Raw genomic sequence first — 69296 nt, 5'->3', positions numbered from 1 at the left:
CTAGTTTCCTCGTAGACTAGTAGCCTAGTGGCCTAGTGACCTATTACCCTGTAGCCCAGTGTCCTAGTGCCCTAGGGAACTGGTAGCCTTGTAACGTAGAGGACTATTAAGCTAGTGGCTTAGTACCTATTGGCCTAGTGCATTGTAGCCTAGTTTCGTAATGACCTTGCTGTCTAGTGGCCTAGTAACCTACTGACCTTGTAGCCTTGTAGCCTAGTGGCCTAGTGGCCTACTAGCCTAGTGGCCTAGTGACCTACTGACCTAGTTTCCTTGCAGCCTAGTGGCCTAGTGGCCAAGTGACCTAGTAACCTAGTAGCCTTCAAGCCTAGTGGCCTATTGTCCTACTAGCCTAATGGCCTAGTAACCTACAGAACTAGTTTCCTTGTAGCCTAGTGGCCTCGTGCCCTAGTGACCTAGTACCCCTTTAGCCTATTGGCCTAGTGACCTTGTAGCCTAGTAGCTCAGTAGCCCAGTAGCCTAGTGTCCTAGTGACCTAGTTTCTTTGTAGCCTAGTGGTCTAGTGACCTAGTAGCCTAGTGGCCTAGTGACCTACTGACCTAGTTTCCTTGTAGCCTAGTGGCCTAGTGACCTATTACCCTGTAGCCCAGTGTCCTAGTGCCCTAGGGAACTGGTAGCCTTGTAACGTAGAGGACTATTAAGCTAGTGGCTTAGTACCTATTGGCCTAGTGCATTGTAGCCTAGTTTCCTAATGACCTTGCTGTCTAGTGGCCTAGTGACCTACTGACCTAGTAGCCTTGTAGCCTAGTGGACTAGTGGCCTGCTAGCCTAGTGGCCTAGTGACCTACTGACCTAGTTTCCTTGTAGCCTAGTGGCCTAGTGGCCAAGTGACCTAGTAACCTAGTAGCCTTCAAGCCTAGTGGCCTATTGTCCTACTAGCCTAGTGGCCTAGTGACCTACTGACCAAGATTCCTTGTAGCCTAGTGGCCTAGTGACCTACTAGCCTAGTGGCCTAGTGACCTACTGACCTAGTTTCCTTGTAGCCTAGTGGCCTAGTGACCTAGTGACCTAGTTTCCTTGTAGACTAGTAGCCTAGTGGCCTAGTGACCTACTACCCTGTAGCCCAGTGGCCTAGTGCCCTAGGGAACTGGTAGCCTTGTAACGTAGAGGACTATTAAGCTACTGGCTTAGTACCATTTGGCCTAGTGCATTGTAGCCTAGTTTCCTAATGACCTTGCTGTTCAGTGGCCTAGTGACCTACTGACCTAGTAGCCTTGTAGCCTAGTGGCCTCGTGACCTAGTGACCTAGTACCCCTGTAGCCTATTGGCCTAGTGACCTAGTAGCCTAGTAGCTCAGTAGCCCAGTAGCCTAGTGTCCTAGTGACCTAGTTTCCTTGTAGCCTAGTGGCCTAGTGACCTACTAGCCTAGTGGCCTTGTGACCTACTGACCTAGTTTCCTTGTAGCCTAGTGGCCTAGTGACCTACTAGCCTAGTGGCCTAGTGACCTACTGACCTAGTTTCCTTGTAGCCTAGTGGCCTAGTGACCTAGTGACCTAGTTTCATCGTAGACTAGTAGCCTAGTGGCCTAGTGACCTATTACCCTGTAGCCCAGTGGCCTAGTGCCCTAGGGAACTGGTAGCCTTGTAACGTAGAGGACTATTAAGCTAGTGGCTTAGTACCTATTGGCCTAGTGCATTGTAGCCTTGTTTCCTAATGACCTTGCTGTCTAGTGGCCTAGTGACCTACTGACCTCGTAGCCTTGTAGCCTAGTGGCCTAGTGGCCTGCTAGCCTAGTGGCCTAGTGACCTACTGACCTAGTTTCCTTGTAGCCTAGTGGCCTAGTGGCCAAGTGACCTAGTAACCTAGTAGCCTTCAAGCCTAGTGGCCTATTGTCCTACTAGCCTAGTGGCCTAGTGACCTACTGACCTAGTTTACTTGTAGCCTAGTGGCCTAGTGACCTACTGACCTAGTTTCCTTGTAGCCTAGTGGCCTAGTGACCTAGTGACCTAGTTTCCTCGTAGACTAGTAGCCTAGTGGCCTAGTGACCTATTACTCTGTAGCCCAGTGGCCTAGTGCCCTAGGGAACTGGTAGCCTTGTAACGTAGAGGACTATTAAGCTAGTGGCTTAGTACCTTTTGGCCTAGTGCATTCTAGCCTAGTTTCCTAATGACCTTGCTGTTCAGTGGCCTAGTGACCTACTGACCTAGTAGCCTTGTAGCCTATTGGCCTAGTGGCCTGCTAGCCTAGTGGCCTAGTGACCTACTGACCTAGTTTCCTTGTAGCCTAGTGGCCTAGTGGCCAAGTGACCTAGTAACCTAGTAGCCTTCAAGCCTACTGGCCTATTGTCCTACTAGCCTAGTGGCCTAGTGACCTACTGACCAAGATTCCTTGTAGCCTAGTGGCCTAGTGACCTACTAGCCTAGTGGCCTAGTGACCTACTGACCTAGTTTCCTTGTAGCCTAGTGGCCTAGTGACCTACTAGCCTAGTGGCCTCGTGAGCTACTGACCTAGTTTCCTTGTAGCCTAGTGGCCTAGTGACCTAGTGACCTAGTTTCATCGTAGACTAGTAGCCTAGTGGCCTAGTTACCTATTACCCTGTAGCCCAGTGGCCTAGTGCCCTAGGGAACTGGTAGCCTTGTAACGTAGAGGACTATTAAGCTAGTGGCTTAGTACCTATTGGCCTAGTGCATTGTAGCCTTGTTTCCTAATGACCTTGCTGTCTAGTGGCCTAGTGACCTACTGACCTAGTAGCCTTGTAGCCTAGTGGCCTAGTGGCCTGCTAGCCTAGTGGCCTAGTGACCTACTGACCTAGTTTCCTTGTAGCCTAGTGGCCTAGTGGCCAAGTGACCTAGTAACCTAGTAGCCTTCAAGCCTAGTGGCCTATTGTCCTACTAGCCTAGTGGCCTAGTGACCTACTGACCTAGTTTCCTTGTAGCGTAGTGGCCTAGTGACCTACTAGCCTAGTGGCCTAGTGACCTACTGACCTAGTTTCCTTGTAGCCTAGTGGCCTAGTGACCTACTAGCCTAGTGGCCTAGTGACCTACTGACCTAGTTTCCTTGTAGCCTAGTGGCCTAGTGACCTAGTGACCTAGTTTCCTCGTAGACTAGTAGCCTAGTGGCCTAGTGACCTAGTGACCTAGTACCCCTGTAGCCTATTGGCCTAGTGACCTAGTAGCCTAGTAGCTCAGTAGCCCAGTAGCCTAGTGTCCTAGTGACCTAGTTTCTTTGTAGCCTAGTGGCCTAGTGACTTACTAGCCTAGTGGCCTAGTGACCTAGTGACCTAGTTTCCTTGTAGCCTAGTGGCCTAGTGACCTAGTGACCTAGTTTCCTCGTAGACTAGTAGCCTAGTGGCCTAGTGACCTATTACCCAGTAGCCCAGTGTCCTAGTGCCCTAGGGAACTGGTAGCCTTGTAACGTAGAGGACTATTAAGCTAGTGGCTTAGTACCTATTGGCCTAGTGCATTGTAGCCTAGTTTCGTAATGACCTTGATGTCTAGTGGCCTAGTAACCTACTGACCTTGTAGCCTTGTAGCCTAGTGGCCTAGTGGCCTACTAGCCTAGTGGCCTAGTGACCTACTGACCTAGTTTCCTTGTAGCCTAGTGGCCTAGTGGCCAAGTGACCTAGTAACCTAGTAGCCTTCAAGCCTAGTGGCCTATTGTCCTACTAGCCTAGTGGCCTAGTAACCTACAGACCTAGTTTCCTTGTAGCCTAGTGGCCTCGTGCCCTAGTGACCTAGTACCCCTTTAGCCTATTGGCCTAGTGACCTAGTAGCCTAGTAGCTCAGTAGCCCAGTAGCCTAGTGTCCTAGTGACCTAGTTTCTTTGTAGCCTAGTGGCCTAGTGACCTAGTAGCCTAGTGGCCTAGTGACCTACTGACCTAGTTTCCTTGTAGCCTAGTGGCCTAGTGACCTATTACCCTGTAGCCCAGTGTCCTAGTGCCCTAGGGAACTGGTAGCCTTGTAACGTAGAGGACTATTAAGCTAGTGGCTTAGTACCTATTGGCCTAGTGCATTGTAGCCTAGTTTCCTAATGACCTTGCTGTTCAGTGGCCTAGTGACCTACTGACCTAGTAGCCTTGTAGCCTGGTGGCCTAGTGGCCTACTAGCCTAGTGGCCTAGTGACCTACTGACCTAGTTTCCTTGTAGCCTAGTGGCCTCGTGACCTAGTGACCTAGAACCCCTGTAGCCTATTGGCCTAGTGACCTAGTAGCCTAGTAGCTCAGTAGCCCAGTAGCCTAGTGTCCTAGTGACCTAGTTTCCTTGTAGCCTAGTGGCCTAGTGACCTACTAGCCTAGTGGCCTAGTGACCTACTGACCTAGTTTCCTTGTAGACTAGTGGCCTAGTGACCTACTAGCCTAGTGGCCTAGTGACCTAGTGACCTAGTTTCCTTGTAGCCTAGTGGCCTAGTGACCTAGTTTCCCCGTAGACTAGTAGCCTAGTGGCCTAGTGACCTATTACCCTGTAGCCCAGTGGCCTAGTGCCCTGGGGAACTGGTAGCCTTGTAACGTAGAGGACTATTAAGCTAGTGGCTTAGTACCTATTGGCCTAGTGCATTGTAGCCTAGTTTCCTAATGACCTTGCTGTTCAGTGGCCTAGTGACGTACTGACCTAGTAGCCTTGTAGCCTAATGTCCTAGTGGCCTACTAGCCTAGTGGCCTACTGACCTACTGACCTAGTTTCCTTGTAGCCTAGTGGCCTCGTGACCTAGTGACCTAGTACCCCTGTAGCCTATTGGCCTAGTGACCTAGTAGCCTAGTAGCTCAGTAGCCCAGTAGCCTAGTGTCCTAGTGACCTAGTTTCTTTGTAGCCTAGTGGCCTAGTGACCTACTAGCCTAGTGGCCTAGTGACCTAGTGACCTAGTTTCCTTGTAGCCTAGTGGCCTAGTGACCTAGTGACCTAGTTTCCTCGTAGACTAGTAGCCTAGTGGCCTAGTGAACTATTACCCTGTAGCCCAGTGGCCTAGTGCCCTAGGGAACTGGTAGCCTTGTAACGTAGAGGACTATTAAGCTAGTGGCTTAGTACCTATTGGCCTAGTGCATTGTAGCCTAGTTTCGTAATGACCTTGCTGTCTAGTGGCCTAGTGACCTACTGACCTTGTAGCCTTGTAGCCTAGTGGCCTAGTGGCCTACTAGCCTAGTGGCCTAGTGACCTACTGACCTAGTTTCCTTGTAGCCTAGTGGCCTAGTGGCCTGCTAGCCTAGTGGCCTAGTGACCTACTGACCTAGTTTCCTTGTAGCCTAGTGGCCTCGTGACCTAGTGACCTAGTACCCCTGTAGCCTATTGGCCTAGTGACCTAGTAACCTACTAGCCTTCAAGCCTAGTGGCCTGTTGTCCTACTAGCCTAGTGGCCTAGTGACCTACTGACCTAGTTTCCTTGTAGCCTAGTGGCCTAGTGACCTACTAGCCTAGTGGCCTAGTGACCTACTGACCTAGTTTCCTTGTAGCCTAGTGGCCTAGTGACCTAGTGACCTAGTTCCCTCGTAGACTAGTAGCCTAGTGGCCTAGTGACCTATTACCCTGTAGCCCAGTGGCCTAGTGCCCTAGGGAACTGGTAGCCTTGTAACTAGAGGACTATTAAGCTAGTGGCTTAGTACCTTTTGGCCTAGTGCATTGTAGACTAGTTTCCTAATGACCTTGCTCTTCAGTGTCCTAGTGACCTACTGACCTAGTAGCCTTGTAGCCTAGTGGCCTAGTGGCCTACTAGCCTAGTGGCCTAGTGACCTACTGACCTAGTTTCCTTGTAGCCTAGTGGCCTCGTGACCTAGTGACCTAGTACCCCTGTAGCCTATTGGCCTAGTGACCTAGTAGCCTAGTAGCTCAGTAGCCCAGTAGCCTAGTGTCCTAGTGACCTAGTTTCCTTGTAGCCTGGTGGCCTAGTGACCTACTAGCCTAGTGGACTAGTGATCTAGTGACCGAGTTTCCTTGTAGCCTAGTGGCCTAGTGACCTAGTGACCTAGTTTCCTCGTAGACTAGTAGCCTAGTGGCCTAGTGACCTATTACCCTGTAGCCCAGTGGCCTAGTGCCCTAGGGAACTGGTAGCCTTGTAACGTAGAGGACTATTAAGGTAGTGGCTTAGTACCTATTGGCCTACTGCATTGTAGCCTAGTTTCGTAATGACCTTGCTGTCCAGTGGCCTAGTGACCTACTGACCTTGTAGCCTTGTAGCCTAGTGGCCTAGTGGCCTACTAGCCTAGTGGCCTAGTGACCTACTGACCTAGTTTCCTTGTAGCCTAGTGGCCTAGTGGCCAAGTGACCTAGTAACCTAGTAGCCTTCAAGCGTAGTGGCCTATTGTCCTACTAGCCTAGTGGCCTCGTGACCTACTGACCTAGTTTCCTTGTAGCCTAGTGGCCTAGTGACCTAGTGACCTAGTTTCATCGTAGACTAGTAGCCTAGTGGCCTAGTGACCTATTACCCTGTAGCCCAGTGGCCTAGTGCCCTAGGGAACTGGTAGCCTGGTAACGTAGAGGACTATTAAGCTAGTGGCTTAGTACCTATTGGCCTAGTGCATTGTAGCCTAGTTTCCTAATGACCTTGCTGGTCAGTGGCCTAGTGACCTACTGACCTAGTAGCCTTGTAGCCTAGTGGCCTAGTGGCCTACTAGCCTAGTGGCCTAGTGACCTACTGACCTAGTTTCTTTGTAGCCTAGTGGCCTATTGGCCAAGTGACCTAGTAACCTAGTAGACTTCAAGCCTAGTGGCCTATTGTCCTACTACCCTAGTGGCCTTGTGACCTACTGACCTAGTTTCCTTGTAGCCTAGTGGCCTAGTGACCTACTAGCCTAGTGGCCTAGTGACCTACTGACCTAGTTTCCTTGTAGCCTAGTGGCCTAGTGACCTACTAGCCTAGTGGCCTAGTGACCTACAGACCTAGTTTCCTTGTAGCCTAGTGGCCATGTGACCTAGTGACCTAGTTCCCTCGCAGACTAGTAGCCTAGTGGCCTAGTGACCTACTAGCTTAGTGGACTAGTGACCTACTGACCTAGTTTCCTTGTAGCCTTGTGGCCTAGTGGCATGGTAGCCTAGTGGCCTAGTGACCTACTGACCAAGTTTCCTTGTAGCCTAGTGGCCTAGTGGCCAAATGACCTAGTAACCTAGTAGCCTTCAAGCCTAGTGGCCTATTGTCCTACTAGCCTAGTGGCCTAGTGACCTACTGACCTAGTTTCCTTGTAGCCTAGTGGCCTAGTGACCTACTAGCCTAGTGGCCTAGTGACCTACTGACCTAGTTTCCTTGTAGCCTAGTGGCCTAGTGACCTAGTGACCTAGTTTCCTCGTAGACAAGTAGCCTAGTGGCCTAGTGACCTATTACCCTGTAGCCCAGTGTCCTAGTGCCCTAGGGAACTGGTAGCCTTGTAACGTAGAGGACTATTAAGCTAGTGGCTTAGTACCTATTGGCCTAGTGCATTGTAGCCTAGTTTCCTAATGACCTTGCTGTTCAGTGGCCTAGTGACGTACTGACCTAGTAGCCTTGTAGCCTGGTGGCCTAGTGGCCTACTAGCCTAGTGGCCTAGTGACCTACTGACCTAGTTTCCTTGTAGCCTAGTGGCCTCGTGACCTAGTGACCTAGTACCCCTGTAGCCTATTGGCCTAGTGACCTAGTAGCCTAGTAGCTCAGTAGCCCAGTAGCCTAGTGTCCTAGTGACCTAGTTTCTTTGTAGCCTAGTGGCCTAGTGACCTACTAGCCTAGTGGCCTAGTGACCTAGTGACCTAGTTTCCTTGTAGCCTAGTGGCCTAGTGTCCTAGTGACCTAGTTTCCTCGTAGACTAGTAGCCTAGTGGCCTAGTGACCTTTTACCCTGTAGCCCAGTGGCCTAGTGCCCTAGGGAACTGGTAGCCTTGTAACGCAGAGGACTATTAAGCTAGTGGCTTAGTACCTATTGGCCTAGTGCATTGCAGCCTAGTTTCCTAATGACCTTGCTGTTCAGTGGCCTAGTGACCTACTGACCTAGTAGCCTTGTAGCCTAGTGGCCTAGTGGCCTACTAGCCTAGTGGCCTAGTGACCTACTGACGTAGTTTCCTTGTAGCCTAGTGGCCTATTGGCCAAGTGACCTAGTAACCTAGTAGACTTCAAGCCTAGTGGCCTATTGTCCTACTACCCTAGTGGCCTAGTGACCTACTGACCTAGTTTCCTTGTAGCCTAGTGGCCTGGTGACCTACTAGCCTAGTGGCCTAGTGACTTACTGACCTAGTTTCCTTGTAGACTAGTGGCCTGGTGACCTACTAGCCTAGTGGCCTAGTGACCTACTGACCTAGTTTCCTTGTAGCCTAGTGGCCTAGTGACCTAGTGACCTAGTTTCCTCGTAGACTAGTAGCCTAGTGGCCTAGTGACCTATTACCCTGTAGCCCAGTGGCCTAGTGCCCTAGGGAACTGGTAGCCTTGTAACGTAGAGGACTATTAAGCTAGTGGCTTAGTACCTATTGGCCTAGTGCATTGTAGCCTAGTTTCCTAATGACCTTGCTGTCTAGTGGCCTAGTGACCTACTGACCTAGTAGCCTTGTAGCCTAGTGGCCTAGTGGCCTGCTCGCCTAGTGGCCTAGTGACCTACTGACCTAGTTTCCTTGTAGCCTAGTGGCCTAGTGGCCAAGTGACCTAGTAACCTAGTAGCCTTCAAGCCTAGTGGCCTATTGTCCTACTAGCCTAGTGCCCTAGTGACCTACTGACCTAGTTTCCTTGTAGCCTAGTGGCCTAGTGACCTAGTGACCTAGTTTCCTCGTAGACTAGTAGCCTAGTGGCCTAGTGACCTATTACCCTGTAGCCCAGTGGCCTAGTGCCCTAGGGAACTGGTAGCCTTGTAACGTAGAGGACTATTATGCTAGTGGCTTAGTACCTATTGGCCTAGTGCATTGTAGCCTAGTTTCGTAATGACCTTGCTGTCCAGTGGCCTAGTGACCTACTGACCTTGTAGCCTTGTAGCCTAGTGGCCTAGTGGCCTACTAGCCTAGTGGCCTAGTGACCTACTGACCTAGTTTCCTTGTAGCCTTGTGGCCTAGTGGCCTGGTAGCCTAGTGGCCTAGTGACCTACTGACCTAGTTTCCTTGTAGCCTAGTGGCCTAGTGGCCACGTGACCTAGTAACCTAGTAGCCTTCAAGCCTAGTGTCCTATTGTCCTACTAGCCTTGTGGCCTAGTGACCTACTGACCTAGTTTCCTTGTAGCCTAGTGGCCTAGTGACCTACTAGCCTAGTGGCCTAGTGACCTACTGACCGAGTTTCCTTGTAGCCTAGTGGCCTAGTGACCTAGTGTCCTAGTTTCCTCGTAGACTAGTAGCCTAGTGGCCTAGTGACCTATTACCCTGTAGCCCAGTGTCCTAGTGCCCTAGGGAACTGGTAGCCTTGTAACGTAGAGGACTATTAAGCTAGTGGCTTAGTACCTATTGGCCTAGTGCATTGTAGCCTAGTTTCCTAATGACCTTGCTGTTCAGTGGCCTAGTGACGTACTGACCTAGTAGCCTTGTAGCCTAGTGGCCTAGTGGCCTACTAGCCTAGTGGCCTAGTGACCTACTGACCTAGTTTCCTTGTAGCCTAGTGGCCTCGTGACCTAGTGACCTAGTACCCCTGTAGCCTATTGGCCTAGTGACCTAGTAGCCTAGTAGCTCAGTAGCCCAGTAGCCTAGTGTCCTAGTGACCTAGTTTCTTTGTAGCCTAGTGGCCTAGTGACCTAGTGACCTAGTTTCCTCGTAGACTAGTAGCCTAGTGGCCTAGTGACCTATTACCCTGTAGCCCAGTGTCCTAGTGCCCTAGGGAACTGGTAGCCTTGTAACGTAGAGGACTATTAAGCTAGTGGCTTAGTACCTATTGGCCTAGTGCATTGTAGGCTAGTTTCCTAATGACCTTGCTGTTCAGTGGCCTAGTGACGTACTGACCTAGTAGCCTTGTAGCCTAGTGGCCTAGTGGCCTACTAGCCTAGTGGCCTAGTGACCTACTGACCTAGTTTCCTTGTAGCATAGTGGCCTCGTGACCTAGTGACCTAGTACCCCTGTAGCCTATTGGCCTAGTGACCTAGTAGCCTAGTAGCTCAGTAGCCCAGTAGCCTAGTGTCCTAGTGACCTAGTTTCTTTGTAGCCTAGTGGCCTAGTGACCTACTAGCCTAGTGGCCTAGTGACCTAGTGACCTAGTTTCCTTGTAGCCTAGTGGTCTAGTGAACTAGTGATCTAGTTTCCTCGTAGACTAGTAGCCTAGTGGCCTAGTGACCTATTACCCTGTAGCCCAGTGTCCTAGTGCCCTAGGGAACTGGTAGCCTTGTAACGTAGAGGACTATTAAGCTCGTGGCTTAGTACCTATTGGCCTAGTGCATTGTAGCCTAGTTTCCTAATGACCTTGCTGTCTAGTGGCCTAGTGACCTACTGACCTAGTAGCCTTGTAGCCTAGTGGACTAGTGGCCTGCTAGCCTAGTGGCCTAGTGAACTACTGACCTAGCTTCCTTGTAGCCTAGTGGCCTAGTGGCCAAGTGACCTAGTAACCTAGTAGCCTTCAAGCCTAGTGGCCTATTGTCCTACTAGCCTAGTGGCCTAGTGACCTACTGACCTAGTTTCCTTGTAGCCTAGTGGCCTAGTGACCTACTAGCCTAGTGGCCTAGTGACCTACTGACCTAGTTTCCTTGTAGCCTAGTGGCCTAGTGACCTAGTGACCTAGTTTCCTCGTAGACTAGTAGCCTAGTGGCCTAGTGACCTACTACCCTGTAGCCCAGTGGCCTAGTGCCCTAGGGAACTGGTAGCCTTGTAACGTAGAGGACTATTAAGCTAGTGGCTTAGTACCTTTTGGCCTTGTGCATTGTAGCCTAGTTTCCTAATGACCTTGCTGTTCAGTGGCCTAGTGACCTACTGACCTAGTAGCCTTGTAGCCTAGTGGCCTAGTGGCCTACTAGCCTAGTGGCCTAGTGACCTACTGACCTAGTTTCCTTGTAGCCTAGTGGCCTCGTGACCTAGTGACCTAGTACCCCTGTAGCCTATTGGCCTAGTGACCTAGTAGCCTAGTAGCTCAGTAGCCCAGTAGCCTAGTGTCCTAGTGACCTAGTTTCCTTGTAGCCTAGTGGCCTAGTGACCTACTAGCCTAGTGGCCTAGTGACCTACTGACCTAGTTTCCTTGTAGCCTAGTGGCCTCGTGACCTAGTGACCTAGTACCCCTGTAGCCTATTGGCCTAGTGACCTAGTAGCCTAGTAGCTCAGTATCCCAGTAGCCTAGTGTCCTAGTGACCTAGTTTCCTTGTAGCCTAGTGGCCTAGTGACCTAGTGACCTAGTTTCCTCGTACACTAGTAGCCTAGTGGCCTAGTGACCTATTACCATGTAGCCCAGTGGCCTAGTGCCCTAGGGAACTGGTAGCCTTGTAACGTAGAGGACTATTAAGCTAGTGGCTTAGTACCTATTGGCCTAGTGCATTGTAGCCTAGTTTCGTAATGACCTTGCTGTCCAGTGGCCTAGTGACCTACTGACCTTGTAGCCTTGTAGCCTAGTGGCCTAGTGGCCTACTAGCCTAGTGGCCTAGTGACCTACTGAACTAGTTTCCTTGTAGCCTTGTGGCCTAGTGGCCTGGTAGCCTAGTGGCCTAGTGACCTACTGACCTAGTTTCCTTGTAGCCTAGTGGCCTAGTGGCCAAGTGACCTAGTAACCTAGTAGCCTTCAAGCCTAGTGGCCTATTGTCCTACTAGCCTAGTGGCCTAGTGACCTACTGACCTAGTTTCCTTGTAGCCTAGTGGCCTAGTGACCTACTAGCCTAGTGGCCTAGAGACCTACTGACCTAATTTCCTTGTAGCCTAGTGGCCTAGTGACCTAGTGACCTAGTTTACTCGTAGACTAGTAGCCTAGTGGCCTAGTGACCTATTACCCTGTAGCCCAGTGTCCTAGTGCCCTAGGGTACTGGTAGCCTTGTAACGTTGAGGACTATTAAGCTAGTGGCTTAGTACCTATTGGCCTAGTGCATTGTAGCCTAGTTTCCTAATGACCTTGCTGTTCAGTGGCCTTGTCACATACTGACCTAGTAGCCTTGTAGCCTAGTGGCCTAGTGGCCTACTAGCCTAGTGGCCTAGTGACCTACTGACCTAGTTTCCTTGTAGCCTAGTGGCCTCGTGACCTAGTGACCTAGTACCCCTGTAGCCTATTGGCCTAGTGACCTAGTAGCCTAGTAGCACAGTAGCCCCGTAGCCTATTGTCCTAGTGACCTAGTTTCTTTGTAGCCTAGTGGCCTAGTGACCTACTAGCCTAGTGGCCTAGTGACCTAGTGACCTAGTTTCCTTGTAGCCTAGTGGCCTAGTGACCTAGTGACCTAGTTTCCTCATAGACTACTAGCCTAGTGGCCTAGTGACCTATTACCCTGTAGCCCAGTGTCCTAGTGCCCTAGGGAACTGGTAGCCTTGTAACGTAGAGGACTATTAAGCTAGTGGCTTAGTACCTATTGGCCTAGTGCATTGTAGCCTAGTTTCGTAATGACCTTGCTGTCTAGTGGCCTAGTAACCTACTGACCTTGTAGCCTTGTAGCCTAGTGGCCTAGTGGCCTACTAGCCTAGTGGCCTAGTGACCTACTGACCTAGTTTCCTTGTAGCCTACTGGCCTAGTGGCCAAGTGACCTAGTAACCTAGTAGCCTTCAAGCCTAGTGGCCTATTGTCCTACTAGCCTAGTGGCCTAGTAACCTACAGACCTAGTTTCCTTGTAGCCTAGTGGCCTCGTGCCCTAGTGACCTAGTACCCCTTCAGCCTATTGGCCTAGTGACCTAGTAGCCTAGTAGCTCAGTAGCCCAGTAGCCTAGTGTCCTAGTGACCTAGTTTCTTTGTAGCCTAGTGGCCTAGTGACCTAGTAGCCTAGTGGCCTAGTGACCTACTGACCTAGTTTCCTTGTAGCCTAGTGGCCTAGTGGCCAAGTGACCTAGTAACCTAGTAGCCTTCAAGCCTAGTGGCCTATTGTCCTACTAGCCTAGTGGCCTAGTAACCTACAGAACTAGTTTCCTTGTAGCCTAGTGGCCTCGTGCCCTAGTGACCTAGTACCCCTTTAGCCTATTGGCCTAGTGACCTAGTAGCCTAGTAGCTCAGTAGCCCAATAGCCTAGTGTCCTAGTGACCTAGTTTCATTGTAGCCTAGTGGCCTAGTGACCTAGTAGCCTAGTGGCCTAGTGACCTACTGACCTAGTTTCCTTGTAGCCTAGTGGCCTAGTGACCTATTACCCTGTAGCCCAGTGTCCTAGTGCCCTAGGGAACTGGTAGCCTTGTAACGTAGAGGACTATTAAGCTAGTGGCTTAGTACCTATTGGCCTAGTGCATTGTAGCCTAGTTTCCTAATGACCTTGCTGTCTAGTGGCCTAGTGACCTACTGACCTAGTTTCCTTGTAGCCTAGTGGACTAGTGGCCTGCTACCCTGGTGGCCTAGTGACCTACTGACCTAGTTTCCTTGTAGCCTTGTGGCCTAGTGGCATGGTAGCCTAGTGGCCTAGTGACCTACTGACCAAGTTTCCTTGTAGCCTAGTGGCCTAGTGGCCAAGTGACCTAGTAACCTAGTAGCCTTCAAGCCTAGTGGCCTATTGTCCTACTAGCCTAGTGGCCTAGTGACCTACTGACCTAGTTTCCTTGTAGCCTAGTGGCCTAGTGACCTACTAGCCTAGTGGCCTAGTGACCTACTGACCTAGTTTCCTTGTAGCCTAGTGGCCTAGTGACCTAGTGACCTAGTTTCCTCGTAGACAAGTAGCCTAGTGGCCTAGTGACCTATTACCCTGTAGCCCAGTGTCCTAGTGCCCTAGGGAACTGGTAGCCTTGTAACGTAGAGGACTATTAAGCTAGTGGCTTAGTACCTATTGGCCTAGTGCATTGTAGCCTAGTTTCCTAATGACCTTGCTGTCCAGTGGCCTAGTGACGTACTGACCTAGTAGCCTTGTAGCCTGGTGGCCTAGTGGCCTACTAGCCTAGTGGCCTAGTGACCTACTGACCTAGTTTCCTTGTAGCCTAGTGGCCTCGTGACCTAGTGACCTAGTACCCCTGTAGCCTATTGGCCTAGTGACCTAGTAGCCTAGTAGCTCAGTAGCCCAGTAGCCTAGTGTCCTAGTGACCTAGTTTCTTTGTAGCCTAGTGGCCTAGTGACCTACTAGCCTAGTGGCCTAGTGACCTAGTGACCTAGTTTCCTTGTAGCCTAGTGGCCTAGTGTCCTAGTGACCTAGTTTCCTCGTAGACTAGTAGCCTAGTGGCCTAGTGACCTTTTACCCTGTAGCCCAGTGGCCTAGTGCCCTAGGGAACTGGTAGCCTTGTAACGCAGAGGACTATTAAGCTAGTGGCTTAGTACCTATTGGCCTAGTGCATTGCAGCCTAGTTTCCTAATGACCTTGCTGTTCAGTGGCCTAGTGACCTACTGACCTAGTAGCCTTGTAGCCTAGTGGCCTAGTGGCCTACTAGCCTAGTGGCCTAGTGACCTACTGACCTAGTTTCCTTGTAGCCTAGTGGCCTATTGGCCAAGTGACCTAGTAACCTAGTAGACTTCAAGCCTAGTGGCCTATTGTCCTACTACCCTAGTGGCCTAGTGACCTACTGACCTAGTTTCCTTGTAGCCTAGTGGCCTGGTGACCTACTAGCCTAGTGGCCTAGTGACTTACTGACCTAGTTTCCTTGTAGCCTAGTGGCCTGGTGACCTACTAGCCTAGTGGCCTAGTGACCTACTGACCTAGTTTCCTTGTAGCCTAGTGGCCTAGTGACCTAGTGACCTAGTTTCCTCGTAGACTAGTAGCCTAGTGGCCTAGTGACCTATTACCCTGTAGCCCAGTGGCCTAGTGCCCTAGGGAACTGGTAGCCTTGTAACGTAGAGGACTATTAAGCTAGTGGCTTAGTACCTATTGGCCTAGTGCATTGTAGCCTAGTTTCCTAATGACCTTGCTGTCTAGTGGCCTAGTGATCTACTGACCTAGTAGCCTTGTAGCCTAGTGGCCTAGTGGCCTGCTCGCCTAGTGGCCTAGTGACCTACTGACCTAGTTTCCTTGTAGCCTAGTGGCCTAGTGGCCAAGTGACCTAGTAACCTAGTAGCCTTCAAGCCTAGTGGCCTATTGTCCTACTAGCCTAGTGCCCTAGTGACCTACTGACCTAGTTTCCTTGTAGCCTAGTGGCCTAGTGACCTAGTGACCTAGTTTCCTCGTTGACTAGTAGCCTAGTGGCCTAGTGACCTATTACCCTGTAGCCCAGTGGCCTAGTGCCCTAGGGAACTGGTAGCCTTGTAACGTAGAGGACTATTATGCTAGTGGCTTAGTACCTATTGGCCTAGTGCATTGTAGCCTAGTTTCGTAATGACCTTGCTGTCCAGTGGCCTAGTGACCTACTGACCTTGTAGCCTTGTAGCCTAGTGGCCTAGTGGCCTACTAGCCTAGTGGCCTAGTGACCTACTGACCTAGTTTCCTTGTAGCCTTGTGGCCTAGTGGCCTGGTAGCCTAGTGGCCTAGTGACCTACTGACCTAGTTTCCTTGTAGCCTAGTGGCCTAGTGGCCACGTGACCTAGTAACCTAGTAGCCTTCAAGCCTAGTGGCCTATTGTCCTACTAGCCTTGTGGCCTAGTGACCTACTGACCTAGTTTCCTTGTAGCCTAGTGGCCTAGTGACCTACTAGCCTAGTGGCCTAGTGACCTACTGACCTAGTTTCCTTGTAGCCTAGTGGCCTAGTGACCTAGTGACCTAGTTTCCTCGTAGACTAGTAGCCTAGTGGCCTAGTGACCTATTACCCTGTAGCCCAGTGTCCTAGTGCCCTAGGGAACTGGTAGCCTTGTAACGTAGAGGACTATTAAGCTAGTGGCTTAGTACCTATTGGCCTAGTGCATTGTAGCCTAGTTTCCTAATGACCTTGCTGTTCAGTGGCCTAGTGACGTACTGACCTAGTAGCCTTGTAGCCTAGTGGCCTAGTGGCCTACTAGCCTAGTGGCCTAGTGACCTAATGACCTAGTTTCCTTGTAGCCTAGTGGCCTCGTGACCTAGTGACCTAGTACCCCTGTAGCCTATTGGCCTAGTGACCTAGTAGCCTAGTAGCTCAGTAGCCCAGTAGCCTAGTGTCCTAGTGACCTAGTTTCTTTGTAGCCTAGTGGCCTAGTGACCTAGTGACCTAGTTTCCTCGTAGACTAGTAGCCTAGTGGCCTAGTGACCTATTACCCTGTAGCCCAGTGTCCTAGTGCCCTAGGGAACTGGTAGCCTTGTAACGTAGAGGACTATTAAGCTAGTGGCTTAGTGCCTATTGGCCTAGTGCATTGTAGCCTAGTTTCCTAATGACCTTGCTGTTCAGTGGCCTAGTGACGTACTGACCTAGTAGCCTTGTAGCCTAGTGGCCTAGTGGCCTACTAGCCTAGTGGCCTAGTGACCTACTGACCTAGTTTCCTTGTAGCATAGTGGCCTCGTGACCTAGTGACCTAGTACCCCTGTAGCCTATTGGCCTAGTGACCTAGTAGCCTAGTAGCTCAGTAGCCCAGTAGCCTAGTGTCCTAGTGACCTAGTTTCTTTGTAGCCTAGTGGCCTAGTGACCTACTAGCCTAGTGGCCTAGTGACCTAGTGACCTAGTTTCCTTGTAGCCTAGTGGTCTAGTGAACTAGTGAACTAGTTTCCTCGTAGACTAGTAGCCTAGTGGCCTAGTGACCTATTACCCTGTAGCCCAGTGTCCTAGTGCCCTAGGGAACTGGTAGCCTTGTAACGTAGAGGACTATTAAGCTCGTGGCTTAGTACCTATTGGCCTAGTGCATTGTAGCCTAGTTTCCTAATGACCTTGCTGTCTAGTGGCCTAGTGACCTACTGACCTAGTAGCCTTGTAGCCTAGTGGACTAGTGGCCTGCTAGCCTAGTGGCCTAGTGACCTACTGACCTAGCTTCCTTGTAGCCTAGTGGCCTAGTGGCCAAGTGACCTAGTAACCTAGTAGCCTTCAAGCCTAGTGGCCTATTGTCCTACTAGCCTAGTGGCCTAGTGACCTACTGACCTAGTTTCCTTGTAGCCTAGTGGCCTAGTGACCTACTAGCCTAGTGGCCTAGTGACCTACTGACCTAGTTTCCTTGTAGCCTAGTGGCCTAGTGACCTAGTGACCTAGTTTCCTCGTAGACTAGTAGCCTAGTGGCCTAGTGACCTACTACACTGTAGCCCAGTGGCCTAGTGCCCTAGGGAACTGGTAGCCTTGTAACGTAGAGGACTATTAAGCTAGTGGCTTAGTACCTTTTGGCCTAGTGCATTGTAGCCTAGTTTCCTAATGACCTTGCTGTTCAGTGGCCTAGTGACCTACTGACCTAGTAGCCTTGTAGCCTAGTGGCCTAGTGGCCTACTAGCCTAGTGGCCTAGTGACCTACTGACCTAGTTTCCTTGTAGCCTAGTGGCCTCGTGACCTAGTGACCTAGTACCCCTGTAGCCTATTGGCCTAGTGACCTAGTAGCCTAGTAGCTCAGTAGCCCAGTAGCCTAGTGTCCTAGTGACCTAGTTTCCTTGTAGCCTAGTGGCCTAGTGACCTACTAGCCTAGTGGCCTAGTGACCTACTGACCTAGTTTCCTTGTAGCCTAGTGGCCTCGTGACCTAGTGACCTAGTACCCCTGTAGCCTATTGGCCTAGTGACCTAGTAGCCTAGTAGCTCAGTATCCCAGTAGCCTAGTGTCCTAGTGACCTAGTTTCCTTGTAGCCTAGTGGCCTAGTGACCTAGTGACCTAGTTTCCTCGTACACTAGTAGCCTAGTGGCCTAGTGACCTATTACCATGTAGCCCAGTGGCCTAGTGCCCTAGGGAACTGGTAGCCTTGTAACGTAGAGGACTATTAAGCTAGTGGCTTAGTACCTATTGGCCTAGTGCATTGTAGCCTAGTTTCGTAATGACCTTGCTGTCCAGTGGCCTAGTGACCTACTGACCTTGTAGCCTTGTAGCCTAGTGGCCTAGTGGCCTACTAGCCTAGTGGCCTAGTGACCTACTGAACTAGTTTCCTTGTAGCCTTGTGGCCTAGTGGCCTGGTAGCCTAGTGGCCTAGTGACCTACTGACCTAGTTTCCTTGTAGCCTAGTGGCCTAGTGGCCAAGTGACCTAGTAACCTAGTAGCCTTCAAGCCTAGTGGCCTATTGTCCTACTAGCCTAGTGGCCTAGTGACCTACTGACCTAGTTTCCTTGTAGCCTAGTGGCCTAGTGACCTACTAGCCTAGTGGCCTAGAGACCTACTGACCTAATTTCCTTGTAGCCTAGTGGCCTAGTGACCTAGTGACCTAGTTTACTCGTAGACTAGTAGCCTAGTGGCCTAGTGACCTATTACCCTGTAGCCCAGTGTCCTAGTGCCCTAGGGTACTGGTAGCCTTGTAACGTTGAGGACTATTAAGCTAGTGGCTTAGTACCTATTGGCCTAGTGCATTGTAGCCTAGTTTCCTAATGACCTTGCTGTTCAGTGGCCTTGTGACATACTGACCTAGTAGCCTTGTAGCCTAGTGGCCTAGTGGCCTACTAGCCTAGTGGCCTAGTGACCTACTGACCTAGTTTCCTTGTAGCCTAGTGGCCTCGTGACCTAGTGACCTAGTACCCCTGTAGACTATTGGCCTAGTGACCTAGTAGCCTAGTAGCTCAGTAGCCCAGTAGCCTATTGTCCTAGTGACCTAGTTTCTTTGTAGCCTAGTGGCCTAGTGACCTACTAGCCTAGTGGCCTAGTGACCTACTGACCTAGCTTCCTTGTAGCCTAGTGGCCTCGTGACCTAGTGACCTAGTACCCCTGTAGCCTATTGGCCTAGTGACCTAGTAGCCTTGTAGCTCAGTAGCCCAGTAGCCTAGTGTCCTAGTGACCTAGTTTCCTTGTAGCCTAGTGGCCTAGTGACCTACTAGCCTAGTGGCCTAGTGACCTACTGACCTAGTTTCCTTGTAGCCTAGTGGCCTAGTGACCTACTAGCCTAGTGGCCTAGTGACCTACTGACCTAGTAGCCTTGTAGCCTAGTGGCCTACTGACCTAGTGACCTAGTTTCATCGTAGACTAGTAGCCTAGTGGCCTAGTGACCTATTACCCTGTAGCCCAGTGTCCTAGTGCCCTAGGGAACTGGTAGCCTTGTAACGTAGAGGACTATTAAGCTAGTGGCTTAGTACCTATTGGCCTAGTGCATTGTAGCCTTGTTTCCTAATGACCTTGCTGTCTAGTGGCCTAGTGACCTACTGACCTAGTAGCCTTGTAGCCTAGTGGCCTAGTGGCCTGCTAGCCTAGTGGCCTAGTGACCTACTGACCTAGTTTCCTTGTAGCCTAGTGGCCTAGTGGCCAAGTTACCTAGTAACCTAGTAGCCTTCAAGCCTAGTGGCCTATTGTCCTACTAGCCTAGTGGCCTAGTGACCTACTGACCTAGTTTCCTTGTAGCCTAGTGGCCTAGTGACCTACTACCCTAGTGGCCTAGTGACCTACTGACCTTGTTTCCTTGTAGCCTAGTGGCCTAGTGACCTAGTGACCTAGTTTCCTCGTAGACTAGTAGCCTAGTGGCCTAGTGACCTATTACCCTGTAGCCCAGTGGCCTAGTGCCCTAGGGAACTGGTAGCCTTGTAACGTAGAGGACTATTAAGCTAGTAGCTTAGTACCTTTTGGCCTAGTGCATTGTAGCCTAGTTTCCTAATGACCTTGCTGTTCAGTGGCCTAGTGACCTACTGACCTAGTAGCCTTGTAGCATAGTGGCCTAGTGGCCTACTAGCCTAGTGGCCTAGTGACCTACTGACCTAGTTTCCTTGTAGCTTAGTGGCCTCGTGACCTAGTGACCTAGTACCCCTGTAGCCTATTGGCCTAGTGCCCTAGTAGCCTAGTAGCTCAGTAGCCCAGTAGCCTAGTGTCCTAGTGACCTAGTTTCCTTGTAGCCTAGTGGCCTAGTGACCTACTAGCCTAGTGGACTAGTGACCTAGTGACCTAGTTTCCTTGTAGCATCGTGGCCTAGTGACCTAGTGTCCTAGTTTCCTCGTAGACTTGTAGCCTAGTGGCCTAGTGACCTATTACCCTGTAGCCCAGTGGCCTAGTGCCCTAGGGAACTGGTAGCCTTGTAACGTAGAGGACTATTAAGCTAGTGGCTTAGTACCTATTGGCCTAGTGCATTGTAGCCTAGTTTCGTAATGACCTTGCTGTCCAGTGGCCTAGTGACCTACTGACCTTGTAGCCTTGTAGCCTAGTGGCCTAGTGGCCTACTAGCCTAGTGGCCTAGTGACCTACTGACCTAGTTTCCTTTTAGCCTTGTGGCCTAGTGGCCTGGTAGCCTAGTGGCCTAGTGACCTACTGACCTAGTTTCCTTGTATCCTAGTGGCCTAGTGGCCAAGTGACCTAGTAACCTAGTAGCCTTCAAGCCTAGTGGCCTATTGTCCTACTAGCCTAGTGGCCTAGTGACCTACTGACCTAGTTTCCTTGTAGCCCAGTGGCCTAGTGACCTACTAGCCTAGTGGCCTAGTGACCTACTGACCTAGTTTCCTTGTAGCCTAGTGGCCTAGTGACCTAGTGACCTAGTTTCCTCGTAGACTAGTAGCCTAGTGGCCTAGTGACCTATTACCCTGTAGCCCAGTGGCCTAGTGCCCTAGGGAACTGGTAGCCTTGTAACGTAGAGGACTATTAAGCTAGTGGCTTAGTACCTTTTGGCCTAGTGCATTGTAGCCTAGTTTCCTAATGACCTTGCTGTTCAGTGGCCTAGTGACCTACTGACCTAGTAGCCTTGTAGCCTAGTGGCCTAGTGGCCTGCTAGCCTAGTGGCCTAGTGACCTACTGACCTAGTTTCCTTGTAGCCTAGTGGCCTAGTGGCAAAGTGACCTAGTAACCTAGTAGCCTTCAAGCCTAGTGGCCTATTGTCCTACTAGCCTAGTGGCCTATTGACCTACTGACCTAGTTTCCTTGTAGCCTAGTGGCCTAGTGAACTACTAGCCTAGTGGCCTAGTGATCTACTGACCTAGTTTCCTTGTAGCCTAGTGGCCTAGTGACCTAGTGACCTAGTTTCCTCGTAGACTAGTAGCCTAGTGGCCTAGTGACCTATTACCCTGTAGCCCAGTGGCCTAGTGCCCTAGGGTACTGGTAGCCTTGTAACGTTGAGGACTATTAAGCTAGTGGCTTAGTACCTATTGGCCTAGTGCATTGTAGCCTAGTTTCCTAATGACCTTGCTGTTCAGTGGCCTTGTGACATACTGACCTAGTAGCCTTGTAGCCTAGTGGCCTAGTGGCCTACTAGCCTAGTGGCCTAGTGACCTACTGACCTAGTTTCCTTGTAGCCTAGTGGCCTCGTGACCTAGTGACCTAGTACCCCTGTAGCCTATTGGCCTAGTGACCTAGTAGCCTAGTAGCTCAGTAGCCCAGTAGCCTAGTGTCCTAGTGACCTAGTTTCTTTGTAGCCTAGTGGCCTAGTGACCTACTAGCCTAGTGGCCTAGTGACCTAGTGACCTAGTTTCCTTGTAGCCTAGTGGCCTAGTGACCTAGTGACCTAGTTTCCTCGTAGACTAGTAGCCTAGTGGCCTAGTGACCTATTACCCTGTAGCCCAGTGTCCTAGTGCCCTAGGGAACTGGTAGCCTTGTAACGTAGAGGACTATTAAGCTAGTGGCTTAGTACCTATTGGCCTAGTGCATTGTAGCCTAGTTTCGTAATGACCTTGCTGTCTAGTGGCCTAGTAACCTACTGACCTTGTAGCCTTGTAGCCTAGTGGCCTAGTGGCCTACTAGCCTAGTGGCCTAGTGACCTACTGACCTAGTTTCCTTGTAGCCTACTGGCCTAGTGGCCAAGTGACCTAGTAACCTAGTAGCCTTCAAGAATAGTGGCCTATTGTCCTACTAGCCTAGTGGCCTAGTAACCTACAGACCTAGTTTCCTTGTAGCCTAGTGGCCTCGTGCCCTAGTGACCTAGTACCCCTTCAGCCTATTGGCCTAGTGACCTAGTAGCCTAGTAGCTCAGTAGCCCAGTAGCCTAGTGTCCTAGTGACCTAGTTTCTTTTTAGCCTAGTGGCCTAGTGACCTAGTAGCCTAGTGGCCTAGTGACCTACTGACCTAGTTTCCTTGTAGCCTAGTGGCCTAGTGACCTATTACCCTGTAGCCCAGTGTCCTAGTGCCCTAGGGAACTGGTAGCCTTGTAACGTAGAGGACTATTAAGCTAGTGGCTTAGTACCTATTGGCCTAGTGCATTGTAGCCTAGTTTCCTAATGACCTTGCTGTCTAGTGGCCTAGTGACCTACTGACCTAGTTTCCTTGTAGCCTAGTGGCCTAGTGACCTAGTGACCTAGTTTCCTCGTAGACTAGTAGCCTAGTGGCCTAGTGACCTACTACCCTGTAGCCCAGTGGCCTAGTGCCCTAGGGAACTGGTAGCCTTGTAACGTAGAGGACTATTAAGCTACTGGCTTAGTACCTTTTGGCCTAGTGCATTGTAGCCTAGTTTCCTAATGACCTTGCTGTTCAGTGGCCTAGTGACCTACTGACCTAGTAGCCTTGTAGCCTAGTGGCCTAGTGGCCTACTAGCCTAGTGGCCTAGTGACCTACTGACCTAGTTTCCTTGTAGCCTAGTGGCCTCGTGACCTAGTGTCCTAGTAACCCTGTAGCCTATTGGCCTAGTGACCTAGTAGCCTAGTAGCTCAGTAGCCCAGTAGCCTAGTGTCCTAGTGACCTAGTTTCCTTGTAGCCTAGTGGCCTAGTGACCTACTAGCCTAGTGGCCTAGTGACCTACTGACCTAGTTTCCTTGTAGCCTAGTGGCCTAGTGACCTAGTGACCTAGTTTCATCGTAGACTAGTAGCCTAGTGGCCTAGTGACCTATTACCCTGTAGCCCAGTGGCCTAGTGCCCTAGGGAACTGGTAGCCTTGTAACGTAGAGGACTATTAAGCTAGTGGCTTAGTACCTATTGGCCTAGTGCATTGTAGCCTTGTTTCCTAATGACCTTGCTGTCTAGTGGCCTAGTGACCTACTGACCTAGTAGCCTTGTAGCCTAGTGGCGTAGTGGCCTGCTAGCCTAGTGGCCTAGTGACCTACTGACCTAGTTTCCTTGTAGCCTAGTGGCCTAGTGGCCAAGTGACCTAGTAACCTAGTAGCCTTCAAGCCTAGTGGCCTATTGTCCTACTAGCCTAGTGGCCTAGTGACCTACTGACCTAGTTTCCTTGTAGCCTAGTGGCCTAGTGACCTACTACCCTAGTGGCCTAGTGACCTACTGACCTTGTTTCCTTGTAGCCTAGTGGCCTAGTGACCTAGTGACCTAGTTTCCTCGTAGACTAGTAGCCTAGTGGCCTAGTGACCTATTACCCTGTAGCCCAGTGGCCTAGTGCCCTAGGGAACTGGTAGCCTTGTAACGTAGAGGTCTATTTAGCTAGTAGCTTAGTACCTTTTGGCCTAGTGCATTGTAGCCTAGTTTCCTAATGACCTTGCTGTTCAGTGGCCTAGTGACCTACTGACCTAGTAGCCTTGTAGCATAGTGGCCTAGTGGCCTACTAGCCTAGTGGCCTAGTGACCTACTGACCTAGTTTCCTTGTAGCCTAGTGGCCTCGTGACCTAGTGACCTAGTAACCCTGTAGCCTATTGGCCTAGTGCCCTAGTAGACTAGTAGCTCAGTAGCCCAGTAGCCTAGTGTCCTAGTGACCTAGTTTCCTTGTAGCCTAGTGGCCTAGTGACCTACTATCCTAGTGGACTAGTGACCTAGTGACCTAGTTTCCTTGTAGCCTCGTGGCCTAGTGACCTAGTGTCCTAGTTTCCTCGTAGACTTGTAGCCTAGTGGCCTAGTGACCTATTACCCTGTAGCACAGTGGCCTAGTGCCCTAGGGAACTGGTAGCCTTGTAACGTAGAGGACTATTAAGCTAGTGGCTTAGTACCTATTGGCCTAGTGCATTGTAGCCTAGTTTCGTAATGACCTTGCTGTCCAGTGGCCTAGTGACCTACTGACCTTGTAGCCTTGTAGCCTAGTGGCCTAGTGGCCTACTAGCCTAGTGGCCTAGTGACCTACTGACCTAGTTTCCTTTTAGCCTTGTGGCCTAGTGGCCTGGTAGCCTAGTGGCCTAGTGACCTACTGACCTAGTTTCCTTGTAGCCTAGTGGCCTAGTGGCCAAGTGACCTAGTAACCTAGTAGCCTTCAAGCCTAGTGGCCTATTGTCCTACTAGCCTAGTGGCCTAGTGACCTACTGACCTAGTTTCCTTGTAGCCTAGTGGCCTAGTGACCTACTAGCCTAGTGGCCTAGTTACCTACTGACCTAGTTTCCTTGTAGCCTAGTGGCCTAGTGACCTAGTGACCTAGTTTCCTCGTAGACTAGTAGCCTAGTGGCCTAGTGACCTATTACCCTGTAGCCCAGTGTCCTAGTGCCCTAGGGAACTGGTAGCCTTGTAACGTAGAGGACTATTAAGCTAGTGGCTTAGTACCTACTGGCCTAGTGCATTGTAGCCTAGTTTCCTAATGACCTTGCTGTACAGTGGCCTAGTGACGTACTGACCTAGTAGCCTTGTAGCCTAGTGTCCTAGTGGCCTACTAGCCTAGTGGCCTAGTGACCTACTGACCTAGTTTCCTTGTAGCCTAGTGGCCTCGTGACCTAGTGACCTAGTACCCCTGTAGCCTATTGGCCTAGTGACCTAGTAGCCTAGTAGCTCAGTAGCCCAGTAGCCTAGTGTCCTAGTGACCTAGTTTCTTTGTAGCCTAGTGGCCTAGTGACCTACTAGCCTAGTGGCCTAGTGACCTAGTGACCTAGTTTCCTTGTAGCCTAGTGGCCTAGTGACCTAGTGACCTAGTTTCCTCGTAGACTAGTAGCCTAGTGGCCTAGTGACCTATTACCCTGTAGCCCAGTGTCCTAGTGCCCTAGGGAACTGGTAGCCTTGTAACGTAGAGGACTATTAAGCTAGTGGCTTTGTACCTATTGGCCTAGTGCATTGTAGCCTAGTTTCGTAATGACCTTGCTGTCTAGTGGCCTAGTAACCTACTGACCTTGTAGCCTTGTAGCCTAGTGGCCTAGTGGCCTACTAGCCTAGTGGCCTAGTGACCTACTGACCTAGTTTCCTTGTAGCCTAGTGGCCTAGTGGCCAAGTGACCTAGTAACCTAGTAGCCTTCAAGCCTAGTGGCCTATTGTCCTACTAGGCTAGTGGCCTAGTAACCTACAGAACTAGTTTCCTTGTAGCCTAGTGGCCTCGTGCCCTAGTGACCTAGTACCCCTTTAGCCTATTGGCCTAGTGACCTAGTAGCCTAGTAGCTCAGTAGCCCAGTAGCCTAGTGTCCTAGTGACCTAGTTTCTTTGTAGCCTAGTGGCCTAGTGACCTACTAGCCTAGTGGCCTAGTGACCTAGTGACCTAGTTTCCTTGTAGCCTAGTGGCCTAGTGACCTAGTGACCTAGTTTCCTCGTAGACTAGTAGCCTAGTGGCCTAGTGACCTATTACCCTGTAGCCCAGTGTCCTAGTGCCCTAGGGAACTGGTAGCCTTGTAACGTAGAGGACTATTAAGCTAGTGGCTTAGTACCTATTGGCCTAGTGCATTGTAGCCTAGTTTCGTAATGACCTTGCTGTCTAGTGGCCTAGTAACCTACTGACCTTGTAGCCTTGTAGCCTAGTGGCCTAGTGGCCTACTAGCCTAGTGGCCTAGTGACCTACTGACCTAGATTCCTTGTAGCCTACTGGCCTAGTGGCCAAGTGACCTAGTAACCTAGTAGCCTTCAAGCCTAGTGGCCTATTGTCCTACTAGCCTAGTGGCCTAGTAACCTACAGACCTAGTTTCCTTGTAGCCTAGTGGCCTCGTGCCCTAGTGACCTAGTACCCCTTCAGCCTATTGGCCTAGTGACCTAGTAGCCTAGTAGCTCAGTAGCCCAGTAGCCTAGTGTCCTAGTGACCTAGTTTCTTTTTAGCCTAGTGGCCTAGTGACCTAGTAGCCTAGTGGCCTAGTGACCTACTGACCTAGTTTCCTTGTAGCCTAGTGGCCTAGTGACCTATTAACCTGTAGCCCAGTGTCCTAGTGCCCTAGGGAACTGGTAGCCTTGTAACGTAGAGGACTATTAAGCTAGTGGCTTAGTACCTATTGGCCTAGTGCATTGTAGCCTAGTTTCCTAATGACCTTGCTGTCTAGTGGCCTAGTGACCTACTGACCTAGTAGCCTTGTAGCCTAGTGGCCTAGTGACCTAGTGACCTAGTTTCCTCGTAGACTAGTAGCCTAGTGGCCTAGTGACCTAATACCCTGTAGCCCAGTGGCCTAGTGCCCTAGGGAACTTGTAGCCTTGTAACGTAGAGGACTATTAAGCTACTGGCTTAGTACCTTTTGGCCTAGTGCATTGTAGCCTAGTTTCCTAATGACCTTGCTGTTCAGTGGCCTAGTGACCTACTGACCTAGTAGCCTTGTAGCCTAGTGGCCTAGTGGCCTACTAGCCTAGTGGCCTAGTGACCTACTGACCTAGTTTACTTGTAGCCTAGTGGCCTCGTGACCTAGTGACCTAGTACCCCTGTAGCCTATTGGCCTAGTGACCTAGTAGCCTAGTAGCTCAGTAGCCCAGTAGCCTAGTGTCCTAGTGACCTAGTTTCCTTGTAGCCTAGTGGCCTAGTGACCTACTAGCCTAGTGGCCTAGTGACCTACTGACCTAGTTTCCTTGTAGCCTAGTGGCCTAGTGACCTAGTGACCTAGTTTCATCGTAGACTAGTAGCCTAGTGGCCTAGTGACCTATTACCCTGTAGCCCAGTGGCCTAGTGCCCTAGGGAACTGGTAGCCTTGTAACGTAGAGGACTATTAAGCTAGTGGCTTAGTACCTATTGGCCTAGTGCATTGTAGCCTTGTTTCCTAATGACCTTGCTGTCTAGTGGCCTAGTGACCTACTGACCTAGTAGCCTTGTAGCCTAGTGGCCTAGTGGCCTGCTAGCCTAGTGGCCTAGTGACCTACTGACCTAGTTTCCTTGTAGCCTAGTGGCCTAGTGGCCAAGTGACCTAGTAACCTAGTAGCCTTCAAGCCTAGTGGCCTATTGTCCTACTAGCCTAGTGGCCTAGTGACCTACTGACCTAGTTTCCTTGTAGCCTAGTGGCCTAGTGACCTACTACCCTAGTGGCCTAGTGACCTACTGACCTTGTTTCCTTGTAGCCTAGTGGCCTAGTGACCTAGTGACCTAGTTTCCTCGTAGACTAGTAGCCTAGTGGCCTAGTGACCTATTACCCTGTAGCCCAGTGGCCTAGTGCCCTAGGGAACTGGTAGCCTTGTAACGTAGAGGTCTATTAAGCTAGTAGCTTAGTACCTTTTGGCCTAGTGCATTGTAGCCTAGTTTCCTAATGACCTTGCTGTTCAGTGGCCTAGTGACCTACTGACCTAGTAGCCTTGTAGCATAGTGGCCTAGTGGCCTACTAGCCTAGTGGCCTAGTGACCTACTGACCTAGTTTCCTTGTAGCCTAGTGGCCTCGTGACCTAGTGACCTAGTAACCCTGTAGCCTATTGGCCTAGTGCCCTAGTAGCCTAGTAGCTCAGTAGCCCAGTAGCCTAGTGTCCTAGTGACCTAGTTTCCTTGTAGCCTAGTGGCCTAGTGACCTACTATCCTAGTGGACTAGTGACCTAGTGACCTAGTTTCCTTGTAGCCTCGTGGCCTAGTGACCTAGTGTCCTAGTTTCCTCGTAGACTTGTAGCCTAGTGGCCTAGTGACCTATTACCCTGTAGCCCAGTGGACTAGTGCCCTAGGGAACTGGTAGCCTTGTAACGTAGAGGACTATTAAGCTAGTGGCTTAGTACCTATTGGCCTAGTGCATTGTAGCCTAGTTTCGTAATGACCTTGCTGTCCAGTGGCCTAGTGACCTACTGACCTTGTAGCCTTGTAGCCTAGTGGCCTAGTGGCCTACTAGCATAGTGGCCTAGTGACCTACTGACCTAGTTTCCTTTTAGCCTTGTGGCCTAGTGGCCTGGTAGCCTAGTGGCCTAGTGACCTACTGACCTAGTTTCCTTGTAGCCTAGTGGCCTAGTGGCCAAGTGACCTAGTAACCTAGTAGCCTTCAAGCCTAGTGGCCTATTGTCCTACTAGCCTAGTGGCCTAGTGACCTACTGACCTAGTTTCCTTGTAGCCTAGTGGCCTAGTGACCTACTAGCCTAGTGGCCTAGTGACCTACTGACCTAGTTTCCTTGTAGCCTAGTGGCCTAGTGACCTAGTGACCTAGTTTCCTCGTAGACTAGTAGCCTAGTGGCCTAGTGACCTATTACCCTGTAGCCCAGTGTCCTAGTGCCCTAGGGAACTGGTAGCCTTGTAACGTAGAGGACTATTAAGCTAGTGGCTTAGTACCTATTGGCCTAGTGCATTGTAGCCTAGTTTCCTAATGACCTTGCTGTTCAGTGGCCTAGTGACGTACTGACCTAGTAGCCTTGTAGCCTTGTGGCCTAGTGGCCTACTAGCCTAGTGGCCTAGTGACCTACTGACCTAGTTTCCTTGTAGCCTAGTGGCCTCGTGACCTAGTGACCTAGTATCCCTGTAGCCTATTGGCCTAGTGAACTAGTAGCCTAGTAGCTCAGTAGCCCAGTAGCCTAGTGTCCTAGTGACCTAGTTTCTTTGTAGCCTAGTGGCCTAGTGACCTACTAGCCTAGTGGCCTAGTGACCTAGTGACCTAGTTTCCTTGTAGCCTAGTGGCCTAGTGACCTAGTGACCTAGTTTCCTCGTAGACTAGTAGCCTAGTGGCCTAGTGACCTATTACCCTGTAGCCCAGTGTCCTAGTGCCCTAGGGAACTGGTAGCCTTGTAACGTAGAGGACTATTAAGCTAGTGGCTTAGTACCTATTGGCCTAGTGCATTGTAGCCTAGTTTCGTAATGACCTTGCTGTCTAGTGGCCTAGTAACCTACTGACCTTGTAGCCTTGTAGCCTAGTGGCCTAGTGGCCTACTAGCCTAGTGGCCTAGTGACCTACTGACCTAGTTTCCTTGTAGCCTAGTGGCCTAGTGGCCAAGTGACCTAGTAACCTAGTAGCCTTCAAGCCTAGTGGCCTATTGTCCTACTAGGCTAGTGGCCTAGTAACCTACAGAACTAGTTTCCTTGTAGCCTAGTGGCCTCGTGCCCTAGTGACCTAGTACCCCTTTAGCCTATTGGCCTAGTGACCTAGTAGCCTAGTAGCTCAGTAGCCCAGTAGCCTAGTGTCCTAGTGACCTAGTTTCTTTGTAGCCTAGTGGCCTAGTGACCTACTAGCCTAGTGGCCTAGTGACCTAGTGACCTAGTTTCCTTGTAGCCTAGTGGCCTAGTGACCTAGTGACCTAGTTTCCTCGTAGACTAGTAGCCTAGTGGCCTAGTGACCTATTACCCTGTAGCCCAGTGTCCTAGTGCCCTAGGGAACTGGTAGCCTTGTAACGTAGAGGACTATTAAGCTAGTGGCTTAGTACCTATTGGCCTAGTGCATTGTAGCCTAGTTTCGTAATGACCTTGCTGTCTAGTGGCCTAGTAACCTACTGACCTTGTAGCCTTGTAGCCTAGTGGCCTAGTGGCCTACTAGCCTAGTGGCCTAGTGACCTACTGACCTAGTTTCCTTGTAGCCTACTGGCCTAGTGGCCAAGTGACCTAGTAACCTAGTAGCCTTCAAGCCTAGTGGCCTATTGTCCTACTAGCCTAGTGGCCTAGTAACCTACAGACCTAGTTTCCTTGTAGCCTAGTGGCCTCGTGCCCTAGTGACCTAGTACCCCTTCAGCCTATTGGCCTAGTGACCTAGTAGCCTAGTAGCTCAGTAGCCCAGTAGCCTAGTGTCCTAGTGACCTAGTTTCTTTTTAGCCTAGTGGCCTAGTGACCTAGTAGCCTAGTGGCCTAGTGACCTACTGACCTAGTTTCCTTGTAGCCTAGTGGCCTAGTGACCTATTAACCTGTAGCCCAGTGTCCTAGTGCCCTAGGGAACTGGTAGCCTTGTAACGTAGAGGACTATTAAGCTAGTGGCTTAGTACCTATTGGCCTAGTGCATTGTAGCCTAGTTTCCTAATGACCTTGCTGTCTAGTGGCCTAGTGACCTACTGACCTAGTAGCCTTGTAGCCTAGTGGCCTAGTGACCTAGTGACCTAGTTTCAACGTAGACTAGTAGCCTAGTGGCCTAGTGACCTAATACCCTGTAGCCCAGTGGCCTAGTGCCCTAGGGAACTTGTAGCCTTGTAACGTAGAGGACTATTAAGCTACTGGCTTAGTACCTTTTGGCCTAGTGCATTGTAGCCTAGTTTCCTAATGACCTTGCTGTTCAGTGGCCTAGTGACCTACTGACCTAGTAGCCTTGTAGCCTAGTGGCCTAGTGGCCTACTAGCCTAGTGGCCTAGTGACCTACTGACCTAGTTTACTTGTAGCCTAGTGGCCTCGTGACCTAGTGACCTAGTACCCCTGTAGCCTATTGGCCTAGTGACCTAGTAGCCTAGTAGCTCAGTAGCCCAGTAGCCTAGTGTCCTAGTGACCTAGTTTCCTTGTAGCCTAGTGGCCTAGTGACCTACTAGCCTAGTGGCCTAGTGACCTACTGACCTAGTTTCCTTGTAGCCTAGTGGCCTAGTGACCTAGTGACCTAGTTTCATCGTAGACTAGTAGCCTAGTGGCCTAGTGACCTATTACCCTGTAGCCCAGTGGCCTAGTGCCCTAGGGAACTGGTAGCCTTGTAACGTAGAGGACTATTAAGCTAGTGGCTTAGTACCTATTGGCCTAGTGCATTGTAGCCTTGTTTCCTAATGACCTTGCTGTCTAGTGGCCTAGTGACCTACTGACCTAGTAGCCTTGTAGCCTAGTGGCCTAGTGGCCTGCTAGCCTAGTGGCCTAGTGACCTACTGACCTAGTTTCCTTGTAGCCTAGTGGCCTAGTGGCCAAGTGACCTAGTAACCTAGTAGCCTTCAAGCCTAGTGGCCTATTGTCCTACTAGCCTAGTGGCCTAGTGACCTACTGACCTAGTTTCCTTGTAGCCTAGTGGCCTAGTGACCTACTACCCTAGTGGCCTAGTGACCTACTGACCTTGTTTCCTTGTAGCCTAGTGGCCTAGTGACCTAGTGACCTAGTTTCCTCGTAGACTAGTAGCCTAGTGGCCTAGTGACCTATTACCCTGTAGCCCAGTGGCCTAGTGCCCTAGGGAACTGGTAGCCTTGTAACGTAGAGGTCTATTAAGCTAGTAGCTTAGTACCTTTTGGCCTAGTGCATTGTAGCCTAGTTTCCTAATGACCTTGCTGTTCAGTGGCCTAGTGACCTACTGACCTAGTAGCCTTGTAGCATAGTGGCCTAGTGGCCTACTAGCCTAGTGGCCTAGTGACCTACTGACCTAGTTTCCTTGTAGCCTAGTGGCCTCGTGACCTAGTGACCTAGTAACCCTGTAGCCTATTGGCCTAGTGCCCTAGTAGCCTAGTAGCTCAGTAGCCCAGTAGCCTAGTGTCCTAGTGACCTAGTTTCCTTGTAGCCTAGTGGCCTAGTGACCTACTATCCTAGTGGACTAGTGACCTAGTGACCTAGTTTCCTTGTAGCCTCGTGGCCTAGTGACCTAGTGTCCTAGTTTCCTCGTAGACTTGTAGCCTAGTGGCCTAGTGACCTATTACCCTGTAGCCCAGTGGCCTAGTGCCCTAGGGAACTGGTAGCCTTGTAACGTAGAGGACTATTAAGCTAGTGGCTTAGTACCTATTGGCCTAGTGCATTGTAGCCTAGTTTCGTAATGACCTTGCTGTCCAGTGGCCTAGTGACCTACTGACCTTGTAGCCTTGTAGCCTAGTGGCCTAGTGGCCTACTAGCATAGTGGCCTAGTGACCTACTGACCTAGTTTCCTTTTAGCCTTGTGGCCTAGTGGCCTGGTAGCCTAGTGGCCTAGTGACCTACTGACCTAGTTTCCTTGTAGCCTAGTGGCCTAGTGGCCAAGTGACCTAGTAACCTAGTAGCCTTCAAGCCTAGTGGCCTATTGTCCTACTAGCCTAGTGGCCTAGTGACCTACTGACCTAGTTTCCTTGTAGCCTAGTGGCCTAGTGACCTACTAGCCTAGTGGCCTAGTGACCTACTGACCTAGTTTCCTTGTAGCCTAGTGGCCTAGTGACCTAGTGACCTAGTTTCCTCGTAGACTAGTAGCCTAGTGGCCTAGTGACCTATTACCCTGTAGCCCAGTGTCCTAGTGCCCTAGGGAACTGGTAGCCTTGTAACGTAGAGGACTATTAAGCTAGTGGCTTAGTACCTATTGGCCTAGTGCATTGTAGCCTAGTTTCCTAATGACCTTGCTGTTCAGTGGCCTAGTGACGTACTGACCTAGTAGCCTTGTAGCCTTGTGGCCTAGTGGCCTACTAGCCTAGTGGCCTAGTGACCTACTGACCTAGTTTCCTTGTAGCCTAGTGGCCTCGTGACCTAGTGACCTAGTATCCCTGTAGCCTATTGGCCTAGTGAACTAGTAGCCTAGTAGCTCAGTAGCCCAGTAGCCTAGTGTCCTAGTGACCTAGTTTCTTTGTAGCCTAGTGGCCTAGTGACCTACTAGCCTAGTGGCCTAGTGACCTAGTGACCTAGTTTCCTTGTAGCCTAGTGGCCTAGTGACCTAGTGACCTAGTTTCCTCGTAGACTAGTAGCCTAGTGGCCTAGTGACCTATTACCCTGTAGCCCAGTGTCCTAGTGCCCTAGGGAACTGGTAGCCTTGTAACGTAGAGGACTATTAAGCTAGTGGCTTAGTACCTATTGGCCTAGTGCATTGTAGCCTAGTTTCGTAATGACCTTGCTGTCTAGTGGCCTAGTAACCTACTGACCTTGTAGCCTTGTAGCCTAGTGGCCTAGTGGCCTACTAGCCTAGTGGCCTAGTGACCTACTGACCTAGTTTCCTTGTAGCCTAGTGGCCTAGTGGCCAAGTGACCTAGTAACCTAGTAGCCTTCAAGCCTAGTGGCCTATTGTCCTACTAGGCTAGTGGCCTAGTAACCTACAGAACTAGTTTCCTTGTAGCCTAGTGGCCTCGTGCCCTAGTGACCTAGTACCCCTTTAGCCTATTGGCCTAGTGACCTAGTAGCCTAGTAGCTCAGTAGCCCAGTAGCCTAGTGTCCTAGTGACCTAGTTTCTTTGTAGCCTAGTGGCCTAGTGACCTAGTAGCCTAGTGGCCTAGTGACCTACTGACCTAGTTTCCTTGTAGCCTAGTGGCCTAGTGACCTATTACCCTGTTGCCCAGTGTCCTAGTGCCCTAGGGAACTGGTAGCCTTGTAACGTAGAGGACTATTAAGCTAGTGGCTTAGTACCTATTGGCCTAGTGCATTGTAGCCTAGTTTCCTAATGACCTTGCTGTCTAGTGGCCTAGTGACCTACTGACCTAGTAGCCTTGTATCCTAGTGGCCTAGTGGCCTGCTAGCCTAGTGGCCTAGTGATCTACTGACCTAGTTTCCTTGTAGCCTAGTGGCCTAGTGGCCAAGTGACCTAGTAACCTAGTAGCCTTCAAGCCTAGTGGCCTATTGTCCTACTAGCCTAGTGGCCTAGTGAACTACTGACCTAGTTTCCTTGTAGCCTAGTGGCCTTGTGACCTACTAGCCTAGTGGCCTAGTGACCTACTGACCTAGTTTCCTTGTAGCCTAGTGGCCTAGTGACCTAGTGACCTAGTTTCCTCGTAGACTAGTAGCCTAGTGGCCTAGTGACCTATTACCCTGTAGCCCAGTGGCCTAGTGCCCTAGGGAACTGGTAGCCTTGTAACGTAGAGGACTATTAAGCTAGTGGCTTAGTACCTTTTGGCCTAGTGCATTGTAGCCTAGTTTCCTAATGACCTTGCTGTTCAGTGGCCTAGTGACCTACTGACCTAGTAGCCTTGTAGCCTAGTGGCCTAGTGGCCTGCTAGCCTAGTGGCCTAGTGACCTACTGACCTAGATTCCTTGTAGCCTAGTGGCCTAGTGGCAAAGTGACCTAGTAACCTAGTAGCCTTCAAGCCTAGTGGCCTATTGTCCTACTAGCCTAGTGGCCTATTGACCTACTGACCTAGTTTCCTTGTAGCCTAGTGGCCTAGTGAACTACTAGCCTAGTGGCCTAGTGACCTACTGACCTAGTTTCCTTGTAGCCTAGTGGCCTAGTGACCTAGTGACATAGTTTCCTCGTAGACTAGTAGCCTAGTGGCCTAGTGACCTATTACCCTGTAGCCCAGTGGCCTAGTACCCTAGGGAACTGGTAGCCTTGTAACGTAGAGGACTATTAAGCTAGTGGCTTAGTACCTATTGGCCTAGTGCATTGTAGCCTAGTTTCCTAATGACCTTGCTGTTCAGTGGCCTAGTGACCTACTGACCTAGTAGCCTTGTAGCCTAGTGGCCTAGTGGCCTACTAGCCTAGTGGCCTAGTGACCTACTGACCTAGTTTCCTTGTAGCCTAGTGGCCTATTGGCCAAGTGACCTAGTAACCTAGTAGACTTCAAGCCTATTGGCCTATTGTCCTACTACCCTAGTGGCCTAGTGACCTACTGACCTAGTTTCCTTGTAGCCTAGGGGCCTAGTGACCTACTAGCCTAGTGGCCTAGTGACCTACTGACCTAGTTTCCTTGTAGCCTAGTGGCCTAGTGACCTGCTACCCTAGTGGCCTAGTGACCTACTGACCTAGTTTCCTTGTAGCCTAGTGGCCTAGTGACCTCGTGACCTAGTTTCCTCGTAGACTAGTAGCCTAGTGGCCTAGTGACCTATTACCCTGTAGCCCAGTGGCCTAGTGCCCTAGGGAACTGGTAGCCTTGTAACGTAGAGGAATATTAAGCTAGTAGCTTAGTACCTTTTGGCCTAGTGCATTGTAGCCTAGTTTCCTAATGACCTTGCTGTTCAGTGGCCTAGTGACCTACTGACCTAGTAGCCTTGTAGCCTAGTGGCCTAGTGGCCTACTAGCCTAGTGGCCTAGTGACCTACTGACCTAGTTTCCTTGTAGCCTAGTGGCCTCGTGACCTAGTGACCTAGTACCCCTGTAGCCTATTGGCCTAGTGACCTAGTAGCCTAGTAGCTCAGTAGCCCAGTAGCCTAGTGTCCTAGTGACCTAGTTTCCTTGTAGCCTAGTGGCCTAGTGACCTACTAGCCTAGTGGACTAGTGACCTAGTGACCTAGTTTCCTTGTAGCCTAGTGGCCTAGTGACCTAGTGACCTAGTTTCCTCGTAAACTAGCAGCCTAGTGGCCTAGTGACCTATTACCCTGTAGCCCAGTGGCCTAGTGCCCTAGGGAACTGGTAGCCTTGTAACGTAGAGGACTATTAAGCTAGTGGCTTAGTACCTATTGGCCTAGTGCATTGTAGCCTAGTTTCGTAATGACCTTGCTGACCAGTGGCCTAGTGACCTACTGACCTTGTAGCCTTGTAGCCTAGTGGCCTAGTGGCCTACTAGCCTAGTGGCCTAGTGACCTACTGACCTAGTTTCCTTGTAGCCTTTTGGCCTAGTGGCCTGGTAGCCTAGTGGCCTAGTGACCTACTGACCTAGTTTCCTTGTAGCCTAGTGGCCTAGTGACCTTCTAGCCTAGTGGCCTAGTGACCTACTGACCTAGTTTCCTTGTAGCCTAGTGGCCTAGTGACCTAGTGACCTAGTTTCCTCGTAAACTAGAAGCCTAGTGGCCTAGTGTCCTATTACCCTGTAGCCCAGTGGCCTAGTGCCCTAGGGAACTGGTAGCCTTGTAACGTAGAGGACTATTAAGCTAGTGGCTTAGTACCTATTGGCCTAGTGCATTGTAGCCTAGTTTCCTAATGACCTTGCTGTTCAGTGGCCTAGTGACGTACTAAACTAGTAGCCTTGTAGCCTAGTGGCCTAGTGGCCTACTAGCCTAGTGGCCTACTGACCTACTGACCTAGTTTCCTTGTAGCCTAGTGGCCTCGTGACCTAGTGACCTAGTACCCCTGTAGCCTATTGGCCTAGTGACCTAGTAGCCTAGTAGCTCAGTAGCCCAGTAGCCTAGTGTCCTAGTGACCTAGTTTCTTTGTAGCCTAGTGGCCTAGTGACCTACTAGCCTAGTGGCCTAGTGACCTAGTGACCTAGTTTCCTTGTAGCCTAGTGGCCTAGTGACCTAGTGACCTAGTTTCCTCGTAGACTTGTAGCCTAGTGGCCTAGTGACCTATTACCCTGTAGCCCAGTGGCCTAGTGCCCTAGGGAACTGGTAGCCTTGTAACGTAGAGGACTATTAAGCTAGTGGCTTAGTACCTATTGGCCTAGTGCATTGTAGCCTAGTTTCGTAATGACCTTGCTGTCTAGTGGCCTAGTGACCTACTGACCTTGTAGCCTTGTAGCCTAGTGGCCTAGTGGCCTACTAGCCTAGTGGCCTAGTGACCTACTGACCTAGTTTCCTTGTAGCCTAGTGGCCTAGTGGCCAAGTGACCTAGTAACCTAGTAGCCTTCACGCCTAGTGGCCTATTGTCCTACTAGCCTAGTGGCCTAGTGACCTACTGACCTAGTTTACTTGTAGCCTAGTGGCCTAGTGACCTACTAGCCTAGTGGCCTAGTGACCTACTGACCTAGTAGCCTTGTAGCCTAGTGGCCTAGTGGCCTACTAGCCTAGTGGCCTAGTGACCTACTGACCTAGTTTCCTTGTAGCTTAGTGTCCTAGTGGCCTGCTAGCCTAGTGGCCTAGTGACCTACTGACCTAGTTTCCTTGTAGCCTAGTGGCCTAGTGACCTACTAGCCTAGTGGACTAGTGACCTAGTGACCTAGTTTCCTTGTAGCCTAGTGGCCTAGTGACCTAGTGACCTAGTTTCCTTGTAGACTAGTAGCCTAGTGGCCTAGTGACCTATTACCCTGTAGCCCAGTGGCCTAGTGCCCTAGGGAACTGGTAGCCTTGTAACGTAGAGGACTATTAAGCTAGTGGCTTAGTACCTATTGGCCTAGTGCATTGTAGCCTTGTTTCCTAATGACCTTGCTGTCTAGTGGCCTAGTGACCTACTGACCTCGTAGCCTTGTAGCCTAGTGGCCTAGTGGCCTGCTAGCCTAGTGGCCTAGTGACCTACTGACCTAGTTTCCTTGTAGCCTAGTGGCCTAGTGGCCAAGTGACCTAGTAACCTAGTAGCCTTCAAGCCCAGTGGCCTATTGTCCTACTAGCCTAGTGGCCTAGTGACCTACTGACCTAGTTTCCTTGTAGCCTAGTGGCCTAGTGACCTACTAGCCTAGTGGCCTAGTGACCTACTGACCTAGTAGCCTTGTAGCCTAGTGGCCTAGTGGCCTACTAGCCTAGTGGCCTAGTGACCTACTGACCTAGTTTCCTTGTAGCTTAGTGTCCTAGTGGCCTGCTAGCCTAGTGGCCTAGTGACCTACTGACCTAGTTTCCTTGTAGCCTAGTGGCCTAGTGACCTACTAGCCTAGTGGACTAGTGACCTAGTGACCTAGTTTCCTTGTAGCCTAGTGGCCTAGTGACCTAGTGACCTAGTTTCCTTGTAGACTAGTAGCCTAGTGGCCTAGTGACCTATTACCCTGTAGCCCAGTGGCCTAGTGCCCTAGGGAACTGGTAGCCTTGTAACGTAGAGGACTATTAAGCTAGTGGCTTAGTACCTATTGGCCTAGTGCATTGTAGCCTTGTTTCCTAATGACCTTGCTGTCTAGTGGCCTAGTGACCTACTGACCTCGTAGCCTTGTAGCCTAGTGGCCTAGTGGCCTGCTAGCCTAGTGGCCTAGTGACCTACTGACCTAGTTTCCTTGTAGCCTAGTGGCCTAGTGGCCTGCTAGCCTAGTGGCCTAGTGACCTACTGACCTAGTTTCCTTGTAGCCTAGTGGCCTAGTGGCCTGCTAGCCTAGTGGCCTAGTGACCTACTGACCTAGTTTCCTTGTAGCCTAGTGGCCTAGTGGCCTGCTAGCCTAGTGGCCTAGTGACCTACTGACCTAGTTTCCTTGTAGCCTAGTGGCCTAGTGGCCAAGTAACCTAGTAACCTAGTAGCCTTCAAGCCCAGTGGCCTATTGTCCTACTAGCCTAGTGGCCTAGTGACCTACTGACCTAGTTTCCTTGTAGCCTAGTGGCCTAGTGACCTACTAGCCTAGTGGCCTAGTGACCTACTGACCTAGTAGCCTTGTAGCCTAGTGGCCTAGTGGCCTACTAGCCTAGTGGCCTAGTGACCTACTGACCTAGTTTCCTTGTAGCTTAGTGTCCTAGTGGCCTGCTAGCCTAGTGGCCTAGTGACCTACTGACCTAGTTTCCTTGTAGCCTAGTGGCCTAGTGACCTACTAGCCTAGTGGACTAGTGACCTAGTGACCTAGTTTCCTTGTAGCCTAGTGGCCTAGTGACCTAGTGACCTAGTTTCCTTGTAGACTAGTAGCCTAGTGGCCTAGTGACCTATTACCCTGTAGCCCAGTGGCCTAGTGCCCTAGGGAACTGGTAGCCTTGTAACGTAGAGGACTATTAAGCTAGTGGCTTAGTACCTATTGGCCTAGTGCATTGTAGCCTAGTTTCGTAATGACCTTGCTGTCCAGTGGCCTAGTGACCTACTGACCTTGTAGCCTTGTAGCCTAGTGGCCTAGTGGCCTACTAGCCTAGTGGCCTAGTGACCTACTGACCTAGTTTCCTTGTAGCCTAGTGTCCTAGTGGCCTGCTAGCCTAGTGGCCTAGTGACCTACTGACCTAGTTTCCTTGTAGCCTAGTGGCCTAGTGACCTACTAGCCTAGTGGACTAGTGACCTAGTGACCTAGTTTCCTTGTAGCCTAGTGGCCTAGTGACCTAGTGACCTAGTTTCCTTGTAGACTAGTAGCCTAGTGGCCTAGTGACCTATTACCCTGTAGCCCAGTGGCCTAGTACCCTAGGGAACTGGTAGCCTTGTAACGTAGAGGACTATTAATCTAGTGGCTTAGTACCTATTGGCCTAGTGCATTGTAGCCTAGTTTCATAATGACCTTGCTGTCCAGTGGCCTAGTGACCTACTGAGCTTGTAGCCTTGTAGCCTAGTGGCCTAGTGGCCTACTAGCCTAGTGGCCTAGTGACCTACTGACCTAGTTTCCTTGTAGCCTAGTGGCCTAGTGGCCTGCTAGCCTAGTGGCCTAGTGACCTACTGACCTAGTTTCCTTGTAGCCTAGTGGCCTAGTGGCCAAGTAACCTAGTAACCTAGTAGCCTTCAAGCCCAGTGGCCTATTGTCCTACTAGCCTAGTGGCCTAGTGACCTACTGACCTAGTTTCCTTGTAGCCTAGTGGCCTAGTGACCTACTAGCCTAGTGGCCTAGTGACCTACTGACCTAGTAGCCTTGTAGCCTAGTGGCCTAGTGGCCTACTTGCCTAGTGGCCTAGTGACCTACTGACCTAGTTTCCTTGTAGCCTAGTGTCCTAGTGGCCTGCTAGCCTAGTGGCCTAGTGACCTACTGACCTAGTTTCCTTGTAGCCTAGTGGCCTAGTGACCTACTAGCCTAGTGGACTAGTGACCTAGTGACCTAGTTTCCTTGTAGCCTAGTGGCCTAGTGACCTAGTGACCTAGTTTCCTTGTAGTCTAGTAGCCTAGTGGCCTAGTGACCTATTACCCTGTAGCCCAGTGGCCTAGTGCCCTAGGGAACTGGTATCCTTGTAACGTAGAGGACTATTAAGCTAGTGGCTTAGTACCTATTGGCCTAGTGCATTGTAGCCTAGTTTCGTAATGTCCTTGCTGTCCAGTGGCCTAGTGACCTACTGACCTTGTAGCCTTGTAGCCTAGTGGCCTAGTGGCCTACTAGCCTAGTGGCCTAGTGACCTACTGACCTAGTTTCCTTGTAGCCTAGTGTCCTAGTGGCCTGCTAGCCTAGTGGCCTAGTGACCTACTGACCTAGTTTCCTTGTAGCCTAGTGGCCTAGTGGCCAAGTGACCTAGTAACCTAGTAGCCTTCAAGCCCAGTGGCCTATTGTCCTACTAGCCAATGGCCTATTGACCTACTGTCCTAGTTTCCTTGTAGCCTAGTGGCCTAGTGACCTACTAGCCTAGTGGCCTTGTGACCTACTGACCTAGTTACCTTGTAGCCTAGTGGCCTAGTGACCTAGTGACCTAGTTTCCTCGTAGACTAGTAGCCTAGTGGCCTAGTGACCTATTACCCTGTAGCCCAGTGTCCTAGTGCCCTAGGGAACTGGAAGCCTTGTAACGTAGAGGACTATTAAGCTAGTGGCTTAGTACCTATTGGCCTAGTGCATTGTAGCCTAGTTTCCTAATGACCTTGCTGTCTAGTGGCCTAGTGACCTACTGACCTAGTTTCCTTGTAGCCTAGTGGCCTAGTGACCTACTAGCCTAGTGGCCTAGTGACCTACTGACCTAGTAGCCTTGTAGCCTAGTGGCCTAGTGGCCTACTAGCCTAGTGGCCTAGTGACCTACTGACCTAGTTTCCTTGTAGCCTAGTGTCCTAGTGGCCTGCTAGCCTAGTGGCCTAGTGACCTACTGACCTAGTTTCCTTGTAGCCTAGTGGCCTAGTGACCTAGTGACCTAGTTTCCTCATAGACTAGTAGCCTAGTGGCCTAGTGACCTATTACCCTGTAGCCCAGTGGCCTAGTGCCCTAGGGAACTGGTAGCCTTGTAACGTAGAGGACTATTAAGCTAGTGGCTTAGTACCTTTTGGCCTAGTGCATTGTAGCCTAGTTTCCTAATGACCTTGCTGTTCAGTGGCCTAGTGACCTACTGACATAGTAGCCTTGTAGCCTTGTGGCCTAGTGGCCTACTAGCCTATTGGCCTAGTGACCTACTGACCTAGTTTCCTTGTAGCTTAGTGGCCTCGTGACCTAGTGACCTAGTACCCCTGTAGCCTATTGTCCTAGTGACCTAGTAGCCTAGTAGCTCAGTAGCCCAGTATACTAGTGTCCTAGTGACCTAGTTTCCTTGTAGCCTAGTGGCCTAGTGACCTACTAGCCTAGTGGACTAGTGACCTAGTGACCTAGTTTCCTTGTATCCTAGTGGCCTAGTGACCTAGTGACCTAGTTTCCTCGTAGACTAGTAGCCTAGTGGCCTAGTGACCTATTACCCTTTAGCCCAGTGTCCTAGTGCCCTAGGGAACTGGAAGCCTTGTAACGTAGAGGACTATTAAGCTAGTGGCTTAGTACCTATTGGCCTAGTGCATTGTAGCCTAGTTTCCTAATGACCTTGCTGTCTAGTGGCCTAGTGACCTACTGACCTAGTTTCCTTGTAGCCTAGTGGCCTAGTGACCTACTAGCCTAGTGGCCTAGTGACCTACTGACCTAGTAGCCTTGTAGCCTAGTGGCCTAGTGGCCTTCTAGCCTAGTGGCCTAGTGACCTACTGACCTAGTTTCCTTGTAGCCTAGTGTCCTAGTGGCCTGCTAGCCTAGTGGCCTAGTGACCTACTGACCTAGTTTCCTTGTAGCCTAGTGGCCTAGTGACCTACTAGCCTAGTGGACTAGTGACCTAGTGACCTAGTTTCCTTGTAGCCTAGTGGCCTAGTGACCTAGTGACCTAGTTTCCTTGTAGACTAGTAGCCTAGTGGCCTAGTGACTTATTACCCTGTAGCCCAGTGGCCTAGTGCCCTAGGGAACTGGTAGCCTTGTAAAGTAGAGGACTATTAATCTAGTGGCTTAGTACCTATTGGCCTAGTGCATTGTAGCCTAGTTTCATAATGACCTTGCTGTCCAGTGGCCTAGTGACCTACTGAGCTTGTAGCCTTGTAGCCTAGTGGCCTAGTGGCCTACTAGCCTAGTGGCCTAGTGACCTACTGACCTAGTTTCCTTGTAGCCTAGTGGCCTAGTGGCCTGCTAGCCTAGTGGCCTAGTGACCTACTGACCTAGTTTCCTTGTAGCCTAGTGGCCTTGTGGCCAAGTAACCTAGTAACCTAGTAGCCTTCAAGCCCAGTGGCCTATTGTCCTACTAGCCTAGTGGCCTAGTGACCTACTGACCTAGTTTCCTTGTAGTCTAGTGGCCTAGTGACCTACTAGCCTAGTGGCCTAGTGACCTACTGACCTAGTAGCCTTGTAGCCTAGTGGCCTAGTGGCCTACTAGCGTAGTGGCCTAGTGACCTACTGACCTAGTTTCCTTGTAGCCTAGTGGCCTAGTGGCCTGCTAGCCTAGTGGCCTAGTGACCTACTGACCTAGTTTCCTTGTAGCCTAGTGGCCTAGTGGCCAAGTGACCTAGTAACCTAGTAGCCTTCAAGCCCAGTGGCCTATTGTCCTACTAGCCAATGGCCTATTGACCTACTGTCCTAGTTTCCTTGTAGCCTAGTGGCCTAGTGACCTACTAGCCTAGTGGTCTAGTGACCTACTGACCTAGATTCCTTGTAGCCTAGTGGCCTAGTGACCTAGTGACCTAGTTTCCTCGTAGACTAGTAGCCTAGTGGCCTAGTGACCTATTACCCTGTAGCCCAGTGTCCTAGTCCCCTAGGGAACTGGAAGCCTTGTAACGTAGAGGACTATTAAGCTAGTGGCTTAGTACCTATTGGCCTAGTGCATTGTAGCCTGGTTTCCTAATGACCTTGCTGTCTAGTGGCCTAGTGACCTACTGACCTAGTAGCCTTGTAGCCTAGTGGCCTAGTGGCCTGCTTGCATAGTGGCCTAGTGACCTACTGACCTAGTAGCCTTGTAGCCTAGTGGCCTAGTGGCCAAGTGACCTAGTAACCTAGTAGCCTTCAAGCCTTGTGGCCTATTGTCCTTCTAGCCTAGTGGCCTAGTGACCTACTGACCTAGTTTCCTTGTAGCCTAGTGGCCTAGTGGCCTGCTAGCCTAGTGGCCTAGTGACCTACTGACCTAGTTTCCTTGTAGCCTAGTGGCCTAGTGGCCAAGTGACCTAGTAACCTAGTAGCCTTCAAGCCCAGTGGCCTATTGTCCTACTAGCCAATGGCCTATTGACCTACTGTCCTAGTTTCCTTGTAGCCTAGTGGCCTAGTGACCTACTAGCCTAGTGGTCTAGTGACCTACTGACCTAGATTCCTTGTAGCCTAGTGGCCTAGTGACCTAGTGACCTAGTTTCCTCGTAGACTAGTAGCCTAGTGGCCTAGTGACCTATTACCCTGTAGCCCAGTGTCCTAGTCCCCTAGGGAACTGGAAGCCTTGTAACGTAGAGGACTATTAAGCTAGTGGCTTAGTACCTATTGGCCTAGTGCATTGTAGCCTGGTTTCCTAATGACCTTGCTGTCTAGTGGCCTAGTGATCTACTGACCTAGTAGCCTTGTAGCCTAGTGGCCTAGTGGCCTGCTTGCATAGTGGCCTAGTGACCTACTGACCTAGTAGCCTTGTAGCCTAGTGGCCTAGTGGCCAAGTGACCTAGTAACCTAGTAGCCTTCAAGCCTTGTGGCCTATTGTCCTTCTAGCCTAGTGGCCTAGTGACCTACTGACCTAGTTTCCTTGTAGCCTAGTGGCCTAGTGGCCTGCTAGCCTAGTGGCCTAGTGACCTACTGACCTAGTTTCCTTGTAGCCTAGTGGCCTAGTGGCCAAGTGACCTAGTAACCTAGTAGCCTTCAAGCCCAGTGGCCTATTGTCCTACTAGCCAATGGCCTATTGACCTACTGTCCTAGTTTCCTTGTAGCCTAGTGGCCTAGTGACCTACTAGCCTAGTGGCCTAGTGACCTACTGACCTAGTTTCCTTGTAGCCTAGTGGCCTAGTGGCCAAGTGACCTAGTAACCTAGTAGCCTTCAAGCCCAGTGGCCTATTGTCCTACTAGCCAATGGCCTATTGACCTACTGTCCTAGTTTCCTTGTAGCCTAGTGGCCTAGTGACCTACTAGCCTAGTGGTCTAGTGACCTACTGACCTAGATTCCTTGTAGCCTAGTGGCCTAGTGACCTAGTGACCTAGTTTCCTCGTAGACTAGTAGCCTAGTGGCCTAGTGACCTATTACCCTGTAGCCCAGTGTCCTAGTCCCCTAGGGAACTGGAAGCCTTGTAACGTAGAGGACTATTAAGCTAGTGGCTTAGTACCTATTGGCCTAGTGCATTGTAGCCTGGTTTCCTAATGACCTTGCTGTCTAGTGGCCTAGTGACCTACTGACCTAGTAGCCTTGTAGCCTAGTGGCCTAGTGGCCTGCTTGCATAGTGGCCTAGTGACCTACTGACCTAGTAGCCTTGTAGCCTAGTGGCCTAGTGGCCAAGTGACCTAGTAACCTAGTAGCCTTCAAGCCTTGTGGCCTATTGTCCTTCTAGCCTAGTGGCCTAGTGACCTACTGACCTAGTTTCCTTGTAGCCTAGTGGCCTAGTGGCCTGCTAGCCTAGTGGCCTAGTGACCTACTGACCTAGTTTCCTTGTAGCCTAGTGGCCTAGTGGCCAAGTGACCTAGTAACCTAGTAGCCTTCAAGCCCAGTGGCCTATTGTCCTACTAGCCAATGGCCTATTGACCTACTGTCCTAGTTTCCTTGTAGCCTAGTGGCCTAGTGACCTACTAGCCTAGTGGTCTAGTGACCTACTGACCTAGATTCCTTGTAGCCTAGTGGCCTAGTGACCTAGTGACCTAGTTTCCTCGTAGACTAGTAGCCTAGTGGCCTAGTGACCTATTACCCTGTAGCCCAGTGTCCTAGTCCCCTAGGGAACTGGAAGCCTTGTAACGTAGAGGACTATTAAGCTAGTGGCTTAGTACCTATTGGCCTAGTGCATTGTAGCCTGGTTTCCTAATGACCTTGCTGTCTAGTGGCCTAGTGACCTACTGACCTAGTAGCCTTGTAGCCTAGTGGCCTAGTGGCCTGCTTGCATAGTGGCCTAGTGACCTACTGACCTAGTAGCCTTGTAGCCTAGTGGCCTAGTGGCCAAGTGACCTAGTAACCTAGTAGCCTTCAAGCCTTGTGGCCTATTGTCCTTCTAGCCTAGTGGCCTAGTGACCTACTGACCTAGTTTCCTTGTAGCCTAATGGCCTAGTGACCTACTAGCCTAGTGGCCTAGTGACCTACTGACCTAGTTTCCTTGTAGCCTAGTGGCCTAGTGGCCAAGTGACCTAGTAACCTAGTAGCCTTCAAGCCCAGTGGCCTATTGTCCTACTAGCCAATGGCCTATTGACCTACTGTCCTAGTTTCCTTGTAGCCTAGTGGCCTAGTGACCTACTAGCCTAGTGGTCTAGTGACCTACTGACCTAGATTCCTTGTAGCCTAGTGGCCTAGTGACCTAGTGACCTAGTTTCCTCGTAGACTAGTAGCCTAGTGGCCTAGTGACCTATTACCCTGTAGCCCAGTGTCCTAGTCCCCTAGGGAACTGGAAGCCTTGTAACGTAGAGGACTATTAAGCTAGTGGCTTAGTACCTATTGGCCTAGTGCATTGTAGCCTGGTTTCCTAATGACCTTGCTGTCTAGTGGCCTAGTGACCTACTGACCTAGTAGCCTTGTAGCCTAGTGGCCTAGTGGCCTGCTTGCATAGTGGCCTAGTGACCTACTGACCTAGTAGCCTTGTAGCCTAGTGGCCTAGTGGCCAAGTGACCTAGTAACCTAGTAGCCTTCAAGCCTTGTGGCCTATTGTCCTTCTAGACTAGTGGCCTAGTGACCTAATGACCTAGTTTCCTTGTAGCCTAGTGGCCTAGTGGCCTGCTAGCCTAGTGGCCTAGTGACCTACTGACCTAGTTTCCTTGTAGCCTAGTGGCCTAGTGGCCAAGTGACCTAGTAACCTAGTAGCCTTCAAGCCCAGTGGCCTATTGTCCTACTAGCCAATGGCCTATTGACCTACTGTCCTAGTTTCCTTGTAGCCTAGTGGCCTAGTGACCTACTAGCCTAGTGGTCTAGTGACCTACTGACCTAGATTCCTTGTAGCCTAGTGGCCTAGTGACCTAGTGACCTAGTTTCCTCGTAGACTAGTAGCCTAGTGGCCTAGTGACCTATTACCCTGTAGCCCAGTGTCCTAGTCCCCTAGGGAACTGGAAGCCTTGTAACGTAGAGGACTATTAAGCTAGTGGCTTAGTACCTATTGGCCTAGTGCATTGTAGCCTGGTTTCCTAATGACCTTGCTGTCTAGTGGCCTAGTGACCTACTGACCTAGTAGCCTTGTAGCCTAGTGGCCTAGTGGCCTGCTTGCATAGTGGCCTAGTGACCTACTGACCTAGTAGCCTTGTAGCCTAGTGGCCTAGTGGCCAAGTGACCTAGTAACCTAGTAGCCTTCAAGCCTTGTGGCCTATTGTCCTTCTAGCCTAGTGGCCTAGTGACCTACTGACCTAGTTTCCTTGTAGCCTAGTGGCCTAGTGGCCTGCTAGCCTAGTGGCCTAGTGACCTACTGACCTAGTTTCCTTGTAGCCTAGTGGCCTAGTGGCCAAGTGACCTAGTAACCTAGTAGCCTTCAAGCCCAGTGGCCTATTGTCCTACTAGCCAATGGCCTATTGACCTACTGTCCTAGTTTCCTTGTAGCCTAGTGGCCTAGTGACCTACTAGCCTAGTGGTCTAGTGACCTACTGACCTAGATTCCTTGTAGCCTAGTGGCCTAGTGACCTAGTGACCTAGTTTCCTCGTAGACTAGTAGCCTAGTGGCCTAGTGACCTATTACCCTGTAGCCCAGTGTCCTAGTCCCCTAGGGAACTGGAAGCCTTGTAACGTAGAGGACTATTAAGCTAGTGGCTTAGTACCTATTGGCCTAGTGCATTGTAGCCTGGTTTCCTAATGACCTTGCTGTCTAGTGGCCTAGTGACCTACTGACCTAGTAGCCTTGTAGCCTAGTGGCCTAGTGGCCTGCTTGCATAGTGGCCTAGTGACCTACTGACCTAGTAGCCTTGTAGCCTAGTGGCCTAGTGGCCAAGTGACCTAGTAACCTAGTAGCCTTCAAGCCTTGTGGCCTATTGTCCTTCTAGCCTAGTGGCCTAGTGACCTACTGACCTAGTTTCCTTGTAGACTAATGGCCTAGTGACCTACTAGCCTAGTGGCCTAGTGACCTACTGACCTAGTTTCCTTGTAGCCTAGTGGCCTAGTGACCTAGTGACCTAGTTTCCTCGTAGACTAGTAGCCTAGTGGCCTAGTGACCTATTACCCTGTAGCCCAGTGGCCTAGTGCCCTAGGGAACTGGTAGCCTTGTAACGTAGAGGACTATTAAGCTAGTAGCTTAGTACCTTTTGGCCTAGTGCATTGTAGCCTAGTTTCCTAATGACCTTGCTGTTCAGTGGCCTAGTGACCTACTGACCTAGTAGCCTTGTAGCCTAGTGGCCTAGTGGCCTACTAGTCTAGTGGCCTAGTGACCTACTGACCTAGTTTCCTTGTAGCCTAGTGTCCTAGTGGCCTGCTAGCCTAGTGGCCTAGTGACCTACTGACCTAGTTTCCTTGTAGCCTAGTGGCCTAGTGACCTACTAGCCTAGTGGACTAGTGACCTAGTGACCTAGTTTACTTGTAGCCTAGTGGCCTAGTGACCTAGTGACCTAGTTTCCTTGTAGACTAGTAGCCTAGTGGCCTAGTGACCTATTACCCTGTAGCCCAGTGGCCTAGTGCCCTAGGGAACTGGTAGCCTTGTAACGTAGAGGACTATTAATCTAGTGGCTTAGTACCTATTGGCCTAGTGCATTGTAGCCTAGTTTCATAATGACCTTGCTGTCCAGTGGCCTAGTGACCTACTGACCTTGTAGCCTTGTAGCTTAGTGGCCTAGTGGCCTACTAGCCTAGTGGCCTAGTGACCTACTGACCTAGTTTCCTTGTAGCCTAGTGGCCTAGTGGCCTGCTAGCCTAGTGGCCTAGTGACCTACTGACCTAGTTTCCTTGTAGCCTAGTGGCCTAGTGGCCAAGTAACCTAGTAACCTAGTAGCCTTCAAGCCCAGTGGCCTATTGTCCTACTAGCCTAGTGTCCTAGTGACCTACTGACCTAGTTTCCTTGTAGCCTAGTGGCCTAGTGACCTACTAGCCTAGTGGCCTAGTGACCTACTGACCTAGTAGCCTTGTAGCCTAGTGGCCTAGTGGCCTACTAGCCTAGTGGCCTAGTGACCTACTGACCTATTTTCCTTGTAGCTTAGTGTCCTAGTGGCCTGCTAGCCTAGTGGCCTAGTGACCTACTGACCTAGTTTCCTTGTAGCCTAGTGGCCTAGTGACCTACTAGCCTAGTGGACTAGTGACCTAGTGACCTAGTTTCCTTGTAGCCTAGTGGCCTAGTGACCTAGTGACCTAGTTTCCTTGTAGACTAGTAGCCTAGTGGCCTAGTGACCTATTACCCTGTAGCCCAGTGGCCTAGTGCCCTAGGGAACTGGTAGCCTTGTAACGTAGAGGACTATTAAGCTAGTGGCTTAGTACCTATTGGCCTAGTGCATTGTAGCCTAGTTTCGTAATGACCTTGCTGTCCAGTGGCCTAGTGACCTACTGACCTTGTAGCCTTGTAGCCTAGTGGCCTAGTGGCCTACTAGCCTAGTGGCCTAGTGACCTACTGACCAAGTTTCCTTGTAGCCTAGTGGCCTAGTGGCCTGCTAGCCTAGTGGCCTAGTGACCTACTGACCTAGTTTCCTTGTAGCCTAGTGGCCTAGTGGCCAAGTGACCTAGTAACCTAGTTGCCTTCAAGCCCAGTGGCCTATTGTCCTACTAGCCTAGTGGCCTAGTGACCTACTGACCTAGTTTCCTTGTAGCCTAGTGGCCTAGTGACCTACTAGCCTAGTGGCCTAGTGACCTACTGACCTAGTTTCCTTGTAGCCTAGTAGCCTAGTGGCCTAGTGACCTATTACCCTGTAGACCAGTGGTCTAGTGCCCTAGGGAACTGGTAGCCTTGTAACGTAGAGGACTATTAAGCTAGTGGCTTAGTACCTATTGGCCTAGTGCATTGTAGCCTAGTTTCCTAATGACCTTGCTGTTCAGTGGCCTAGTGACCTACTGACCTAGTAGCCTTGTAGCCTAGTGGCCTAGTCGCCTAGTGACCTACTGACCTAGTTTCCTTGTAGCCTAGTGGCCTAGTGGCCAAGTGACCTAGTAACCTAGTAGCCTTCAAGCCTAGTGGCCTATTGTCCTTCTAGCCTAGTGGCCTAGTGACCTACTGACCTAGTTTCCTTGTAGCCTAGTGGCCTAGTGACCTAGTGACCTAGTTTCATCGTAGACTAGTAGCCTAGTGGCCTAGTGACCTATTACCCTGTAGCCCAGTGTCCTAGTGCCCTAGGGAACTGGTAGCCTTGTAACCTAGAGGATTATTAAGCTAGTGGCTTAGTTCCTATTGTCCTAGTGCATTGTAACCTAGTTTCCTAATGACCTTGCTGTCTAGTGGCCTAGTGACCTACTGACCTAAAAGCCTTGTTGCCTAGTGGACTAGTGGCCTACTAGCCTAGTGGCTTAGTGACCTACTGACCTAGTTTCGTTGTAGCCTAGTGGCCTAGTGGCCAAGTGACCTAGTAACCTAGTAGCCTTCAACCCTAGTGGCCTATTGTCCTACTAGCCTAGTGGCCTAGTGACCTACTGACCTAGTTTCCTTGTAGCCTAGTGGCCTCGGACACTAGTGACCTAGTACCCCTTTAGCCTATTGGCCTAGTGACCTTGTAGCCTAGTACCTCAGTAGCCCAGTGTCCTAGTGCCCTAGGGAACTGATAGCCTTGTAACGTAGAGGACTATTAAGCTAGTGGCTTAGTACCTATTGGTCTAGTGCATTGTAGCCTAGTTTCGTAATGACCTTGCTGTCTAGTGGCCTAGTGACCTACTGACCTAGTTTCCTTGTAGCCTAGTGGCCTAGTGGCCAAGTGACCTAGTGACCTAGTAGCCTTCAAGACTAGTGGCCTATTGTCCTACTAGTCTAGTGGCCTAGTAACCTACAGACCTAGTTTCCTTGTAGCCTAGTGGCCTCGTGCCCTAGTGACCTAGTACCCCTTTAGCCTATTAGCCTAGTGACCTAGTAGCCTAGTAGCTCAGTAGCCCAGTAGCCTAGTGTCCTAGTGACCTAGTTTCGTTGTAGCCTAGTGGCCTAGTGACCTACTAGCCTAGTGGCCTAGTGACCTACTGACCTAGTTACCTTGTAGCCGAGTGGCCTAGTGACCTATTACCCTATAGCCCAGTGTCCTAGTGATCTAGGGAACTGGTAGCCTTGTAACGTAGAGGACTATTAAGCTAGTGGCTTAGTACCTATTGGCCTAGTGCATTGTAGCCTAGTTTCCTAATGACCTTGCTGTCTAGTGGCCTAGTGAACTACTGACCTAGTAGCCTTGTAGCCTAGTGGCCTAGTGGCCTGCTAGCCTAGTGGCCTAGTGACCTACTGACCTAGTTTCCTTGTAGCCTAGTGGCCTAGTGGCCAAGTGACCTAGTAACCTAGTAGCCTTCAAGCCTAATGGCATATTGTACTACTAGCCTAGTGGCCTAGTGACCTACTGACCTAGTTTCCTTGTAGCCTAGTGGCCTAGTGACCTACTAGCCTAGTGGCCTAGTGACCTACTGACCTAGTTTCCTTGTAGCCTAGTGGCCTAATGACCTAGTTTCCTCGTAGACTAGTAGCCTAGTGGCCTAGTGACCTATTACCCTGTAGCCCAGTGGCCTAGTGCCCTAGGGAACTGGTAGCCTTGTAACGTAGAGGACTATTAAGCTAGTGGCTTAGTACCTATTGGCCTAGTGCATTGTAGCCTAGTTTCCTAATGACCTTGCTGTTCAGTGGCCTAGTGACCTACTGAAATAGTAGCCTCGTAGCCTAGTGGCCTAGTGGCCTACTAGCCTAGTGGCCTAGTGACCTACTGACCTAGTTTCCTTGTAGCCTAGAGGCCTCGTGACCTAGTGACCTAGTACCCCTGTAGCCTATTGGCCTAGTGACCTTGTACACTAGTAGCTCAGTAGACCAGTAGCCTAGTGTCATAGTGACCTAGTTTCTTTGTAGCCTAGTGGCCTAGTGACCTACTAGCCTAGTGGCCTAGTGAGCTAGTGACCTAGTTTCCTTGTAGCCTTGTGGCCTAGTGTCCTAGTGACCTAGTTTCTTTGTAGCCTAGTGGCCTAGTGACCTACTACCTAGTGGCCTAGTGACCTAGTGACCTAGTTTCCTTGTAGCCTAGTGGCCTAGTGACCTATTACCCGGTAGCCCAGTGTCCTAGTGCCCTAGGGAACTGGTAGCCTTGTAACGTAGAGGACTATTAATCTAGTGGCTTAGTACCTATTGGCCTAGTGCATTGTAGCCAAGTTTCCTAATGACCTTGCTGTCTAGTGGCCTAGTGACCTACTGACCTAGTAGCCTTGTAGCCTAGTGGCCTAGTGGCCTACCAGCCTAGTGGCCTAGTGACCTACTGACCTAGTTTCCTTGTATCTTAGTGGCCTAGTGGCCAAGTGACCTAGTAACCTAGTAGCCTTCAAGCCTATTGGCCTATTGTCCTACTAGCCTAGTGGCCTAGTGAACTACTGACCTAGTTTCCTTGTAGCCTAGTGGCCTAGTGACCTATTACCCTGTAGCCCAGTGTCCTAGTGCCCTAGGAAACTGGTAGCCTTGTAACGTAGAGGACTATTAAGCTAGTGGCTTAGTTCCTATTGGCCTAGTGCATTGTAGCCTAGTTTCCTAATGACCTTGCTGTCTAGTGGCCTAGTGACCTACTGACCTAGAAGCCTTGTAGCCTAGTGGCCTAGTGGCATACTAGCCTAGTGGGTTAGTGACCTACTGACCTAGTTTCCTTGTAGCCTAGTGGCCTCGTGCCCTAGTGACCTAGTACCCCTTTAGCCTATTGGCCTAGTGACCCAGTAGCCTAGTACCTCAGTAGCCCAGTGTCCTAGTGCCCTAGGGAACTGGTAGCCTTGTAACGTAGAGGACTATTAAGCTAGTGGCTTAGTACCTATTGGCCTATTGAATTGTAGCCTAGTTTCGTAATGTCCTTGCTGTCTAGTGTCCTAGTGACCTACTGACCTTGTAGCCTTGTAGCCAGTGGCCTAGTGGCCTACTAGCCTAGTGACCTAGTGACCTACTGACCTAGTTTTCTTGTAGCCTAGTGGCCTATTGCCAAGTGACCTAGTGACCTAGTAGCCTTCAAGCCTAGTGGCCTATTGTCCTACTAGCCTAGTGGCCTAGTAACCTACAGACCTAGTTTCCTTGTAGCCTAGTGGCCTCGTGCCCTAGTGACCTAGTACCCCTTTAGTCTATTAGCCTAGTGACCTAGTAGAGTAGTAGCTCAGTAGCCCAGTAGCCTAGTGTCCTAGTGACCTAGTTTCTTTGTAGCCTAGTGGCCTAGTGACTTACTAGCCTAGTGGCCTAGTGATCTACTGACCTAGTTACCTTGTAGCCGAGTGGCCTAGTGACCTATTACCCTATAGCCCAGTGTCCTAGTGCCCTAGGGAACTGGTAGCCTTGTAACGTAGAGGACTATTAAGCTAGTGGCTTAGTACCTATTGGCCTAGTGCATTGTAGCCTAGTTTCCTAATGACCTTGCTGTCTAGTGGCCTAGTGACCTACTGACCTAGTAGCCTTGTAGCCTAGTGGCCTAGTGGCCTGCTAGCCTAGTGGCCTAGTGACCTACTGACCTAGTTTCCTTGTAGCCTAGTGGCCTAGTGGCCAAGTGACCTAGTAACCTAGTAGCTTTCAAGCCTAATGGCATATTGTACTACTAGCCTAGTGGCCTAGTGACCTACTGACCTAGTTTACTTGTAGCCTAGTGGCCTAGTGACCTACTAGCCTAGTGGCCTAGTGACCTACTGACCTAGTTTCCTTGTAGCCTAGAGGTCTCGTGACCTAGTGACCTAGTACCCCTGAAGCCTATTGGCCTAGTGACCTAGTAGCCTAGTAGCTCAGTAGAACTGTAGCCTAGTGTCCTAGTGACCTAGTATCTTTGTAGCCTAGTGGCCTAGTGACCTACTAGCCTAGTGGCCTAGTGACCTAGTGACCTAGTTTCCTTGTAGCCTAGTGGCCTAGTGACCTAGTGACCTAGTTTCCTCGTAGACTAGTAGCCTAGTGGCCTAGTGACCTATTACCCTGTAGCCCAGTGTCCTAGTGCCCTAGGGAACTGGTAGCCTTGTAACGTAGAGGACTATTATGCTAGTGGCTTAGTACCTATTGGCCTAGTGCATTGTAGCCTAGTTTCCTAATGACCTTGCTGTCTAGTGGCCTAGTGACCTACTGACCTAGTAGCCTTGTAGCCTAGTGGCCTAGTGGCCTACTAGCCTAGTGGCCTAGTGACCTACTGACCTAGTTTCCATGTAGCTTAGTGGCCTAGTGGCCAAGTGACCTAGTAACCTAGTAGCCTTCAAGCCTAGTGGCCTAGTGTCCTACTAGCCAAGTGGCCTAGTGACCTACTGACCTAGTTTCCTTGTAGCCTAGTGGCCTCGTGCCCTAGTGACCTAGTACCCCTTTAGCCTAGTGGCCTAGTGACCTACTAGCCTAGTGGCCTAGTGACCTAGTGACCTAGTTTCCTTGTAGCCTTGTGGCCTAGTGTCCTAGTGACCTAGTTTCTTTGTAGCCTAATGGCCTAGTGACCTACTAGCCTAGTGGCCTAGTGACCTAGTGACCTAGTTTCCTTGTAGCCTAGTGGCCTAGTGACCTATTACCCGGTAGCCCAGTGTCCTAGTGCCCTAGGGAACTGGTAGCTTTGTAACGTAGAGAACTATTAAGCTAGTGGCTTAGTACCTATTGGCCTAGTGCATTGTATCCTAGTTTCCTAATGACCTTGCTGTCTAGTGGCCTAGTGACCTACTGACCTAGTAGCCTTGTAGACTAGTGGCCTAGTGGCCTACTAGCCTAGTGGCCTAGTGACCTACTGACCAAGTTTCCTTGTAGCTTAGTGGCCTAGTGGACAAGTGACCTAGTAACCTAGTAGCCTTCAAGCCTATTGGCCTATAGTCCTACTAGCCTAGTGGCCTAGTGACCTACTGACCTAGTTTCCTTGTAGCCTAGTGGCCTCGTGCCCTAGTGACCTAGTACCCCTTTAGCCTATTGGCCTAGTGACCTAGTAGCCTAGTAGCTCAGTAGCCCAGTAGCCTAGTGATCTAGTGACCTAGTTTCTTTGTAGCCAAGTGGCCTAGTGTCCTAGTGACCTAGTTTCTTTGTAGCCTAGTGGCCTAGTGACCTACTAGCCTAGTGGCCTAGTGACCTAGTGAACTACTTTCCTTGTAGCCTTGTGGCCTAGTGTCCTAGTGACCTAGTTTCTTTGTAGCCTAGTGGCCTAGTGACCTACTAGCCTAGTGGCCTAGTGACCTAGTGACCTAGTTTCCTTGTAGCCTAGTGGCCTAGTGACCTATTACCCGGTAACCCAGTGTCCTAGTGCCCTAGGGAACTGGTAGCCTTGTAACGTAGAGGAATATTAAGCTAGTGGCTTAGTACCTATTGGCCTAGTGCATTGTAGCCTAGTTTCCTAATGACCTTGCTGTCTAGTGGCCTAGTGACCTACTGACCTAGTAGCCTTGTAGCCCAGTGGCCTAGTGGCTTGCTAGCCTAGTGGCCTAGTGACCTGCTGACCTAGTTTCCTTGTAGCCTAGTGGCCTATTGGCCAAGTGACCTAGTAACATAGTAGCCTTCAAGCCTAGTGGCCTATTGTCCTACTAGCCTAGTTGCCTAGTGACCTACTGACCTAGTTTCCTTGTAGCCTAGTGGCCTAGTGGCCTGCTAGCCTAGTGGCCTAGTGACCTACTGACCTAGTTTCCTTGTAGCCTAGTGGTCTAGTGGCCTAGTGACCTTGTACCCCTGCAGCCTATTGGCCTAGTGACCTAGTAGCCTAGTAGCTCTGTAGCCCTGTGGCCTAGTGTCCTAGAGACCTAGTTTCTTTGTAGCCTAGTGGCCTAGTGGCCTTCTAACCTAGTGGCCTAGTGACCTACTGAAATAGTTTCCTTGTAGCCTATTGGCCTAGTGGCCAAGAGACCTAGTGACCTATTAGCCTTGTAGCCTTGTAGCCTCGTGGCCTATTGGCCTACTAGCCTAGTGGCCTAGTGACCTACTGACCTAGTTTCCTTGTAGCCTAGTGGCCTAGTGCCCTAGTGACCTAGTAACCCTGTAGCCTATTGGCCTAGTGACCTAGTAGCCTAGTAGCTCAGTAGCCCAGTATCCTAGTGTCCTAGTGATCTAGTTTCTTTGTAGCCTAGTGGCCTAGTGGCCTACTAGCCTAGTGGCCTAGTGACCTACTGACCTAGATTCCTTGTAGCCTAGTGGCCTATAGGCCTACTAGCGTAGTGGCCTAGTGACCTAGTGACCTAGATTCCTTGTAGCCTAGTGGCCTAGTGACCTGGGTTAGCCTATCCTGGCCTAGCCTTGCCTACTAGGCTAGTACCAAGGAGTCTAGTAGCCTTGTAGCCGAGTGGATTAGGGACCCTGTAGCCTCGTGGCCTAGTGACCTAGTGACCTAGTTTCCTTGTAGCCTAGTGGCCGAGTGGCCTCTTGACCTAGCAGCCTTGTAGCCTAGTAGCCCACTGGCGTAGTGGCCTAGTGACATAGTACCCCTTTAGCCTAGTGGCCTAGTGATCCTGTAGCCTAGTGGCGTAGTGACCTAGTGACCAAGTTTCCTCGTAGACTAGTAGCCTGGTGGCCTAGTGACCTAGTACCCTGTAGCTCAGTGTCCTAGTGCCCTAGGGAACTGGTAGCCTTGTAACGTAGGGGACTATTAAGCTAGTGGCTTAGTACCTATTGGCCTAGTGCATTGTAGCCTAGTATCCTAATGACCTTGTTGTCTAGTGGCCTAGTGACCTACTGACCTAGTAGACTTTGTAGACCAGTGGCCTAGTGGCTTAATGACCTCGTAGCCTTGTAGTCTACTGATGTAGTAGCCTACTGGTCTCTTAGCCTAGTTGCCTACCCTAGCCTAGCCTAGCCTAGCCTAGTGGCCTAGTATCCTGGGTTAGCCTAGCCTAGCCTAGCCTTTCCTACTAGGCTAGTAGCCAAGTGGCCTAGTAACCTTGTAGCCTAGTGGCCTAGTGACATTGTAGCCTTCTGTCCTAGTGTCCTAGTGACCTAGTTTCCTTGTAGCCTAGTGGCCTAGTGCCCTAGTGACCTAGTTTCCTCGTAGACTTGTGGCCTATTGTCCTAGTGGCCTAGTGACCCTGTAGCCTAGTGACCTAGTGACCTAGTGACCTAGTTTCCTTGTAGCCTACTGGCCTAGTGGCCTAGTGACGTAGTACCCCTGTATCCTATTGGACTATTGTACTAGTAGCCTAGTAGCTCAGTAGCCCAGTGGCCTAGTGTCCTAGTGGCTTAGGGAACTGGTTTCCTTGTAACCTAATACCCTATTAAGCTAGTATTTTACTACATAGTGGCCTAGGGCACTATAGCCTAGTGTCCTAGTGAACTTGTTGTCTAGTGTCCTAGAGACCTAGTGACCTAGTAGCCTTGTAGCCTAGTGGCCTAGTGGCCAAGAGACCTAGTGACCTAGTAGCCTTGTAGCCTTGTGGCCTAGTGGCCTAAAGACCTAGTAGCATTATAGCCTACTGATCTAGTAGCCTAGTCCTCTCGTAGCCAAGTAGCGTACCCTAGCCTAGCCTAGTGACGTAGTAGATTGGGTTAGCCTAGCCTGGCCTAACCTTGCCTACTAGGCTGGTACCAATTAGCCTAGTAGCCTTGTAGCCTAGTGGCCTAGTGACGTAGTGAAGTAGTTTCCTTGTAGCCTAGTGGCCTAGTGGTCTAGTGACCAATACCCCTTTAGCCTAGTGTCCTAGTGACCCTTTAGCCTAGTGGCCTAGTGACCTCGTTTCCTCGTAGACTAGTAGCCTAGTGGCCTAGTGACCTAGTACCCTGTAGCCCAGTGGCCTAGTGCCCTAGGGAACTGGTAGCCTTGTAACGTAGAGGACTATTAAGCTAGTGGCTTAGTACCTATTGGCCTAGTGCATTGTAGCCTAGTGTCCTAATGACCTTCTTGTCTAGTGGCCTAGTGACCTACTGACCTAGTAGACTTGTAGCCCAGTGGCCTAGTGGCCTAATGACCTCGTAGCCTTGTAGTCTACTGATGTAGTAGCCTACTGGTCTCTTAGCCTAGTTGCCTACCCTAGCCTAGCCTAGCCTAGCCTAGTGGCCTAGTATCCTGGGTTAGCCTAGCCTAGCCTAGCCTTTCCTACTAGGCTAGTAGCCAAGTGGCCTAGTAGCCTTGTAGCCTAGTGGCCTAGTGACATTTTAGCCTAGTCGCTTAGTGGCCAAGTGACCTAGAAACCTAGTAGCCTTGTAGCTTTGTGGCCTATTGGCCTACTAGCCTAGTGGCCTAGTGACATACTGACTTAGTTTCCTTGTAGCCTAGTGGCCTAGTGCCCTAGTGACCTAGTACCCCTGTAGCCTATTGGCCTAGTGACCTAGTAGCCTAGTAGCTCAGTAGCCCAGTATCCTAGTGTCCTAGTAACCTAGATTCTTTGTAGACTAGTGGCCTAGTGGCCTAGTGAACTACTGATCTAGTTTCCTTGTAGCCTAGTGTCCTAGTGACCTAGTGACCTAGTTTCCTCGTAGACAAGTAGCCTAGTGGCCTAGTGACCTAGTACCCTGTAGCTCAGTGTCCTAGTGCCCTAGGCAACTGGTAGCCTTGTAACGAAGAGGACTATTAAGCTAGTGGCTTAGTACCTATTGGCCTAGTGCATTGTAGCCTAGTTTCCTAATGACCTTGTTGTCTAGCGGCCTAGTGACCTACTGACCTAGTAGACTTGTAGCCCAGTGGCCTAGTGGACTAATGAACTCGTAGCCTTGTAGTCTACTGATGTAGTCGCCTACTTGTCTCTTAGCCTAGTTGCCTACACAAGCCTAGCCTAGCCTAGCCTAGTGGCCTAGTATCCTGGGTTAGCCTAGCCTAGCCTAGCCTTTCCTACTAGGCTAGTAGCCAAGTGGCCTAGTAGCCTTGTAGCCTCGGGCCTAGTGACATTGCAGACTAGTGGACTAGTGTCCTAGTGACCTTGTTTCCTTGTATCCTAGTGGCTTAGTGGCCAAGTGACCTAGTGACCTAGTAGCCTTGTAGCCTAGTGGCCTATTGGCCTACTAGCGTAGTGGCCTAGTGACCTACTGACCTAGTTTCCTTGTAGCCTAATGGCCTAGTGGCCTAGTGACCTAGTACCCCTGTAGCCTATTGGCCTAATGACCTAGTAGCCTAGTAGCTCAGTAGCCCAGTGGCCTAGTGTCCTAGTGACCAAGTTTCTTTGTAGCCTAGTGGCCTAGTGGCCTACTAGCCTAGTGGCCTAGTGACCTACTGACCTAGTTTCCTTGTAGCCTAGTGGCTTAGTGGCCAAGAGACCTAGTGAACTACTAGCCTTGTAGCCTTGTGGCCTAGTGGCCTAAAGACCTAGTAGCCTTATAGCCTACTGATCTAGTAGCCTAGTCCTCTCGTAGCCAAGTAGCGTACCCTAGCCTAGCCTAGTGACCTAGTAGCCTGGGTTAGCCTAGCCTGGCCTAGCCATGCCTACTAGGCGAGTACCAAGTAGCCTAGTAGACTTGTAGCCTAGTGGCCTAGTGACCCTGTAGACTAGTGGCCTAGTGACCCAGTGACCTAGATTCCTTGTAGCCTAGTACCCTAGTGGCCTAGTGACCTAGTTTCCTTGTAGCCTAGTAGCCCACTACCATAGTGGCCTAGTGACCTAGTAGCCCTGTAGCGTAGTTTCCTAGTGACCTAGTAGCCTAGTGGCCTAGTGACCTAGTGACCTAGATTCCTTGTAGCCTAGTGGCCTAGTTGCCTGGGTTAGCCTATCCTGGCCTAGCCTTGCCTACTAGGCTAGTACCAAGGAGCCTAGTAGCCTTGTAGCCTAGTGGCCTAGTGACCCTGTAGGCTCGTGGCCTAGTGACCTAGTGACCTAGTTTCCTTGTAGCCTAGTGGACTAGTGACCTAGCAGCCTTGTAGCCTAGTAGCCCACTGGCGTAGTGGCCTGGTGACCTAGTACCCCTTTAGCCTAGTGGCCTAGTGATCCTGTAGCATAGTGGCCTAGTGACCTAGTGACCTATTTTCCTCGTAGACTAGTAGCCTAGTGACCTAGTGACCTAGTACCCTGTAGCTCAGTGTCCTAGTGCCCTAGGGAACTGGTAGCCTTGTAACGTAGGGGACTATTAAGCTAGTGGCTTATTACCTATTGGCCTAGTGCATTGTAGCCTAGTTTCGTAATGACCTTGCTGTCCAGTGGCCTAGTGACCTACTGACCTAGTAGCCTTGTAGCCTAGTGGCCTAGTGGCCTACTAGCCTAGTGGCCTAGTGACCTACTGACCTAGTTTCCTCGTAGCCTAGTGTCCTAGTGGCCTGCTAGCCTAGTGGCCTAGTGACCTACTGACCTAGTTTCCTTGTAGCCTAGTGGCCTAGTGACCTACTAGCCTAGTGGACTAGTGACCTAGTGACCTAGTTTCCTTGTAGCCTAGTGGCCTAGTGACCTAGTGACCTAGTTTCCTTGTAGACTAGTAGCCTAGTGGCCTAGTGACCTATTACCCTGTAGCCCAGTGGCCTAGTGCCCTAGGGAACTGGTAGCCTTGTAACGTAGAGGAATATTAAGCTAGTGGCTTAGTACCTATTGGCCTAGTGCATTGTAGCCTAGTTTCGTAATGACCTTGCTGTCCAGTGGCCTAGTGACCTACTGACCTTGTAGCCTTGTAGCCTAGTGGCCTAGTGGCCTACTAGCCTAGTGGCCTAGTGACCTACTGACCTAGTTTCCTTGTAGCCTAGTGGCCTAGTGGCCTGCTAGCCTAGTGGCCTAGTGACCTACTGACCTAGTTTCCTTGTAGCCTAGTGGCCAAGTGGCCAAGTGACCTAGTAACCTAGTAGCCTTCAAGCCCAGTGGCCTATTGTCCTACTAGCCTAGTGGCCTAGTGACCTACTGACCTAGTTTCCTTGTAGCCTAGTGGCCTAGTGACCTACTAGCCTAGTGGCCTAGTGACCTACTGACCTAGTTTCCTTGTAGCCTAGTAGCCTAGTGGCCTAGTGACCTATTACCCTGTAGACCAGTGGTCTAGTGCCCTAGGGAACTGGTAGCCTTGTAACGTAGAGGACTATTAAGCTAGTGGCTTAGTACCTATTGGCCTAGTGCATTGTAGCCTAGTTTCCTAATGACCTTGCTGTTCAGTGGCCTAGTGACCTACTGACCTAGTAGCCTTGTAGCCTAGTGGCCTAGTGGCCTACTAGCCTAGTGGCCTAGTGACCTACTGACCTAGTTTCCTTGTAGCCTAGTGGCCTCGTGACCTAGTGACCTAGTACCCCTGTAGCCTATTGGCCTAGTGAACTAGTAGCCTAGTAGCTCAGTAGCCCAGTAGCCTAGTGTCCTAGTGACCTAGTTTATTTGTAGCCTAGTGGCCTAGTGACCTACTAGCCTAGTGGCCTAGTGACCTAGTGACCTAGTTTCCTTGTAGCCTAGTGGCCTAGTGACCTAGTGACCTAGTTTCCTCGTAGACTAGTAGCCTAGTGGCCTAGTGACCTATTACCCTGTAGCCCAGTGTCCTAGTGCCCTAGGGAACTGGTAGCCTTGTAACGTAGAGGACTATTAAGCTAGTGGCTTAGTACCTATTGGCCTAGTGCATTGTAGCCTAGTTTCGTAATGACCTTGCTGTCTAGTGGCCTAGTAACCTACTGACCTTGTAGCCTTGTAGCCTAGTGGCCTAGTGGCCTACTAGCCTAGTGGCCTAGGGACCTACTGACCTAGTTTCCTTGTAGCCTAGTGGCCTAGTGGGCAAGTGACCTAGTAACCTAGTAGTCTTCAAGCCTAGTGGCCTATTGTCCTACTAGCCTATTGGCCTAGTAACCTACAAACCTAGTTTCCTTGTAGCCTAGTGGCCTCGTGCCCTAGTGACCTAGTACCCCTTTAGCCTATTGGCCTAGTGACCTAGTAGCCTAGTAGCTCAGTAGCCCAGTAGCCTTGTGTCCTAGTGACCAATGTTGTTTGTAGCCTAGTGGCCTAGTGACCTACTAGCCTAGTGACCTAGTGACCTAGTGACCTAGTTTCCTTGTAGCCTTGTGGCCTAGTGACCTAGTGACCTAGTTTCCTCGTAGACTAGTAGCCTAGTGGCCTAGTGACCTATTACCCTGTAGCCCAGTGTCCTAGTGCCCTAGGGAACTGGTAGCCTTGTAACGTAGAGGACTATTAAGCTAGTGGCTTTGTACCTATTGGCCTAGTGCATTGTAGTCTAGTTTCCTAATGACCTTGCTGTCTAGTGGCCTAGTGACCTACTGACCTAGTAGCCTTGTAGCCTAGTGGCCTAGTGGCCTGCTTGCCTAGTGGCCTAGTGACCTACTGACCTAGTTTCCTTGTAGCCTAGTGGCCTAGTGGCCAAGTGACCTAGTAACCTAGTAGCCTTCAAGCCTAGTGGCCTATTGTCCTACTAGCCTAGTGGCCTAGTGACCTACTGACCTAGTTTCCTTGTAGCCTAGTGGCCTAGTGACCTACTACCCTAGTGGCCTAGTGACCTACTGACCTAGTTTCCTTGTAGCCTAGTGGCCTAGTGGCCAAGTGACATAGTAACCTAGGAGCCTTCAAGCCTAGTGGCCTATTGTCCTACTAGCCTAGTGGCCTAGTGACCTACTGACCTAGTTTCCTTGTAGCCTAGTGGCCTATTGGCCTGCTAGCCTAGTGGCCTAGTGACCTACTGAACTAGTTTCCTTGTAGCCTAGTGGCCTAGTGGCCAAGTGACCTAGTAACCTAGTAGCCTTCAAGCCTAGTGGCCTATTGTCCTACTAGCCTAGTGGCCTAGTGACCTACTGACCTACTTTCCTTGTAGCCTAGTGGCCTAGTGACCTATTACCCTGTAGCCCAGTGTCCTAGTGCCCTAGGGAACTGGAAGCCTTGTAAAGTAGAGGACTATTAAGCTAGTGGCTTAGTACCTATTGGCCTATTGCATTGTAGCCTAGTTTCATAATGACCTTGCTGTCTAGTGGCCTAGTGACCTACTGACCTAGATTCCTTGTAGCCTAGTGGCCTAGTGGCCAAGTGACCTAGTAACCTAGTAGCCTTCAAGCCTAGTTGCCTATTGTCCTACTAGCCTAGTGGCCTAGTGACCTACTGACCTAGTTTCCTTGTAGTCTAGTGGCCTAGTGACCTATTACCCTGTAGCCCAGTGTCCTAGTGCCCTAGGGAACTGGAAGCCTTGTAAAGTAGAGGACTATTAAGCTAGTGGCTTAGTACCTATTGGCCTATTGCATTGTAGCCTAGTTTCCTAATGACCTTGCTGTCTAGTGGCCTAGTGACCTACTGACCTAGTAGCCTTGTAGCCTAGTGGCCTAGTAGCCTGCATGCCTAGTGGCCTAGTGACCTACTGACCTAGTTTCCTTGTAGCCTAGTGGCCTAGTGGCCAAGTGACATAGTAACCTAGGAGCCTTCAAGCCTAGTGGCCTATTGTCCTACTAGCCTAGTGGCCTAGTGACCTACTGACCTAGTTTCCTTGTAGCCTAGTGGCCTAGTGACCTACTGACCTTGTTTCCTTGTAGCCTAGTGGCCTAGTGACCTAGTGACCTAGTTTCCTCGTAGACTAGTAGCCTAGTGGCCTAGTGACCTATTACCCTGTAGCCCAGTGGCCTAGTGCCCTAGGGAACTGGTAGCCTTGTAACGTAGAGGACTATTAAGCTAGTGGCTTAGTACCTATTGGCCTAGTGCATTGTAGCCTAGTTTCGTAATGACCTTGCTGTCTAGTGGCCTAGTAACCTACTGACCTTGTAGCCTTGTAGCCTAGTGGCCTAGTGGCCTACTAGCCTAGTGGCCTAGGGACCTACTGACCTAGTTTCCTTGTAGCCTAGTGGCCTAGTGGGCAAGTGACCTAGTAACCTAGTAGTCTTCAAGCCTAGTGGCCTATTGTCCTACTAGCCTATTGGCCTAGTAACGTACAAACCTAGTTTCCTTGTAGCCTAGTGGCCTCGTGCCCTAGTGACCTAGTACCCCTTTAGCCTATTGGCCTAGTGACCTAGTAGCCTAGTAGCTCAGTAGCCCAGTAGCCTTGTGTCCTAGTGACCAATGTTGTTTGTAGCCTAGTGGCCTAGTGACCTACTAGCCTAGTGACCTAGTGACCTAGTGACCTAGTTTCCTTGTAGCCTTGTGGCCTAGTGACCTAGTGACCTAGTTTCCTCGTAGACTAGTAGCCTAGTGGCCTAGTGACCTATTACCCTGTAGCCCAGTGTCCTAGTGCCCTAGGGAACTGGTAGCCTTGTAACGTAGAGGACTATTAAGCTAGTGGCTTAGTACCTATTGGCCTAGTGCATTGTAGTCTAGTTTCCTAATGACCTTGCTGTCTAGTGGCCTAGTGACCTACTGACCTAGTAGCCTTGTAGCCTAGTGGCCTAGTGGCCTGCTTGCCTAGTGGCCTAGTGACCTACTGACCTAGTTTCCTTGTAGCCTAGTGGCCTAGTGGCCAAGTGACCTAGTAACCTAGTAGCCTTCAAGCCTAGTGGCCTATTGTACTACTAGCCTAGTGGCCTAGTGACCTACTGACCTAGTTTCCTTGTAGCCTAGTGGCCTAGTGACCTACTACCCTAGTGGCCTAGTGACCTACTGACCTAGTTTCCTTGTAGCCTAGTGGCCTAGTGGCCAAGTGACATAGTAACCTAGGAGCCTTCAAGCCTAGTGGCCTATTGTCCTACTAGCCTAGTGGCCTAGTGACCTACTGACCTAGTTTCCTTGTAGCCTAGTGGCCTAGTGGCCTGCTAGCCTAGTGGCCTAGTGACCTACTGACCTAGTTTCCTTGTAGCCTAGTGGCCTAGTGGCCAAGTGACCTAGTAACCTAGTAGCCTTCAAGCCTAGTGGCCTATTGTCCTACTAGCCTAGTGGCCTAGTGACCTACTGACCTACTTTCCTTGTAGCCTAGTGGCCTAGTGACCTATTACCCTGTAGCCCAGTGTCCTAGTGCCCTAGGGAACTGGAAGCCTTGTAAAGTAGAGGACTATTAAGCTAGTGGCTTAGTACCTATTGGCCTATTGCATTGTAGCCTAGTTTCCTAATGACCTTGCTGTCTAGTGGCCTAGTGACCTACTGACCTAGATTCCTTGTAGCCTAGTGGCCTAGTGGCCAAGTGACCTAGTAACCTAGTAGCCTTCAAGCCTAGTTGCCTATTGTCCTACTAGCCTAGTGGCCTAGTGACCTACTGACCTAGTTTCCTTGTAGTCTAGTGGCCTAGTGACCTATTACCCTGTAGCCCAGTGTCCTAGTGCCCTAGGGAACTGGAAGCCTTGTAAAGTAGAGGACTATTAAGCTAGTGGCTTAGTACCTATTGGCCTATTGCATTGTAGCCTAGTTTCCTAATGACCTTGCTGTCTAGTGGCCTAGTGACCTACTGACCTAGTAGCCTTGTAGCCTAGTGGCCTAGTAGCCTGCATGCCTAGTGGCCTAGTGACCTACTGACCTAGTTTCCTTGTAGCCTAGTGGCCTAGTGGCCAAGTGACATAGTAACCTAGGAGCCTTCAAGCCTAGTGGCATATTGTCCTACTAGCCTAGTGGCCTAGTGACCTACTGACCTAGTTTCCTTGTAGCCTAGTGGCCTAGTGACCTACTGACCTTGTTTCCTTGTAGCCTAGTGGCCTAGTAACCTAGTGACCTAGTTTCCTTGTAGACTAGTAGCCTAGTGGCCTACTGACCTATTACCCTGTAGCCCAGTGGCCTAGTGCCCTAGGGAACTGGTAGCATTGTCACGTAGAGGACTATTAAGCTAGTGGCTTAGTACCTATTCGCCTAGTGCATTGTAGCCTAGTTTCGTAATGACCTTGCTGTCCAGTGGCCTAGTGACCTACTGACCTTGTAGCCTTGTAGCATAGTGGCCTAGTGGCCTACTAGCCTAGTGGCCTAGTGACCTACTGACCTAGTTTCCTTGTAGCCTAGTGGCCTAGTGACCTACTAGCCTAGTGGCCTAGTGACCTACTGACCTAGTAGCCTTGTAGCCTAGTGGCCTAGTGGCCTACTAGCCTAGTGGCCTAGTGACCTACTGACCTAGTTTCCTCGTAGCCTAGTGTCCTAGTGGCCTGCTAGCCTAGTGGCCTAGTGACCTACTGACCTAGTTTCCTTGTAGCCTAGTGGCCTAGTGACCTACTAGCCTAGTGGACTAGTGACCTAGTGACCTAGTTTCCTTGTAGCCTAGTGGCCTAGTGACCTAGTGACCTAGTTTCCTTGTAGACTAGTAGCCTAGTGGCCTAGTGACCTATTACCCTGTAGCCCAGTGGCCTAGTGCCCTAGGGAACTGGTAGCCTTGTAACGTAGAGGAATATTAAGCTAGTGGCTTAGTACCTATTGGCCTAGTGCATTGTAGCCTAGTTTCGTAATGACCTTGCTGTCCAGTGGCCTAGTGACCTACTGACCTTGTAGCCTTGTAGCCTAGTGGCCTAGTGGCCTACTAGCCTAGTGGCCTAGTGACCTACTGACCTAGTTTCCTTGTAGCCTAGTGGCCTAGTGGCCTGCTAGCCTAGTGGCCTAGTGACCTACTGACCTAGTTTCCTTGTAGCCTAGTGGCCTAGTGGCCAAGTGACCTAGTAACCTAGTAGTCTTCAAGCCTAGTGGCCTATTGTCCTACTAGCCTATTGGCCTAGTAACCTACAAACCTAGTTTCCTTGTAGCCTAGTGGCCTCGTGCCCTAGTGACCTAGTACCCCTTTAGCCTATTGGCCTAGTGACCTAGTAGCCTAGTAGCTCAGTAGCCCAGTAGCCTTGTGTCCTAGTGACCAATGTTGTTTGTAGCCTAGTGGCCTAGTGACCTACTAGCCTAGTGACCTAGTGACCTAGTGACCTAGTTTCCTTGTAGCCTTGTGGCCTAGTGACCTAGTGACCTAGTTTCCTCGTAGACTAGTAGCCTAGTGGCCTAGTGACCTATTACCCTGTAGCCCAGTGTCCTAGTGCCCTAGGGAACTGGTAGCCTTGTAACGTAGAGGACTATTAAGCTAGTGGCTTAGTACCTATTGGCCTAGTGCATTGTAGTCTAGTTTCCTAATGACCTTGCTGTCTAGTGGCCTAGTGACCTACTGACCTAGTAGCCTTGTAGCCTAGTGGCCTAGTGGCCTGCTTGCCTAGTGGCCTAGTGACCTAATGACCTAGTTTCCTTGTAGCCTAGTGGCCTAGTGGCCAAGTGACCTAGTAACCTAGTAGCCTTCAAGCCTAGTGGCCTATTGTACTACTAGCCTAGTGGCCTAGTGACCTACTGACCTAGTTTCCTTGTAGCCTAGTGGCCTAGTGACCTACTACCCTAGTGGCCTAGTGACCTACTGACCTAGTTTCCTTGTAGCCTAGTGGCCTAGAGACCTAGTGACCTAGTTTCCTCGTAGACTAGTAGCCTAGTGGCCTAGGGACCTATTACCCTGTAGCCCAGTGGCCTAGTGCCCTATGGAACTGGTAGCCTTGTAACGTAGAGGACTATTAAGCTAGTAGCTTAGTACATTTTGGCCTAGTGCATTGTAGCCTAGTTTCCTAATGACCTTGCTGTTCAGTGGCCTAGTGACCTACTGACCTAGTAGCCTTGTAGCCTAGTGGCCTAGTGGCCTACTAGCCTAGTGGCCTAGTGACCTACTGACCTAGTTTCCTTGTAGCCTAGTGGCATCGTGACCTAGTGACCTAGTACCCCTGTAGCCTATTGGCCTAGTGACCTAGTAGCCTAGTAGCTCAGTAGCCCATTAGCCTAGTGTCCTAGTGACCTAGTTTCCTTGTAGCCTAGTGGCCTAGTGACCTACTAGCCTAGTGGACTAGTGACCTAGTGACCTAGTTTCCTTGTAGCCTAGTGGCCTAGTGACCTAGTGACCTAGTTTCGTGGTAGACTAGTAGCCTACTGGCCTAGTGACCTATTACCCTGTAGCCCACTGGCCTAGTGCCCTAGGGAACTGGTAGCCTTGTAACATAGAGGACTATTAAGCTAGTGGCTTAGTACCTATTGGCCTAGTGCATTGTAGCCTAGTTTCGTAATGACCTTGCTGTCCAGTGGCCTAGTGACCTACTGACCTTGTAGCCTTGTAGCCTAGTGGCCTAGTGGCCTACAAGCCTAGTGGCCTAGTGACCTACTGACCTAGTTTCCTTGTAGCCTAGTGGCCTAGTGGCCTCCTATCCTAGTGGCCTAGTGTCCTACTGACCTAGTTTCCTTGTAGCCTAGTGGCCTAGTGGCCAAGTGACCTAGTAACCTAGTAGACTTCAAGCCTAGTGGCCATTTGTCCTACTAGCCTAGTGGCCTAGTGACCTTCTGACCTAGTTTCCTTGTAGCCTAGTGGCCTAGTGACCTACTACCCTAGTGGCCTAGTGACCTACTGACCTAGTTTCCTTGTAGCCTAGAGGCCTAGTGACCTACTGACCTAGTTTCATAGTAGCCTAGTAGCCTAGTGGCCTAGTGACCTATTACCCTGTAGACCAGTGGTCTAGTGTCCTAGGAAACTGGTAGCCTTGTAACGTAGAGGACTATTAAGCTAGTGGCTTAGTACCTATTGGCCTAGTGCATTGTAGCCTAGTTTCCTAATGACCTTGCTGTTCAGTGGCCTAGTGACCTACTGACCTAGTAGCCTGGTAGCCTTGTGGCCTAGTGGCCTACTAGCCTAGTGTCCTAGTGACCTACTGACCTAGTTTCCTTGTAGCCTAGTGTCCTAGTGGCCTGCTAGCCTAGTGGCCTAGTGACCTACTGACCTAGTTTCCTTGTAGCCTAGTGGCCTAGTGACCTACTAGCCTAGTGGACTAGTGACCTAGTGACCTAGTTTCCTTGTAGCCTAGTGGCCTAGTGACCTAGTGACCTAGTTTCCTTGTAGACTAGTAGCCTAGTGGCCTAGTGACCTATTACCCTGTATCCCAGTGGCCTAGTGCCCTAGGGAACTGGTAGCCTTGTAACGTAGAGGACTATTAAGCTAGTGGCTTAGTACCTATTGGCCTAGTGCATTGTAGCCTAGTTTCGTAATGACCTTGCTGTCCAGTGGCCTAGTGACCTACTGACCTTGTAGCCTTGTAGCCTAGTGGCCTAGTGGCCTACTAGCCTAGTGGCCTAGTGACCTACTGACCTAGTTTCCTTGTAGCCTAGTGGCCTAGTGGCCTGCTAGCCTAGTGGCCTAGTGACCTACTGACCTAGTTTCCTTGTAGCCTAGTGGCCTAGTGGCCAATTGACCTAGTAACCTAGTAGCCTTCAAGCCCAGTGGCCTATTGTCCTACTACCCAATGGCCTATTGACCTACTGTCCTAGTTTCCTTGTAGCCTAGTGGCCTAGTGACCTACTAGCCTAGTGGCCTAGTGACCTACTGACCTAGTTTCCTTGTAGCCTAGTGGCCTAGTGGCCAAGTGACCTAGTAACCTAGTAGCCTTCAAGCCTTGTGGCCTATTGTCCTACTTGCCTAGTGGCCTAGTGACCTACTGACCTAGTTTCCTTGTAGCCTAGTGGCCTAGTGACCTACTAGCCTAGTGGCCTAGTGACCTACTGACCTAGTTTCCTTGTAGCCTAGTGGCCTAGTGACCTAGTGACCTAGTTTCCTCGTAGACTAGTAGCCTAGTGGCCTAGTGACCTATTACCCTGTAGCCCAGTGGCCTAGTGCCCTAGGGAACTGGTAGCCTTGTAACGTAGAGGACTATTAAGCTAGTAGCTTAGTACCTTTTTGCCTAGTGCATTGTAGCCTAGTTTCCTAATGACCTTGCTGTTCAGTGGCCTAGTGACCTACTGACCTAGTAGCCTTGTAGCCTAGTGGCCTAGTGGCCTACTAGCCTAGTGGCCTAGTGACCTACTGACCTAGTTTCCTTGTAGACTAGTGTCCTAGTGGCCTGCTAGCCTAGTGGCCTAGTGACCTACTGACCTAGTTTCCTTGTAGCCTAGTGGCCTAGTGACCTACTAGCCTAGTGGACTAGTGACCTAGTGACCTAGTTTCCTTGTAGCCTAGTGGCCTAGTGACCTAGTGACCTAGTTTCCTTGTAGACTAGTAGCCTAGTGGCCTAGTGACCTATTACCCTGTAGCCCAGTGGCCTAGTACCCTAGGGAACTGGTAGCCTTGTAACGTAGAGGACTATTAATCTAGTGGCTTAGTACCTATTGGCCTAGTGCATTGTAGCCTAGTTTCATAATGACCTTGCTGTCCAGTGGCCTAGTGACCTACTGAGCTTGTAGCCTTGTAGCCTAGTGGCCTAGTGGCCTACTAGCCTAGTGGCCTAGTGACCTACTGACCTAGTTTCCTTGCAGCCTAGTGGCCTAGTGGCCTGCTAGCCTAGTGGCCTAGTGACCTACTGAACTAGTTTCCTTGTAGCCTAGTGGCCTAGTGGCCAAGTAACCTAGTAACCTAGTAGCCTTCAAGCCCAGTGGCCTATTGTCCTACTAGCCTAGTGGCCTAGTGACCTACTGAACTAGTTTCCTTGTAGCCTAGTGGCCTAGTGACCTACTAGCCTAGTGGCCTAGTGACCTACTGACATAGTAGCCTTGTAGCCTAGTGGCCTAGTGGCCTACTTGCCTAGTGGCCTAGTGACCTACTGACCTAGTTTCCTTGTAGCCTAGTGTCCTAGTGGCCTGCTAGCCTTGTGGCCTAGTGACCTACTGACCTAGTTTCCTTGTAGCCTAGTGGCCTAGTGACCTACTAGCCTAGTGGACTAGTGACCTAGTGACCTAGTTTCCTTGTAGCCTAGTGGCCTAGTGACCTAGTGACCTAGTTTCCTTGTAGTCTAGTAGCCTAGTGGCCTAGTGACCTATTACCCTGTAGCCCAGTGGCCTAGTGCCCTAGGGAACTGGTATCCTTGTAACGTAGAGGACTATTAAGCTAGTGGCTTAGTACCTATTGGCCTAGTGCATTGTAGCCTAGTTTCGTAATGTCCTTGCTGTCCAGTGGCCTAGTGACCTACTGACCTTGTAGCCTTGTAGCCTAGTGGCCTAGTGGCCTACTAGCCTAGTGGCCTAGTGACCTACTGACCTAGTTTCCTTGTAGCCTAGTGTCCTAGTGGCCTGCTAGCCTAGTGGCCTAGTGACCTACTGACCTAGTTTCCTTGTAGCCTAGTGGCCTAGTGGCCAAGTGACCTAGTAACCTAGTAGCCTTCAAGCCCAGTGGCCTATTGTCCTACTAGCCAATGGCCTATTGACCTACTGTCCTAGTTTCCTTGTAGCCTAGTGGCCTAGTGACCTACTAGCCTAGTGGCCTT

Source organism: Manis pentadactyla, chromosome 7 (assembly GCF_030020395.1).
Source record: "Manis pentadactyla isolate mManPen7 chromosome 7, mManPen7.hap1, whole genome shotgun sequence".
Lineage (NCBI taxonomy): Eukaryota > Metazoa > Chordata > Mammalia > Pholidota > Manidae > Manis > Manis pentadactyla.
The sequence above is the reverse complement of the archived record's forward strand: the minus strand, read 5'-3'. Positions refer to the sequence as shown.